General features: G+C 36.9%; 2 protein-coding genes across 2 annotated transcripts; both read left to right on the top strand.

The window, feature by feature from the left end:
• Positions 1-8,824: 8,824 nt before the first annotated feature.
• Positions 8,825-36,123, top strand: LOC140139016 (aqualysin-1-like). Its single transcript, XM_072160798.1, has 8 exons — positions 8,825-9,111; positions 15,530-15,670; positions 19,841-19,970; positions 20,922-21,043; positions 22,000-22,135; positions 24,267-24,451; positions 35,113-35,284; positions 35,978-36,123. Exons 1-8 carry the CDS (start codon positions 8,953-8,955, stop codon positions 36,121-36,123), a joined length of 1,191 nt encoding a protein of 396 aa, XP_072016899.1. The 5' UTR covers positions 8,825-8,952.
• A 2,791-nt stretch (positions 36,124-38,914) lies between these two features.
• Positions 38,915-53,021, top strand: LOC140139398 (CUB domain-containing protein 2-like). Its single transcript, XM_072161160.1, has 7 exons — positions 38,915-39,032; positions 39,447-39,563; positions 42,503-42,862; positions 44,847-45,188; positions 48,403-48,765; positions 50,534-50,667; positions 51,488-53,021. Exons 1-7 carry the CDS (start codon positions 38,921-38,923, stop codon positions 51,692-51,694), a joined length of 1,635 nt encoding a protein of 544 aa, XP_072017261.1. The 5' UTR covers positions 38,915-38,920; the 3' UTR covers positions 51,695-53,021.
• Positions 53,022-68,380: the final 15,359 nt, after the last annotated feature.

Below are 68,380 nucleotides of genomic sequence, written 5' to 3'. Positions count from 1 at the left end.
GCAAAATCGAAGGGGCGGCGGGAAGAAGAAGGGGCGGCTAAAAGAGGGGTGGCGGAAGAAGAAGGAGCGGCAAAAAGAATTAGTAAAGAAAAAAGGGCGGAAAAAAATCAAAATGTGTTGCTTTTGGGGCGGTAGCGCCTATAAATGCTTCTTCTTTTTTTTTTTTTTTTGCTCTTCACTTTTTCAAACGACCGTAAAAAAAATTGGGGTAACCTTTTCGGGCAGTTGAGGAAGGGGCGGCAAAATTAGCTTTTCTTCAGCCCACCGGGGAAGGGGCGGCCGCGGTACGCCACTGGTGGTATTTGCGTAGTACACTCGACACAAATATCTGTGCGTACCAAAGTTGTATCTCATGATCTAGAATTAGATATTACCTCAGGTTTTGAAAAATGTTTCTCATGCACATGAAACCCTCACTCCATACCATCAATGCCTTGATTTTCTATTATTTCCTTGCAGCTTATGGAATGTGATGCTAGGCTTGCTGATATCCCTGACAACGGAGCAGACAAGATGCACTTTATCCTGGATGCCGGTAAAGATGACAAGAAGATCTTGCATCGTGGAGATAAAATCGAGGTTGAATTTATTGCCAAGACCTTTAAACGAGCTCGTGATGTCAAATTTGAAGCCTTTTTCAAACCTGATCATTCTGATATTATGTAAATAGATCCAAATAGCAAATTCAGCGTATCGTTTCTATACTTTTCGATTATTCCATTTTTCACCGGAATTTAAGTTGCATGATCGCAGTTATGAAAGGTCTATAACCATTAGCAAAGATTTGCTGGAACTATTTCAATTAGAAATAGTTCTTTTCAGATCCAAAAACTGATACTCACTCATAAATATTTCAATTCCTATCAGGAATCTTAATCACTCTGGTGTTTCTAGATGTCAGTAGAAACAGCAACACTGTCTGATGACTTAGCCAAACTTCCAAGAGGAACTTACATTTTAACATTATTATATAGCTAGCATTGGGTGCAACTAATTATTTAAATTTCTTTACAGGTGTTTATTGATTCTAACCGGGGATTCAATCATCAGGGATCACACCACTAAAAATTAAGTTCCTATTCTTTTATGTGTTAAAAGGTACCTAAGAATTCGTTATTTTCACATGGTGAAAACGTCATCGTTCATTCAAAATACAATGTTTTAAAAAGTATATGATATATTCTCCACTAAAACCACCATTGTTTTGGTAGTCGAGTGGTGCATCGAGCATGACGTAAACTATACCAAACTCTACAGTACAGCGCCTATATGCAGTGACATCATTTGGTCACTTTTGTTCATTTGAACTGATGGCGCTATTTATCTTAAATCGTGTTTTAGGGCGAGAAACGTAAAGGCTACTCGCCCGTATGCGCTAATTGTTGCCCTACATTACTCACCATACTGCAGTTACTGTCCGTTTTCCTATACACAATACACAGTGCTCTCACCATTGAGGTGTGACCTTTACAAATAGTGTATGTTAGAAGTATAGACGATTGACTAGTTAACGTCCCTGTGTGAAAAGCTTATTTGATCTAACATGACCTAAAATTGCAGCTAGGTTAGATCTTCAGAAATATTCGCACTTTGGTAAAATGAGAGTGAGGGCAAGGCAAAGCTAGATAACTCCACGTGTTAATTGAATGGAGATTTGACCGAAATATTGGTAAACGGACCGCTCACTTCTGAAAGATGCCACAAAATAACGGTACAAGTTACATTTAAAGTATTCTCTGTCAATCATCATGATGAGTTTCTTATATAGTATGCCGAAATTGGGTACTGTAGGTGATTGACAAAGGGTCGCACTTTACTGATGAGTAAGTGACAGTGAACATAAAAATCAGCGTCCATAACCCAAGTTAGTAGCTAGTTAGTGGATGCCGTCGCGGGACTGATTATTGGTAATTAATAGATACGCACGATTTAGGGCAAGAAAAAAAACCGGGACACTTTTGGAGACATCAATATCATTATCATCATCATCATCATCATCATCATCATCATCATCATCATCATCATCATCATCATCACTTTCTAAATTTTTTCTAAACAACCATACTGCAGTTACTGTCCTAATATCAGCTCATTGCGATACCGCGCATATAAAACAGACACATGTGCACAACCAGAGAAGATCTGATTTAATCAGTTGAGCTGTTTTCAATGAGTGTTATCTTGGTTTAATAGCTTTTAATGGGGTTTAAGTCATGCAAAGGTCGTGGTGAATTCTACTGTAGACATGACTGCATCATGCATACTGTTTTAATAAGAATATTTTCTTAAAATGCATGTAACAATTATAATTATTGTTTGGAGCGTGATGAAATAAAACATCACGATTTTCATCACAAAACAAATATAATGCATAAGAAATCGTTTGTTTTAGAGCGTGATGAAATTTTCATCACAAAACAAAGTAATAGGCCTACAAAAGAAATAAATTTTTCGAGAGTGATTAAATAAAACATCACGATTTTCATCACGAAACAAAGTAATACATAAGACATCGTTTGTTTGATTGCAATCAACCGCGACAGTTCGTCTCACACACATAATGCACTGCGATCAAATAGGTTGATATTTGATTGAATGGACTGCACTGCGCCATGATTACGGTGAAGGACACCGGTTCAAATTCTTTGTTTGGAGCCAATCAATAATTTCACGCACAGCCTCTATGCAAATTAGATCGAAGTTGGTTGCCGTTAGTGATCAAATGCATGAGCTTATTTGCTTTACGGAATCGATTTACTGGATTAATTTCCTATTAACTAGGTTTAATGCAACAAAGGTCATGAAGGTCGAATCGGGTTTGCCGTGGACCATAAGTGCGTCCAGGGAACTTACCAATTTCGGGAATTGCCTGTCACGCATGATCGCACACTGTGACGTGAGCCACAATGCCCCGTCATACTTCCATGCCGCTTGCTGCTACGGCAACGTATTAACCAATGACAAGCTTCGATTGTGTCCATTTGTCTGCAATGCGCGTGCGTCACCCCGTTCAGCGACAAAGGTATGAAACAAGCATTGGTCGGACCTCATATCCAATATGATACCTCCGTGGCTGTGGCTATGTGCACCACCTGCTGTACAATACTCTCGTGAACAATACCTTTGTTTCCATACAATGAATACTTTATACGCTTCACTTCACTTCACCTTGGTTATGTTATGCTGTACATATTTCCAAACCGTTGTTTTTACGTTTAATCTTCTCGGATGCTTGTGCGTCAATTTCCTATCATTTCATTGCACTCAATTCAAAACCTTCTCAGAGCCACGCCAGGCCGAATAAGCAGAAGAAGTGGCTAGACCGTGAACAAAACTATACCAGGGATCGATATAATGGGATAGGCATCGTAGTATTACGTAACACACCAGAAGATGTAGTTTAACTCTAGACAATAGGCGCCATATTGCAGGAGGGTTAGAATTCATAGAGGAAACGTTAAAGGTTAGTAGATTAGGTCACCCAGGCACATCACTAATGTGTTTCACGAGTTGTAATACCGACAGGTAAAAACATTGATTTTGTAAAATTCTCCCGATTTTTTAAAATTACTAAATAAGGTTAGTACTTCAAACCATTCTTTGATGAATCTATGCAATATGACGGTAATTTTTTAAATATCTATGAATCAATCTTAAACATCTTCATGATACACCTGTCAATTATTTTTTTGCGCATGGTCAAAGCATGCTCTTACGCTATCCACAGACTATCCGGTGGAAACTTCAAAGCAACGATCATGCGTTAATATTTACAAAATGGCGAATGATGTAGTTTAAGTCGAACAATAGCGTGACGTAGTTTTTGGCGTTGTTCCTATATGCACTTTCACCCTCCTGACTATACATGGTCTCCGACTACGTCGAAATTTTCGCTTCCATGCCTGTTCCCCATTGCCCAAGTTAGCGTTACCCATCCGACACCACGTAGAGGTTTGGGCAAGGGGGCGACACCAAATTCACGGTTGTTCTATTATGAAACATTCAGCTGGTTTACTAGCTAGAAAGTGAGGCCAGTTATCGATCCGTTATAGCTCGTTATGAATAATTCATGTTCGACCCCTTGGATCATGTTAATTGAGTTTGGCAAATAACAATGTTGTTAGTTTTGCGAACTTTGCCTGTTCAATGAGAGTATAGCGCGCCCCCAATACATCTGGGAACAAACCAGGCGAAAACGATGCAGTTTAATGAAATGGCGGACGGGTATTCCCATCAGGCACCAGTGATATGTTTTTTCAAAGAAAGTCTACTAATTTGATATGAAATGACATTTTGCTATAGCAAAGTCAAAATAAGTCAAAAATGTATTTCTATTATTATTATTATTATTATTATTACAGGACATTTCTATAGCGCTCTACAGATAACACAGCGCTTTTGCTCCAACACAAAATACACAAGAAAAAACTAAATAAAAACAACAACAAGAAATTACTGATTTGGAAAAAGATACGTCTTCAGAAGACGTTTAAAAGCAGCCACAGATTCCGCTTCTCTGACATAAACAGGGAGCTTGTTCCAGTGCTGGGGCCCGAAAACGGTGAAACAGCAATCCCCGGCTCTTTTACTGGAGCGAACTGTATAGAGCCTTGTTTTGTCAGATGATGAGCGAAGCCTGCGACTGCTTCTAGATGAATCTGGATGATTATAAAACGTGACAAGATCTTGTAGATATGCCGGAGCAGTACCTGATATGCAGTTGTATATTATGCTCTCAAGTAAAATTAAATACCAATCTGCACTGAGCAGACAATGTTACTTGGCTCCCAGCATGAATTATTGATTTTATACGGAGGTAAAGAAATGCACAGTGTATGTGCATGATGTGTAAGCATACTCCAAATATTTACGGTAAATCTGAATAGTGGTCACATGTTGATATCATGTGTTCGGGAAATCACGTGGCAACATTTTAAGATTTCAGGCTTGTTTACTAGTTAATTGCCATTTGTACTCTTTATTATTTATCTTTGTTAATTAACATATATTTTAAATACTGATAAATCGTGGTTGGCTGCCCATGATATCTGTTAAATTCAATGTTTTATGAATATAATTCTACCACGCAGAGGGGGTCACGCAGCAGAATTTCACATCACCTGACTTAGCTTGATTTCGAAGCTCTGCTCTTCAAATTCATGTAACTTTCAAAGTTTATACATTTAATATATTTAATATGATACTAATTTTTTGTTATAACCAACTGGTACACGAAATATACTAGCTTATTACCTATACAGAAAGGTGATTATCAGTCTTCGCTCAGGCGGCGGATGACATGATCGAGCCGGCAACTCGTGAAACCGCCCGGCCGTATGGCATTTTCAATATACTCGGTTAGTTTTGTGGGGTTCATTATCGAACCCCAACGGTTTTAGCTTGTATTTATATTATTTATCAACATAGGCCTATTTGTTTGTGATATTTCAAGCTTTTAAAATTTCAAAATAATCCCATTCAATTACACGGTTGACGATGAAAATTTACTGAATTTAGGGACTGCACGTCATACACCACCTGCCTTCGCTCAGCAAATTGACATGCCCGGCATATGCAGCCATTCTCCGTCTGGATTACATGACTGTCGCCCTCAATACGTCTGGGCACAAATTTAAATAACAATACGCTATTTACATATCAATGCGGCCTCATGCTAATAAAAGCCGCCTAACACCATAGATGAACTCCTGGATGGGGCAGCTTTAAAAGCTGCCCCATCCAGGAGTTCATCTATGGTTTGGGTTGGGTTGCCCGCGGGCAATTACTAGTACTATGCCAGCTCTGCGGGCCTTGCCGGACCGAATTTTCCCGTGGAGGACAGAATTTTATTTATATGAGGATGACTCTGTTATGAGTGGCGTCGTGTTGCATACCCTCTATAGTTAGAATTTTATTGTTGTAATTTATTACCGTATTTGTATAATTGTAGTAGTTTCAAAAATAGTTTGGTGTATTATTTTGTATCCATGGGATAGATTCGAATTATTAGTTAGAGGTATTAAACGTAGTCACCAATTTGTCTATTATCTAATATCATTATACCAAAGAATGCTTAACAAGCATTGCATAAATAACCTCTCTCATAAATTGCAGCTTTCTCTGTTCCATTTTCTACAAAAAGTAACAATACCTATAGTATTATTATTATTTTTATATATCATCGTAATACTGTATTATGTAACTCTCTCACGAAATAAAAGAAAGTGTACATACCAGTACATTCACCAGTTGCTTTCTTTGTTTGTCATTGTGTTTCCAAATTCCCCATTTGCTTTGTATCCACGTTATAGTTCCAATAAATTGATTGTGATGAGATCAAGCAATTCAGTCTCACTATGCAGCACTTAATTTCTTACCTTTTACTTTTCAAGACTGTGTTTCATTTTGAAAATAATACCATCGGTGGCGGTACAATACCGCCCAACATAATTGCCACATTCCAAAAACCCGACATTGTTTTATTTTGGCCGGCAGACAAGCGAGTCATTCTATTTGAACTGTCGGTGCCATTCGAGCCGAACATTGGTAAAGCCAACTCTATCAAACATGATCGGTACGCTTCCCTTGTTTCCGACATTACCGACGCCGGGTATGATTGCTCGTTAATTGCCATCAAAGTCGGCTCTAGAGGCTTGATTGACACCGACAACAAAAGTAGGCTGACTCGTTTGTCAAAACAACTTAACACCCCAACAAAATTCAAGGTATTGAAAGACCAAATTACCAAATCTGTTCTCATGTCATCTTACTCAATCTTCAACTCAAGACATGAGCCAAAGTGGAATGTCCAAGAAGTCATATAACTTTTTTCTCACCGCCATGATGTATTTCCTCATTGTTTATGTGTATATTTGCTGTTTGTAATTGTGTTTACCCTTGCCTGAGATCGGTATGGATCTCAGTTGATCTTGGGGTTATATGTTCTTCTTCTTTTGTTAATAAAGATGATTAAATAAAAAATGTGTTTCATTTTGCACAAAACCTAATCCAATCAAACAATTATATGAATACAAAACCCACCCAAGTCCATACTGTGGTCATGTTGAGTTAAGCATGAGAAACTGTTGCTATAGACCACTTGACATCACTGTTTATCAACAAAGGCGAGGGACTCGTCTATCGATATGCTCGAATGAGCCGCTACACTGTTCAATGGCTTTCCTGTACTATATGAAATGTGGCGGGCGATTTAAAATGCACGTGCCCTTAGCAGACTACGATGCGTACGCACACTGCAGGGCAACGAACAATGGAAATTGCCATAATGCGCGCGCATACTGCCGGGCAATGACGTCACATGCCAAGTGGTCATAGGCCTGTCATATGTATGAAAAAACAACTCAAATTCATCCTCTGTGTCTATTGAGCATGTAAAAAATAGCATGTATGAAAGAACAACCCAAGTCCATGATTTGAGTCTTGTAACACATTGATTGAAATCCAGTATGTATAAAAGTCCGCTTGCAACACATTCATTGCTGGAGAGTGACTTTTGAAAAAAAAAATGGGTTTAATAAATAAAGGAAAGTGTATGGTTTATATTACATAACAGAATGTTTATCAACATTATACATACCTGTGCGCTTTATTTAGTATTATCTTACTAGTGGTAATCTAATTCCAACATTGCTTTCTTTGTATATGATTCAACAAACCACCCAAGTCCAGCATTTAAAATGAACCCCACGAAGTCCCTGAAATGCTAATCGTCATACTTAATACAGTTTAACCCACTCATTTGCACGTAAAACTTGCCATATTGACTAGGTAAATATAACTGAAGGAATTAAAATAATACACAGGTTTTTCTTTCAAAATCACTTCCCATGGACTTGGGTGGGTTGTGTATTCATGTATTCAATTACACTAGACAATGCAGTGAATAAAGGAAACATGCTGGATGTGAACTTATTAACAATAATCAATCAAGTTTTCAAAGTATATGGTTTGTAGAATGAGCTTTTGAAAACTCCAAAGTGTTATTTTTCAATATTGATTTAGATAATGAAAATCTTTTTTTTTTTTTTGTTTCGACCAACAATACCTTGTCTACCCTTAAATATTTTGATTAGTGTACAATGTTGGGCTACATACCTAATTTTAAAACACTTTTGAAATCAACATTGAACATATTGAGCTATTTTGTCATTTCTATTTTTGTTTAATCATCGATGTATACAGCTAGTCAACATGATAATCATTGACGTCACAGCGGACGGTACATTTAAATCAATGTAACCCAAGATTTGAAAGTTGCAGTAAAATTTATTGTATTCAGTATAATGGAAGGAATGATATCTGAGTGTTTACGTATTGTTGTAATTGCAACTTTCAAATCTGGACCTCATTACATTAAATTGACCAGTGTTATACTGTATTTGGGCTATCGTGTCAAATTAATGAGATGTCAAAATGCGCAGAAATAAATTCTGTTTCCAACGCATTTTACAGATTTGTAATACAATTGCCCGTTTATTAATAATAGTCATTATTTAAGAGGGTAGGGGTATTACTTTTTTGTGATGTTGATTACTATCCAGTGGATGTTTATACTGGTCGTTCACAATGTAAAAATGTCTTATACTTCAAAGACCGGACCTTGAAAAAGTTATTTGACAAATTATAGCCTATTGTTCAAAATTTAAATACCAAGATCCATGGGATATTCAGTTTCGCTTCATCGGCTTTGGATAATGGATGATATGATTAAGGTTATCTGTTTACTCTCAATCGGTTATGTTAAAGCAGAGAAGATGTAATAAATTACATCTTCTCTGGTTAAAGCTACTGAAATACGCAATCATTGAGCTGAGCAGTAGGCCTATTTTAGCACCCTATCATAGGGAACGTCATAAAAACGAACGACATTCCTGTTTGTTTAATTAAAGGAAAAATAGTCAACTACGAATGGTTTGCTAGACATACTGTTGGATGACAGAGATGCTGCGATTCAATCATGCAATACTGCAGCAGACATTGCTGTTGCTGCCAATAATCTTTGTCAGTTTTCATGTCGTCAGAACAGAAGCACCTCTCTATAAAGCAGTCAACGGACATAAAATACCAGGACAGTATATTGTAGTTCTAGAGGTAAGCAACAGAGCTAAAATACGTATTTGGCTTAGTATTGATGGCATTAATGTATAATTATGTCAAGGAACTAATTGGAAGGTGCCAAGAGATCACAGTTGAGGGCGCTTTTCTAAATGGCCGCCAAAATCCAATGAAATCATATGCATACGCTTAAAATAATCACTTATGAGGTATAAACTACCAGATTTTGAATTAGTATTGTTGCCAGTAAGTATAAATAAGTCACGGTATTATTAGGAAGGTACCAGAAGGTCTCGGCTGAGGACGCTTTTCAAAATGGCCGCCAAAAGTGTATGAAAAGCAGATGTATGCAGTTAAAATGGTCACTTATAATGTATAATTTACCAGATTTCGATGAGTATTGCTATTTGCTGGCAGTAAAGTATAAACAAGTCGAGGTATTAATAGAAAGGTACCAAGGCAGGAATAATAGACAAAGGGATAGGCATCATAGACTGCTGCCCTCTGTTGAAATATGTATCCTAGGTCTAGACAATAGGCGGATTAGCGGCCATTTTGTCTTCGACGTGATTTTATTCACGTGTCCTTATACTTTAGTACACACATATACAAGTTAACAGGTTTACAATATTAAAATTATATTTTGAATAAACAATATATTCTGTAGTAAATCGATCAAATGACGGTTATTGTTTAGGTATTTATATGCTTGTAAAAATTAAACTGTCTGACCAGCTAGTATTCTCCTCCGCCGTCAGTGTGATTCCAGACATTCCACGTACCGTGTTGCGAAGGTGGAGGAGACTAAAAGCTGTATTGACGAACACGCATGCGTTAAAAAATATGTAGTCTAAGTCGAACAATAGCGTGACGTAGTTTCCGGCATTGTTCCTATGCACTTTCACCCTCCTGACCAAGGTCACAGTTGAGGGCGCTTTCAAAATAGCCGCCAAAATCCAGGCCGCATAGGAAGCGCAACACGCTGACACAGGGATCGATATAATGGGATAGGCATCGTAGTATTACGTAACACACCGAAAGATGTAGTTTAACTCTAGACAATAGGCGCCATATTGCAGGAGGGTTAGAGTTCATAGAGGAAACGTTAAAGGTTAGTAGATTAGGTCACCAAGGCACATCACTAATGTGTTTCACGAGTTGTAATACCGACAGGTAAAAACATTGATTTGGTAAAATTCTCCCGATTTTTTAAAATTACTAAATAAGGTTAGTACTTCAAACCATTCTTTGATGAATCTATGCAATATGACGGTAATTTTGAAACATCTAAGAATCAATCTTAAACATCTTCATGATATTCATTTTTTGCGCATGGTCAAAGCATGCTCTTGCGCTATCCACAGACTATCCGGTGGAAACTTCAAAGCAACGATCATGCGTTAATATTTACAAAATGGCGAATGATGTAGTTTAAGTCGAACAATAGCGTGACCGGCGTGACGTAGTGTTTGGCATTGTTCCTATATGCACTTTCACCCTCCTGGCTGACAGCCCCATTCAAAATACACGGTTAGCAATTACAAATGGAAAATTAACATACTTGCAGTGTGGTACATTGTCGTACCCCAACGGTTTAAGAGTAAGATAATTTTGCTTTGATACAACATAACAAATTTAGAATTGTTTGTGAAGATTTCATGATTATGTGTTAATCCAATGGCGACCTCAAAATTGGCGATATCGCTTCCATCACCGCCTGCCAAAATCCTTTGAAATATGTTTTGGGGTCAGCTCACAACAAAATGTGGTTCAAGCATGGCAAATCATTTATACGCAAGTGCGCTAGAAAAGAATTGAATAGTGTATTTACTATCTCCACAGCGTATCAGGAACTAAACCTTTGTTATGCTAAATAGCCTTCCCAATTTAACTTGTTGAAGGTGACACCACAGAGAACCTATTCTTGAGAGGGCACTCTATTCACGTGGTTTCTTTTCCAACGTTAAAAGATAACGGATTTTGGTGGTTTGCAAGTGAAAAGTGTCCGCACTATCGATTGATTACGTAACTGTTATGAATAATTTATTAGGTTTTTCAATGCAATCGCCTCGACCCATTAGTACATATTATCTGTATTGTTAAAGTACTTGGAATAGCAATCCGGTGAGTTCAATGAACTACGCTATAATACTGATGGAGTTTTAATGGCGTTTAATGGCGTTTCTTCTCTCCATACACAGATGAACACATACAATAGATGAAGGTCAGCACGTATGACCTCCTGCGTGACATGTTATATGAAATGTACAAAAACCTGAATATCATAAAGATCAGTATTCGTTTGTGCATATGGACTGCACATATACGATGCTAAATATTACTCATTATATATTATGACAAATATTGGTATTATAACAATACGGTATATACATTGTATATAAAACGACTACACCACATTTCGCCATAATACATTCTAGAAACGCTTGCTGTTAGAATAAGAAAAATGTTAATGCTAATTTATTGCACATTCTAGGGAAGCGTGGTTACCTTTTTAAAATAACCGAGTGAGAGGGTTTTCAAGAAAATATTTTTCCTGTCAAAACTGAAGCATCTTCTGTATAAAAGAAAATATGAATATTAACTGCACATCATATATAACGATTCGTGATACCCAATTGTGGCACATTTGATGTCGTTTAAGAAGCAGAGAATTTTATTTCAATTTTATATACGCCAAAATATTTTTTTAATTGAGCAAAAATAAGGATAGAAAAACGTTGAAAATCCTATGTGAATATTACATTAGACCCGGCAAAAGATTACTGTTTCGTTTTTATGGTAATCTAATCTTTTATTTCCTGAAAAAACATTTGGGGTCTAAAATGGATTTTTTATGTAATTGATAAAAACGTCGAACGTGTATACAAGAAAATGGTATGTTTTCCTCTATAGTATTTTACTGACCATGGAAATGTACTGATACACAAGCACGTGTCAAAATCGATATAATGTATTGTCCATACAGACGCCCAGTTATCATGTTTATTATTGGATTTTTTTTGTATAAAACACGCAGTTAACAATAATTGAGCGCTAATAATACACATAAATGTTTTAGGCAAATAAAATTCCAAAATATGGTACGTTTTCTGCCTTTGCTTGTCACGTGGTAGGCCTATGTTGAAGTTGCGATTATATCTTCAAATAAGTTTCAAATGAATTCCAAGAAGACAAGTGGTCGAGTGGTCTAAGGCGCTGGGTTCATAGTGTATCCAAAGCAGTCCGCCGCCGTGAGTTCGAACCCCGCCTCCGCCAAACTTTAATGAAGTAAAATTAAAATTAAAATTTTACTATAAAAAAATTTCATATTGGGGAAATGTGACTGGCAGAATTTATGTATGGCGTGGAGTGGTGTGTAAAACGACTAATAGATCCTACTATCATGGCGTCAGATCAATGGTTCATCATATCCCGTATGTTTCTTAAAATTCATTCATATTTGAGACAACTTGCTGTGCCCATTATAGGTGCAGGTGGCTCCGTGTTTTTTTTAATTTTCATTTCTTTTTAATGAAAGAATTAAGGTTTTCCACGGCACGGGGCCACAAGGGTGATACTAATTTAATGCTATATTTATGAATTGAATACGTGTTCCCGATTGGCTCTATAGTGATTTCACAGAAAAGGTATTTCTAACTACAATGCAGCGTCGGACTCTAGCTGAGAGCGTAGCCTAAGTCATTATGGACTCCAAGAAAGGCTCTCCATACACAAATGAAAACACGCAAACCAGGTTAGTCTCCTCCATGGCCAGCTTGATTTCGATGGAGCGAAACCAAATTGGCTGCGGAGGAGACGGGTCATTTTGCCATGCAAATTATTCAGTGTCAGGGCTCTGGTGACACTCTCCAAACGAGAATTTTTAGCGCACTTATGTATATTAATTGTGTAATAGCTTGCACCAGTTACGTAATAACCCTAATTATTTCGGATTATTCCTTTCATTGGTAAAAATATCATTTGTTCTTGTGCAAAGATTGATGAATAAATGGGGCCAGAATAAGGGGAGACACATTCGTCCGAATTTGAGATTTCTTGATATTTACCAACACTAAGATGTATTTTTTTCACTTGAAACTGATAAAATACAACTTGCTAATATTAACTCATATTTTTGCTTGATTTATTTCACTCTTTTCAATTCTAAAAAGTCACATGGCTCAAAATAGCTTAGTAAATTGGCGTGAAATAATGAGTCAGAAATACGCGAGGGGGGCACTCAACTTTGGTATGTGCCTGTCAATTATAGGCCCCCTTTTTTAAAGTCGACTATACCCGATTACCCCCTTTTATAAAAGTCATACCCGATGACCCCCTTTTTTTTAGTTGCGGCTACCCCAATGACTAGAAAGCATGATCAAAATGCCACAAAATAATGCCGAAACTTTCAAATTCTCTTATTTCAACAAATTTGTTTTGGAAAGTTGGAAAATTTGAAACAAGAATAAAATAGAATTTTGCTCAATTCTTTCAAAGATTTTTTAACCAATGACCCCCTTTTTCAAAGTATTATACCCAATGACCCCCTTTTTATTTTTAGCTTAATAGCGTTACAAAATTGCTTTTTTCACATGTATTTTTTTCAATATTTCGAAGAAAAGTTAACTGAACTTTTGTTTACTGAACTTAAGGGATCTAAAATGTGCGTTTATTGCGTTTTGACAGTATTTTTTGTGGGACATGAGAGCACCGCAGACCTATCGAATTGCATTCTGAATACGAAGCATGTCTTTCTGATATCAAATAATTTTCAATTTTTGAAAATCACAATATAATACAAATTTTATGACAATTATAAAAATTTGATATTTTTCAAATTTTTGATATATAACAGTACTCGAAGTAAATTATATAAATCTAATGACATATTTTAAAGTGTATGTAGCAGGGAGGAAAAGCCGACGGTCAATTGAAAATTTTGACCTTTCATATTGAAGATATGGATTTTTTCCCCAAAAGACCTAATTTTTTTGGTGTTTTGGAAAAAACATCCATATCTTCAATACGAAAGGTCAAAATTTTCAATTGATCGTCGGCTTTTCATCCCACCTACATACACTTTAAGTTTAAATCATCAGATTTATAAAGTTTACTTCAAGTACTGTTCAATATCAAAATATCAATTTTTAATGATTTGCCATAAAATGTGTATTAAATTGCGAATTTCAAAAATCAAAATTATTTGATATCAGAAAGACATTCTTCGTATTCAGAATGCAACTCGATATGTCTGATGTGCTCTAATGTCCCACAATAAATACTGTCCAAACGTTCATACCCCAGCCCTTAAATGTTTGTGATTTTTCAAAACTCGAAATTCTTGACTCATATCCTTTTCAAAAATGTTTAGTTTTATATACTTTGGACATACAATACAGAACTAATGATGCACGAAAAGGTACATGTTCTCTCCCATTCCACTGGCCGTAAATGCATGTTTGAACCATATTTTGTATATTATGTCACTCATACATAAATTCTAGACAGTTCATCGGTTGATTACCATTTATCATTTTTACTATCACCCTCTCCGTGTGATAGTCTTTACCATCACAGTGCCTGCCGAAGTGCGCCTGCGCCAAGCCGTGCGCGTACTCTTAGACTCGCCGATTTAGTTATGGGGTGGATCCCAAAATGTGAAGTATATCACGGCAAAACATGTTGTTATGTTGATGAAAACAAAATGTATTTCCTACCTTAAATAGTATTTTAGTAATAGAATTTATGTATGAGTGATATAAAACAAATATTAACTGTCTTAAATTCGTGTAATGGTCGAAATATAATCACTCAGTGAAAGATGTACTGATTGTTCTTCGCCGTTCCGGCTCGTGTAATGGAACAATCCATCTTTCACCTCATGATTATATTTCGACCATCACACTCATAGACAGTTAATATTTGTATACTGTCTCCTCAAAATTACAAAAAAATGACAAAAAAACGCGTAGCACTAGCAGGCTGAAAAATAGCTTTGCAAGATAAAGGGTATGTAAAGGATAAAATGTGCATATGGGATGTGCAGAAATCACCTTGAATAGGAAATTAATATAATATTGTTATCATGGTATCGATAATGGCATTATTGGCATAAATACCCTGTGGCACTTCAAGAGTATGTGCGGCCGCAACTTTCAAAATGTGCGGCCGCAACTTTCAACATGGGAGAGATCAGGAGCAAAATTGTGTGAAAATAGGGTAAAATTGCTAAACATGTTCAATGTACACAATGGAAGTTGATATTTTTGAATGACGATTGGATCAAAGTTATGGTTTTGAGAGCGCTGCTCAACAAAATTTCGGAACAAAATTGGGCTTGTAATTTTTTTGTTATATATAGTATCAGGCTTGTGACACGCAGAACCGACTAGTGCCTCAAAATGTTAAGGTACACTCCATGTCATTTGCTGTCTTTGTATTCTCTTTCTCTCAGGATGATATGGACATGGACAATTACGCGGATGCTTTCGATGATATGATTCAATGGAATACACCTGAAGGAACGATGCAACGTGAATATCGGCACACCATTAAAGGATTTGCGTCTCGTTTATCCACGGATTCGGTTAAAAAGGTAAATATACTGCGCACAAAAACTAAATGAAAAATGTGTTGTCTTTGTAGGTCAACAAACCAAATTTCTACATAATAGTCATAACTTTATATCCTCTCATAGAACTGTATGTTCAATGGCCAAAATAACCAATGGGGTTTCTTTCACTTTACCTTGTTATGTCAGCTTAAAATGGACAGCAACACTCCCCGGCAGTTATTACTAATAATTATTATTTCAATATTTTGAATAAATAATAACAAACTTAAAATTTGACGGAAATCTTTAGGCTTTCAGATATTACTTTTATTGTATTAAAGTGTTTGAATACTTTTTGTGCGCAGTTGACCTATAGTTGATTTTTTTGTGTCAGTTCCTGCAGAACTGACACCTTTAGTACAGGTTTGACGATCACGTGACAATTCGAATCATCATATCGAAATATCACGTGCTTGTAAAAATATCAATATCGATATCGATACTATTCGTCAATTCAGCCCCAAATCAAATCGCCCACATGCCAATTCGAACCTTGTATATTGATGTACAAAAAAAGTTGGCCAAATTTAACTATTTCGTGATTTTCTCCATAACCGTTGTTTTTACACCAAATCTGTATATTTAGATGAATTGATGTATCGATATCGATACTATTCGTCAATTCAGCCCCAAATCAAATCTCCCACATGCCAATTCGAACCCTGTATATTGATGTACAAAAACAGTTGGCCAAATTTAACTATTTCGTGATTTTCTCCATAACCGTTGTTTTTACACCAAATCTGAGATGAATTGATGTCTTGCATTCGGTCACAAACCAATTCGTTGTACTTTGTGCAATAACCCTCTATCTTTTAAACCAAATATCCTAAAGAGTCGTGCGATATGTCGAACTTTTCCTCTGGTCATAAAGAACAAAACAAGTCAGCGTTCGCGTATCTGTACGTAGCCGCAGTTTGTGGCCCTCACAACACGGGTTTCCGGTCCTAGGAAATGGAACATTACTGATAGATATATAAAGATGGCAAAATCAGTAAACCAGTTTAAGTTACAAATAAAGAAAAGTCTAATAAAAAATTACATCTAATATTTAGGGATTATTTAATGACCTCACCCATCCCCCATCTCCACTCCAACTATCAATTTCTTGTGTGGACTGTGGAATGTCTATATGAAATGTTATAAATATTTATATTGGAGTCTTTCTTTGCATGTTCTTCTCCTCTTTCTTTTTTCTTTTATTTGTTAACTTTGTGTAATTGTATGTTGTAACTTAAGGCAGTGTAAGGGGTGCTCGCTTCAGGCCTTTGGGCCTTTTGAGCATCTCCTCATTCAAATGTTGTGTCTTTTATATTTTGTATGTTGATTTGAATGAAAATAAAATGATGATGTATGATGATGATGATGTACATCATTTCCTACAGAATCGTGCGATATGTCAAACTTTTCCCTTGGTCATAAGGAACAAAAAAAAAGTCAGTGGTCGCATATCTGTAGGATCATTGGTTAATAAGATATAGGCCTACTCACTTTTTTTTAATTTTTAACCAAATATCCTAGAGAGTCGTGCCATATGTCAATTTTTTCCTCTGGTCATAGGAACAGAAAAGTCAGTGGTCGCATATCTGTAGGATCATTGGTTAATGAGATATAGTCACCTTTTTAACCAAATATCCTCGAGTCGTGCCATATGTCGAATTTTTCCTCTGGTCAATAAGGGAAATAAAAGTCAGTGGTCGCATATCTGTAGGATCATCGGTTAATGAGATATAGTCACTTTTTTGTACGTTGTGCACTTAACCCTCTTTTTTTACTTCTGGATATCGTTTGGAGTCAAATGATTTTTCATTTTAAAGCTTATGATATATTTTCTAAACACGAAATAAAACAAAATTGACCGCGAGCCGACTTTACAGCTGTTTCGAGATGGACGGTCACATATATTCATTAACATATTAAATCGTTTATCCCTTTTGGTCAATATCGAATTGGTTTGTGGCTGACTTAGCTTGGGGCCAAATGCATGAATTGGCATATGGCCAAGTCAACTGTGGACGAATTGATTTGGCCGAATCGACCTGATACCAGGAAGTGCCGAAAAATTACGTACTTTTACAAGGCAAAAAGCAACTTTTCTAGGCATTGTTGACATGGTGCCTTCGCCCAAAAAGGTTTCCTACTATAAAGACCTAACTTTTGAGATGGTTTGTATGTTTGAAGGTGCAAAATTAACAATAAGCTTAAAATCATGGCCCGGTTTACCGCTGAGTTTTGCAAGTCATCATCAGATGACGTCAGAGGACAGCTTTCAAACATAAGTCTTGATAGTAATACGCTGTTTTACTTAGCCTATATCTGGTGGCAGCAGCATTTTTCTAATACACGGGCAGATGATGGTGGATGCGATATCGCTATTTTGACGTCGCCATTGGATTAACACATAATCATGAAATCTTCACAAACAATTCTAAATTTGTTATGTGGTGTCAAAGCAAAATTATCTTACTCTAAAACCGTTGGGGTTCTGCAAAGTACCCCACTGCAAGTATGTTAATTGTCCATTTATAATCGCTAACCGTGTATTGTGAATGGGGCTGTCAGCCCTGTATCTTCGCCAGCCTCGTACGTCCGTGTTGCGTGTCCTATGCCGCCTGTACACGGGGGGAACTGACGGTGTCCACATCTTTTTTTCTTTTTTTCTTTCTTTCTTTTTCAGTTTTTTGTATTTTATCAGTACTTGGAGCTGGTGGGGGAGAGAAAGCATTAAAATACATTCAGGAAAAAATACAACTCGGACCAAAGATGAAGGCTCCATTTCAAAATCAAAATTACAAAAAAACAAAAACAAAAACAAAACAAAAACACCAGACAATGAGCAGGTTCAAAGACCCACAGAAGGAAGATGACAAAACAGAGTCCTGACCCTATCCGAATCCTATTTTGACCTTTACACAAATAAACCACAGCCCCCTTCTTCATCACATGCACTATTTTTATAAAAACATCCAGCATGTTTTTGTATTGCGCTGGTATAGGAGTTGCAAGGGCCTGATACTTTGCTGATATCGAATGATGAAATTCGCCATCTTCCTCCTGTGAAAAAATTTGAAGAATAGAAGGCTGACGTTGCGCCAAAACACGCAGGCCTATGTAAGTGTATAATTAGGCCTATTTAATGATAAAATGAACTACCACTAAATGTTCTTGTCAGTGCTGCAGTGCAAAACTTCTCTTTAACATTACATTAAAATAATAGTTACATTGTAAATTGGAACTGACACCAATTTTTTTCAGGAATACTTGTTTTCATAGTGTATGGTCCACACCGACATCGCCTGGCTAATAATTACTTGGTACACCATGTACACAGATATACTAAAATCAATATCCGGGATCGATACACGTGAATGTGCTATGCACGATTTTGATATTCAGACGAAAATCTTTGGATACCGGAGAAGAAAATGATGAATATCTCCCGTAATTTTTTTATTCTAAAGAAGCCTTATTTCTTTCCTTGCACTTGAACATGTGTGTTGAACAGATATGATAGTCGTTAGCTTGCATCTTGAGAAAGAAGCTTGCGTCTTGAACTCAAAAACTGACAATAATTCTGATTTTATATGTGCCAAATTGTATAGCGCAGTGTATAGGCCAATCGTGGGTAGTCTAAAAGCATATGACCTATGGCGTACCATGCTCGACTGACCTCGCTGTGTGTGAATCACCGGGCTATTGTCAGTAGCCTTAGTCAGATGTCTTCGGTCCATTATGCTTCTCAAAACTAGTTAACAGGTCGGAACAAAATGGCCATGCGTGGCGGTGGATTCAACCTACCATGGCGATTTCTGCCATGAAGATATCGGGCGATGACACTCTATGGTCTGGTGGTGGTCTGTAATTTTCATTTCTAAATCAGTCAATAGAAGTGGACTTAACTGTGTTCGTAAAGATGTGATGTAAGTAAGGACTTGGAAGAGAAATCAGTGGGTGAAACTCAGAAATGGTTGAACCCAGGACCTCTATTAAATACCAACATTTACACATTATCATGCATAACTCGCAATGAACTGACATTTTGGGAATAAGTTTTTTTTTCACAGATATCTCATGAAACATGCCATAAAAAGATGATGCGGGGATCACGAAATACTCCTTTAACATATCATATCGTTCTTATAATTCTTACAGCTTCGTCAATCCAAAATGGTGAAGTATATTGAAGAGAATGCTATAGTGTCTGCTTCATCTGTTGCATCGTGGGGCCTTGATCGTGTGGACCAGAGAGATTTGCCTTTAGATAACACTACAACGTATTTAGGTATGGTATACCGTTAGATATCGTTTCGTATTAATTTTCATTATCATATGAAGAACTAAGCGCAAGAAGACCGTAAGTCCACTTGGCCCCTCAACATGTATACATTAATCTTTGGTTTTATGTTAATACATGTTCCAGGGTAAAAACATCATGAAAGGTTGTGAAAGATTTGTTTTGGCCCCTGAACATGTATAAAACACTACCAAACAATATGAAACTATACGCAACTTAAGTGTATACATGTTGAGGGGCCAGTGGACTTACGGTTTCTTGCGCTCAGGTCTTCATATTAACATGGCAATGCTATAATAGACCTAGCTACGTTCGTTGCATTGATGTTTACCGCTTACCGGGAAAAACTACGCACGAAACGGTGCTTGGCTTCAAGACACTCGTTAAGGGAACCACTTAAGTGAGCTGAAACAATTGGCAAATTGTATTCTGAGTTACAGTGTAAAATGTGCGTGAAGGTCGTATTCATTGGTACCTCAATTTGTTGCGACAAGTATCTCATTTACACCGTTAAACCAATCAATAATCCTACTGCTGAAGAGGATAATAAGCTTCTACTCATTTCTATAGAATCATTAAATAGCTCTAGTCTTTGTTTGCTTTGGCTAAATCCTGTTCAAGTGGTGGGCTACAAAGCATTGCATTTTGTCTAGATAACCAACCAGCGATTAACAATGAGAGTACTTTCCTTACCCTCTTTGACTTGAGGATGATTTAAAATGACCGCCAATTATGACAGTTTATTATTTATTACCACAATGTGGAAAAAGAGACACATGTAGAACCAAAAAAAGGTACCATTTTGTTGAAGGAGCAGAGTTTGAAGTCATATGATATATATATTTTCTAAACACGAAATAAAACAAAATTGACCGAGCCGACTTTACGGCTGATTCGTAGTGTACGATAATATTTATTTTGATTTGTCTTGTTTTAAAGGTGATGGTACTAACACTCATATATATGTGATCGACTCTGGCATACGCTACAGCCATGATGAGTTTATAGGTCGGACTGGTGTTGGTTTTAATGCAATTGACGACGGATATAACTATGATATGGTAAGTTTGATAATTTTAATATACATAGAAAAAATTTGCCGTCCAAGACGTACTGTAAGGTTAGTGTCAAAATGTTGGGTTATGAAAACTCCAAATTATGATTATCTACAAACCTGATGAATCTCTTCAAGTGTCTTACTCGATTTTGTAATAAGAATAAATATGAGTAATATCGCCTGCCAGGGAAGCATATCTGTCGACCTTAAGCATGTTAAGTTTACGTTTGTGGGACTTCCACAATGTTCGTTTCAAAAGGCACGGTAAGTTTTAACATAATAGAGATTGCGATTTCCAAACGTAGCATCGAACGTACGTGGAATCTTTTCAAAATCCCGTCAGAGGAGCGTGGTTTTGAATAGATTCCACGTACGTTCAATACGTACGTTTGGAAATCGCAATCTCTCTTTTTTCCCTTCAAAAACGTTAGAACAACATCACGTTTAAACGATGGGGATGACATTAGGAGGAATTGCCCCCCATGCTGTGGTTGCTCCTTACAAACAGAACTCCCCTAAATATCCGTAGTGCCCAAACTGTCAGCGGGTTCAAATCCCTTCACAAAATATACCTTTTCTCATGATCAATTTAACTGCCTGAACGAGTGATCAGAGATCCATCCAAAACGCTGAATAAACCTTCTAATACAGGTTTCACGATCACGTGACAAATCGAATCTGTGACGTCAATATTGATATCGATCAATTTAAGGCTGGTCTAGTTAAACTACATACCCATTGGCATTTTAGCTGTTCCATTTAATTTACATACTCCCTCTGAAATAATGGCCCCAAAATAGCTGTTCCATTTAATTTATACATACTCCCTCCGAAAAAAATTACACAGTGCATAGTTGCTCTGAAAACAAATTATGCTTGTTACAAGATTTTTTGTGAACGATCCGTTATGTGGCATGAATTTCTCAACATGAAATATTTGTTCTCTCATTCAATGAATAGGACTGTGGTGGACATGGCACCCATTGTGCGGGCATAGCGGCTGGTTCAACTTATGGTGTTGCTTCTAATGCAACTATGCACAGTGTCCGAGTACTGGATTGTTTGGGCTTTGGATCGACGCAAAGTTTTTTAGCAGGTTAGTGTATGAATGAGTCACAGGTCGATAGACCATTTTCCGAAAACTCAATAACTCAGTTAAAAACCATCATAACCCTTAGCCCAAACCTTATCTTAATCCTAACCTATAACCTGCGTAGGAAATAGGGGGGGGGGGTACTGAGTTTAACTTGACAAAGTAATTTCACCCATGCATTGTTTTGTGTTCTGAAACTATTCAAGTTTTCGATTATGAATGTTTTTTTTTTTAATTCTTCGTGGTTGGTATTTTGTCACTTCTTAGACTAAACTTGGACGCTTTATCGGAGAATGTACATTCAGAAAAATGTAATTTGAACGTGGAGAATGGATTGCGTAATCAATCTGTTGATTGTGATGTCCTTACGACTAACAGTTATAAATTGTCATTCCTTTAAGGTGAATGGCATAGCAGCAGCCATATTATTTTAGTTTCAACCATTCAACTAAAAATTGCAGCGTACTTCAAAACATAACATACTGCAGTTACTGTCCGTTTTCCTATACACAACACAGTGCTCTCACCACCCACCATTGACGCGCGACCTTTACAAATAGTGTATGAGAAGTATATTGCATTTGCCTAGTTAACATCACTGTGTGAAAAATGACCGGCCAATATTTAAACTATTCTCCAAACTTCTAGCAAATATATTTCTCTAACATGACCTAAAATTACAGCTAGGTTAGATGTTCAGAAATAGTCTCACTTTCGTAGAATATGAGTGAGGGCAAAGCATAGCTAGCTCATAGCTAGCCAAATCCCCGTGTTAATTGAATGGAGATTTGACCGAAAATATTGAGCTATATTTGTAACGGACCGCTCCGTTCTGAAGGATGCCACAAAAAAACGGTACAAGCTACATTTAAACTATTCTATGAAATTCTAGAAAATATAGTTTTGTAACATGTCCTAAATTTTTAGCTAATTTAGGTGTTTGGAAATAGTCGCACTTTTGTGTTTTAGGAAGGATATGTAAAGTCAACAATCATTATGTTGCTCATTTTCAAGAATGCTGGTTAACAAAAAGCAGGCCATGGTCTCATTTCGTGAACAAAGGTGAACAAAGGCTCACAAACCATTGTTTCCTTGCGTTTCCTTTATAATCAGTTACCCAACTGAAGTTGTATTATAGCACCTCATAGCGATACCGCACATATAAAACAGACACATGTGCACAACCAGAGATTTAATCAGTTGAGCTGTTTCAATGGGTGTTATCTTGGTTTAATAGCTTTTAATGGGGTTTAAGTCCTGCAAAGGTCGAGGTGAATTCTACTGTAGACATGACTGCATCATGAAAGACAGAAATGGCAAAAAGACAGAATAGTTTGTGGTGTAATGAATTCGCGAGTTGACAGGAAGTTATGACTTCATGTTTGATTTGTTGTTTAAGGGTATATGTTCTCATTGTTGATGGTTCTTTGAATTGCCATGAAACAACATGGTGGATGTAAGCGAAAATTATCTGGTCATGGGAAGTCAACTAAGTACAGATTTGTGTATTGTCATGGGCAGCGGATATGAGGACCAAATATGTCTAAGGTCATCCGGGGTCACAGGAGTATTGATTAAGCAGGCAAAACCTCCTATGTGACTTTGAGCTTCTTTGGCTCCTGAACATGTTTAAAGCAAAGCCTCCTGTTGCCAGTTTTCAGGGGCCAAAGACACATAGGAGGTTTTTCCTGCCCAATGACGATTAAAAACTTTTTATTTTTTATTTCTTTCACAATAAATTACTCTCGCAAAAAATAAAAATCATAACTGTTACTGTCAGAATGTCCATAATGATATAAATTTAGATGTGAAAGGTGAAAAAATGAGCACTGTTAAATATTCCTCATTAAACTCCCATTCCCCTCTGGCGAAAAAAGGACGCACTATTTGACCGGGGGAGCTGGAAGTTGAGGTAGGGGGGAGGGAGATTTTGGTATTCCACTAGGTATTGGCCAGCATTTTTTCCTTAATTTCCATGCATAATTTTATACACAGTTACGCGGGAAGAGGTTTTTTAGTGACGGTGGGAAAGTTGGGTTTTCTTACTCACGTAGCGGGGAATTTTTCCAACAAAACTCCTGTCATATTGAACGGCATCTAATGACAAAGCCATTATTTTTTATTTATTTATCAGGAATGGAGTGGGTTTTTGAGAATGCAACAAGACCTGCCGTTTGTTCAATGTCGCTTGGTGGACCAGTTTCACATGCCGAGAACGATGTTGTTCGAATGATGGTAGATACTGGGATTGTCGTTAGTGTAGCGGGAGGAAATGAAAATACATACGCATGTGATAGTTCCCCAGCAAGCGCACCCGAGGTGAGTAAAGTACACCCAAAATAGATTGTAATGTTTTTCTGCGCACATTACACTATTTTGCAAAAACCTTTTGCAGTGGCCGACCGATCGCGTACAAAATTGCTACGCAGATCGATGGGCGAATAAGTTGCTGATATGATGATGACGCAATTCATTGTTAGCCAATCGGAACCAGACTTCATGTTTACGCCATTAACTCCGCCAAATCGTGTGCAATATAGTTTAATAGTAAAAGGCTTCAATTTTGGGTAACCTTGTATAAAATTGACTGTAACATTGGATATAATTTTTTTATTTTTTTTAGAAATATTAACATGTTTAATCATGAGGTACGAATACTGACTATAAAAGATAAGCCTTTGAGGTCAAGTCACAGTTGCAATGATTAAATGTAAGTGATGTATCATGAGCCACGTGGTAGATCTTGGAGTTTTCACAGGGTAGCTTATAATCCGGGGAGGGGCGGGGGTACTCAGTACAAACGACCACACGGGAACGTGCCGCAAACATGGGTAGCATTTTCGGTCTTTATCTATATCAATGACCCCTTTTTCAAAACCAATTGTGGTATATGGATGGGTGAAAACACCATATACCTTTCGCAGTATGTTTCAACGGGACTCTGGGGTTCAAGGTCAAGAAATCGTAGAGTACTAACCAAAAACTATTATATCATGATTGCAGTGACTTTTCAAATGATCTATTTCATTCGGCTACGCCTCGTGAAATAGAAAAGTCAAAATTTGACCTCTTGATATAATTTGTACTATCACACTAGGCATGAAATACTTGTATACTATTGTCTGTTGCAGCTCCAATGACACCTCATTAATTCCCCTGGACATTTGGATATTATTGTAAACACTCAGAACGCTACTAAACATTCTTTATTGTTATGCTAAAAGTCGGTCGATACATGTTGCTACATTTTAAGCAAATGTTTAGTAAAACAACGAGGCGAACAGTGGCGTAGATTTCTTTTTGACATAGGGGATGGGGTTGGAAACAAATTCTTGAAGTATAGTGAAGCCAGCACCTTTTGGTCACGGAATAAGTTTATGGTCCAAATGCGCGTGATGCGTGAGACAAATTTTGGCATATTGAAGCTAAACTGGTGAAATAAGAGTCAAGTGGAATAAATTATTTTTACGATTCGTAAAATTTTACTCAATTGGTGGCTCTCTGTGAGAGATTTACTACATAGGCGTGAGCAAAAAACTACCTCGGCGTGAAACCGTGAGAAAATGACCGCAATGAGTGCGAGTTAACAGCTGTGGCAGGAACTTTCTCAAGTGTTTAAGAATGTTTATTATGGTGTTTCGTGGGCTACATGTGCCATAGTAGTCAGCAGAGTCCTATAAAGTGTGCAGAGGTTTGTGGGGTTTGGCCTGTGCGTAGCGCACTAGTATAAATCACTGTACCTTTTAAATGAACCATAATAATAATCTTACATAACGCATTACAAATAAATCTCAATGCGCTTTACAAAGCATACATAAAAGCATAAACACACGGCAACAATATTTAAATATACAGCATTAAGATACGAACTAACATAACATTTTAAAATTAATAAAGAAAATATGTTGATGTATATTGCACAGTTACGTCAGTGGCGAGCAAAGGAGGACAGTAGCATGTGAAATATACAACAATAAACATGCAAATCCAAAGCCAAAAGAACACAAGATGCATATTTCACACAAGGAGCAAAACAAAAAAGGCACACGCAGAAGCAGCAAAATTGGAAAAATGTGAAATAGGCACAAGTGCAAAAGGCAAGAAATTGGAAAACATACAATGCATATTGCACAGAAATGGAATGCTTTAAAGCACAAAAGAACAAAACAACAAACGTGGAATACGCATAGTAGGCTTTGACAGAGGAAATTCATAAATTTAACCTAAAAACAACAAAATCAACTGAATCATTAAAATTAATTACTTGCATGCAAAATTTACATAGTAAAAACTGGTTTTCATAGTGCTTTACAAAAACAAACATAAAAGCATAAACACATGACAGCAATATCTAATATACATAATTAAAATACAAACCAGCTTTATAAAAGTGGTTAGCAAAATAAGGACAGATTAACATGTGGAATATACAGCAATGAAAATACAAAAACAATTATTTAGGTCCATGCCGCACAGTGTGTCGCGTGTGATCTTTAATGGATCACAAAGTGAGCAAAAAAACATAGCGACACACCAATGCAGCACAGGATTGCACAAAATGAGTCTAAGCGGAAATTACACACTATTTTTTTCCTTTTGATTAAGGGCTGGGGTATGAACGTTTGGACAGTATTTATTGTGGGACATTAGAGCACATCAGACATATCGAATTGCATTCTGAATACGAAGAATGTCATTCTGATATCAAATAATTTTGATTTTTGAAATTCGCAATTTTATACACATTTTATGGCAAATCATTAAAAATTGATATTTGTGATATTTAACAGTACTTGAAGTAAACTTTATAAATCTGATGATTTATACTTAAAGTGTATGTAGGTGGAATGAAAAGCCGACGATCAATTGAAAATTTTGACCCTTCGTATGGAAGATATAGATTTTTTTCCCAAAACACCAAAAAAAATAGGTCTTTTTGGGAAAAATTCCATATCTTCAATATAAAAGGTCAAAATTTTCAATTGATCGTCGGCTTTTCCTCCCTGCTACATACACTTTAAGAATATGTCATTAGATTTATATAATTTACTTCGAGGACTGTTATATTTTTATAATTTGTCATAAAATTTGTATTATATTGGGATTTTCAAAAAATGAAAATAATTTGATATCAGAAAGACATGCTTCGTATTCAGAAATGCAATTCGATAGGTCTGAGGTGCTCTCATGTCCCACAAAAAATACTGTCGAAACGCAATAAACGCTCATTTTAGATCCCTTAATACAACAAAATGGCAAACAAAAATAATTGACAACATTAATACACGAAAAATACTGTTCATATACAAAGTCAATGATATTGTTGTGACAGTTTCAAATGACAGAAGATCAGATAACAACAATAATAATGAGAGCCCTGGACTGGGGGAGAGGTTCCAGAACTTCACCCTGCAGTGCAATATATTTCATGCAACAAAAATATGAGCAAATATTTTCACCGCGAAGATGGTATGGCAACCTGCGAAATAACAAACAAAACTAGTAGAGCGACCGGCACAGCGAATACGCGATGTAAGATGTATAACATGATGAAGGAGCTCAGAAACTAAGGGAGAGGTTCCGAACATCACCCTGCAGTCAAATATTTATAGCATCAAAACATAACACTCACACATTAAAATAATATACCGTAGAAACCCGTCTATAAGGAATAGAAGCGACTGTGATGATAGCATATTTCACGCTAGCGCCCTCCACAATATTATATCATTATGGAATTTGAGCAAATCATTTACCGACACAAGCAGGTATACAATGTATTATTTTATCTTTATTTCGCATCTCACGAGCATAGCTCACTTGGCAAGGCATAAGACTTTGGTTCTTTAGATCGGAAGATGGTGAGTTCGAGCCTCATCACGGTCACACAAACTTTTATAAACAAAATATTGTTCAAACTTTTCATTTATATTTTCTTGCATTTTCTAAAGACTCCTTTCGTGATCATTTTTTTTTCATATTTAGTTTAATTTATTCTATTGTTTTTCTTTTATTGTTTCTTTTCTTTGTCTTTTTTTTCTTGTTTAATTATATTTTTTCTTTATTTTTCTTTGATTCATATAATATTGGCAGGATAAGGAGAGGAGGGAACTAAAGACCCATTCAGTGATTTGCTCATCCGGACGATCGTAAAAATCATCATTCACCTTTGTCATTGTCATAGATGTGGTAACATAGCCTGCTAGTGGTTCAGCAGAAAACCGTGTGACACATAATATACATTTGGCTACATTTTATTATACGATAAATACGAATTTATTAAACATGGTAACAAATATTCTCTAGCAGATCGGTTATACGATGGAACTGGTAGGCATAGGCCTATTATAAATTCGGGATATTAAATATCTTCCTGACGAGACAGATCTGCGCATGTGGTCAAAGACGATTCCTTACTAGCCACAGACCGTCCGCTGGAATTAGTTGAATCGCTATGGCTGTTGGTCGGACCAGGTGGTGGATGACGTGCATTCCCTAAATTCAGTAAATTTTCATCGTCAACCGTGTAATTGAATGGGATTATTTTGAAATTTTAAAACGCTTGAAATATCACAAACAAATAGGCCTATGTTGATAAATAATATAAATACAAGCTAAAACCGTTGGGGTTCGATAATGAACCCCACAAAAGTAACCGAGTATATGGAAAATGCCATACGGCCGGGCGGTTTCACGAGTTGCCGGGTCGATCATGTCATCCGCCGCCTGGGTCGGACCTCTCATCTCTCCACATCAATTGTGACCTATCCCCAGGGATCGATATAATGGGATAGGCATCGTAGTATTACGTAACACACCGAAAGATGTAGTTTAACTCTAGACAATAGGCGCCATATTGCAGGAGGGTTAGAGTTCATAGAGGAAACGTTAAAGGTTAGTAGATTAGGTCACCCAGGCACATCACTAATGTGTTTCACGAGTTGTAATACCGACAGGTAAAACATTGATTTTGTAAAATTCTCCCGATTTTTTAAAATTACTAAATAAGGTTAGTACTTCAAACCATTCTTTGATGAATCTATGCAATATGACGGTAATTTGTGAAACATCTAAGAATCAATCTTAAACATCTTCATGATATTCATTTTTTTGCGCATTGTCAAAGCATGCTCTTGCGCTATCCACAGACTATCCGGTGGAAACTTCAAAGCAACGATCATGCGTTAATATTTACAAAATGGCGAATGATGTAGTTTAAGTCGAACAATAGCGTGACCGGCGTGACGTAGTTTTTGGCATTGTTCCTATATGCACTTTCACCCTCCTGCTATCCCCGACATTGCCCTTATGAACTCACATCCTCCTGTTTTATTCCAATTCAGTATCGAAGTTACGTAATGTTACTATGTCAACGGGATCACGCGCTTGAGTTATGAACCACGATCGAAACAATCACCACACAAAGTATATGGCACTTGAAGGCATATCAAAATAGCGTGATCCGGTAACCAAGAGAATTACGTAACCACTTCGATGCTGAATACGCTGGCGAAGTTACGTAATAATCGGATTAACTACCATAGCAATAGGTGAAAACAATTTTTGAATATACCGCGTTATACACTGATACGTTCAGGCGGTACCTCTTCATTGAACCATATCATGCTGCACCTGTAAGATCTTTGAAAAGACCAGTATTGTATTCAATCTATGATTGCAGACATACACAGTACAGGTGATGAGTGTAACCTGCTTGTAGCGCAGCGCGATATGTTCAAAATTGTTTTCACCTATTGCTATGGTAATTAATCCGATTAATTACGCAACTTCACCAGCGTATAATGGCCGAATAAATTCTGACCATCACTTGGCTTGTTGGATTCGTCTATACTACAATTCGCTGTCGAAGTGACGTAATAATCGCAATAACTACCATCAAGCAGATTGCACTAATCACCCGCGTATGTCACCAAACATAGATTGAATACCACTCTTTTCATAAATACTAATCTTACATGGCGAGTGATTAGCATTTCTTTGACAACTATGGTTTAATGCATAGGTGCCACGTGAACGATGAAGTGCAGGGCTATATATTCGAAATTGTATTCATCAATTGCTATGGTAGTTAATCCGATTAATTACGTCACATCGACAGCGAATAGCCTATAGTATGGGTTCAAGTGGAACAAAAAATAGTGTATGTCCATTGCTAGCTAGCCCTAGAACTCTGGCCATAGTATCCGTTTTTACTTCCACTAGGGCCAGAGGCACTTACATTGAAAAAATTGTTGGGAATGCTTGAACGATCCAGTACAAAAAATGAAATCATTTCAATGCTTGATCGAACCAATACAAATGTGTGTCAGGTCACTAATTAACATGATAAAACCCACTTGAGAATACACAATCGCCGGTCATTTCTAAAGATGCATTTATACTTTAATCGCTTTTGCAGAAACCTGAATCGCACGCATGATCAGTGTACTAAATCGCCGTCATATTTGCCTGCTGAGCATGCGCATGATTCGCTGTTTTTCAAAAGCGACACGTAGGCTACCTCTGTTTACGACAAGGATTCAGTCTGATGATCATGATGATGAGCAACCCATGGGTATAAACACAGCTTTACACAATGACTAATTTACATAGGCGACAAAAGACCGTGTTCATGTACCGTTACTCAGCCAAACATGGCAGAGTAGGTCCCGGATGACGGTACATGCAGGGGGATGACACTCACCTCATTTGCATGGCAAAATTACCCGTCTCCTCTGCAGCCAATTTGTTTTCGCTCCATCGAAATCAAGCTGGTCACGGAGGAGACTACCTTCCTTTGTGTTTGTTCATTTGTGTATGGAGAGCCTTTCTTGGAGTCCATGACTTAGGCTACTACGCTCTCAGCTAGAGTCCGACGCTGCATTGTACTAGAAATACCTTTTCTGTGAAATCGCTATAGAGCCAATCGGGAACACGTATTCAATTTATAAATATAGCATTAAATTAGTATCACATAGTGGCCTCCGTGCAGTGGAAAACCTTAATTCTTTCATCAAAAAGAAATGAAAATGACCAAAAAAACCGGATCCACCTGTACGCCTATAAAATGGGCACAGAAATTTGTCTCAAATATGAATGAATTTTAAGAAACATACGGGATATGATGAACCAATGACCTGACGCCATGATAGCAGGATCTATTAGTTGTTTTATATACAATGCATATACCGTGTTGTCATAATACCAATATTTGGCATAATATATAACGACTAATATTTAGTATTGTAAATATGCAGTTCATATGCACAAACGAACACTGATCTTTATGATATTCAGGTTGTTGTACATCTCATATAACATGTCATATAGGAGGTCATATGTGTTGACCTTCTCCTATTGTATTTGTTCATCTGTGTATGGAGAGGATTAGCGCCATTAAACGCCATTAAAACTCCATCAGTATTAGGGCGTAGTTCAGTGAACTCACCAGATTGCTATTCCAAGTACTTTGATAAATACAGATAATATGTATTGATGGGTCGAGGCGATTGCATTGAAAACCTAATACATTATTCATAACAGTTACGTAATCAATCGATAGTGCGGACACTTTTCATTTGCAAACCACCAAAATTCGTGATCTTTTAGCGTTGGAAAAGAAACCACGTGAATAGAGTGCCCTCTCAAGAATATCAACTCTCTGGTACATGTTCCTATCTCCTCAACGTTATACCTTTCCAACAAGGAAAGAGATACGAAAGGCGAACGTCTAAATTGCTAGCTATGGTAATTAATCATGTTAGTGTTTACATCACTACTTTGGTGAAGACAAGAGAAGTGTGCCTTCTCTACCAACGCCTGTGATATAACAGGTGCAAGCGAAACAAAATTGAATGACCAGAATAGTTTCCTTTGTCAGATGAATTGATTGAAGTTTTTGAAGACACTCTATTCTTGATGGGACAATAGATTCAAATATGGAATAATTATTATTCCTCATCTATTTTTTTTTATTGAAAAAACTGCAATTGTGGCAACAGAACAATATTTATTTTGATTTCATTTCAAGTAGAAACAAAATCGTGCTTAAGCCAAAAACGCACCCTACCTCAAGAATTGGGATGGCACAAAGGTGCAACATAGGTTTTTATTCAGCATTGAAGTGGTTACGTAATTCTCTTGGTTACCGGATCACGCTATTTTGATATGCCTTCAAGTGCCATATACTTTGTGTGGTGATTGTTTCGATCGTGGTTCATAACTCAAGCGCGTGATCCCGTTGACATAGTAACATTACGTAACTTCGATACTGAATTGCAAAGACGAGGACAGACAAGTAGTTACAACACATCTGTCTAACCGTGGGTTTCGCTATTATTTAGAATAAATGCTTTTACTAGTTTCTATAAAACCACAAAATTACTAAAAAAACTATAAAAAAACTAAAAAAAAAAAAACGCACCTAAAATTAAAAGTAGAAAGGTAGATTTGAAGAAAGATAAAAAGAACATGTCAAAAGTTAAAATTAAACGAGAATGAAAAAACGGAACCGGTGCCCGGACCGTGCTCTCTTCAGCATGTCTTCAGTTCCAAAGTCTGACGCTCTATCAATTGAGCTATACGATCCTGATATACGAAACAGTCGTTATTATGTCAATACAATTGATTGGTGTTACAACATACTTAGATGGAATGCATAGCCACCCAGTGCCAGTATATATTTGCTCAAACTCCAAATACAACAAGCAACCAATTTTATTGAGGGCGTTTCTTAGGTATATCCTTGTAGACGGGGTTTTACGGTATTGCACTGCAAAAATTTTGATCTCGATGAAACATGTATAAAAACAGCCAAGAAAAGACTGAGGGGAGAGGTTCCAGAACATCACCCTGCAGTCAAATTAATGAAATTACATAATATCACAAAACACACTATTAGATGATGAAACAATATACGAGCGTATTTCACAGCGAAAAATATAAATTGCAACAATGCAGCAATGTGACCGGCACAGCGATATCTTGAAGAAAATTACGACATCTTCATGGATAACAACAAAACACAATATTGCTCGAGAGCAGGACCGATGGAACAGGTTCCAGAAACTTCACCCTGCAGTCAAATAATTGAAATAGCATAATATCACAAAACACACTAATAGATGATGAAACAATATATTACACATCGAAGAATACAAAATGCAATCATGCAGAATGTGACCGGCACAGCAGTATCTTAAAGAAACACACATGAGCGATGATAATACAGGACTTAGGGAGAGGTTCCAGAACATCACCCTATATGCAATTTCACAGAATTGCAATAGCATAATAAAACATATTTCATAAATATAATGATGTAAGATGGCGTAGCAGATGAAAAACAGCACAATTCTAAACTGATTGATTGAAATGTTGGATGAAAAGATGCGTTTTCAGCTGCGATTTAAACATACTGGTAGAAGATGCTCGCCGAATGTGAATTGGAAGAGTATTCCACAAAGCAGCAGCTGTATAGGCAAGGGATCTTTTACCGTAGAATTTCGTAGCATAAGATGGTATACTCAAGCGAAACTCTGAGGACGATCTCAACGCTCTGGTTGGTACATACAGCTCATTGAGCTCAACAAGATCTGAAATATATTCAGGTGCCATACCATTCAGGGCTTTATATGCAAGAAGCAGGACCTTATAAATAGCTCTCTGTTTAATTGGCAACCAATGTAGCTGTTTTAGCGAAGGTGTAATATGATCACGTCGCGAAACACGAAGAACAAGACGATCTGCTGTGTTCTGTACCATCTGTACTTTGTGTATGTCACGATCTGGTAATTCAAACAAAAGGGAATTACAGGAATCTAGCCTTGATGTCACGAAGGCATGTACTAACTTAACGGTGGCATAGGTCTGTCAGGTAGCTGCGTATTTTGTCCGATCTTTCTTATACCGACTAAAGCTCCTTTGCACGCGTTATTTACATGATCACTCATACAAAGATTGGGATCCATGATAACGCTGAGATTTCTTGCGCTGGTCGACGGATGAATCGTAGCATCGCCGATCTTGATGGACGGCTTCCAAGGTGATTTGTTAAACTTGGAAGAACAATAAATGAGCTCCGTCTTGCTATCATTCAAGACAATCTTATTCAATCGGCACCACGCTCGAATATCAGCGATACAGGCCTCGATTGTCTTGATGGCTTGAACGCGATCTTTAGGCGGGAACGTTAGATATAACTGTGTATCATCAGCGTAGATTATAGTCTTGATGCCATGAGACTCGATGATATCCTGTAGTGGTGCACTGAAGATAGTGAAAGCCAGTGGGCCTGCTACAGATCCCTGTGGAACGCCGCATTCTAAGACAACAGACCATGAGAGTACGCCTTCCTTCGGAGGGGACTTTAGGCGAAAACGCCATATACCTTTCGCTGTCTATTTCAAAAATAGTAGGGTGTTAAATTAATGCATGTATGGACTGTCCCAATTTGTCAGTGTTGTAATCTAAGTACTGACATGATTTTCCACGGGATTTCCCTGTGGGGTTACCAGGATTTCCCCAGTGATGTTATCGTTCTGGAGGAAGTGATCTGAAATTCGTATGGACATTTTCTTTACTAGCCCAAAGGGAATATAAGCCATATTCTTTGAAAGATTTCTTGGGCTACAAAATTACCAAAACAAACAAACAATGGCATGTGTACGGACAAAATGTTCATAATACACTACCGTAAAACCTCGTCTACAAGCATATAGAGTGCTTGTGATGAAAGCTTAATTAATCCAGGCGCCATCCATCGACAAAATTATAAAATTATTGTGGAGTTTGAGCAAATAAATTACCGATACACGCATATACAAACAAGTACCATTGCCAGACCAATGTATTGTATTGGCATATTTACAGTTGTTTCGTGTTAATTAGCTTTCATCAAAATCACTCTATATGCTCGTATACGAGGTTTTACGGTATTAGAGAAGGTAAGACTAAAGTTGAATAATTTTTGTCATTTGAAGGCAATAACCGCTGGCTCCACTACTATTGACGATGAAAGGTCCGAGTTTTCCAATTACGGCCGCTGTTTGGATATTTTTGCACCTGGAAGTCATATACTCAGTGCAGAGCATACTGCTGACAACACAAGTGTGTCTTTTTCAGGAACGTCAATGGCATGCCCTCACGTATCAGGTAAACCAAACCTTTGTTCTTTTAAAAATAAAAAACGGAATTATTATAAAACAAGTTTGTGCTCAATAACTATTAGTAATTTTATTATGCATATTGTTTGTAGCACGCTCGTCAATTTCATCTTATGTTTTCCAAGTTGCATAATAAAGGGCCGGATTTACCTTGTTGGGGGCCCTAGGCAGGCCAAAATTGGGAGGCTCCCAAACTCATCATGAGGAAGGCATTTGCACTCAAATGGCCAAGTTTTGGTTTACGTTTACTGTAAGATCGACAGCGGCCGCGAAAGCATTAAAATTTAGACGAGCACATTTTGTTCTGAAGAAAAAAAAAATACAATTTCAGACTCTCTTAGCCCTAAATGAAGGTGAATTTTGCTCTATAAAGGGCCCGTGCGCGACATAGTGTTTTCGGACTAAAAAGGAAGATGCACAGGGCAGTATTGGGGGCCCCAAATTTTGTATACTGAAAATTACTAGGGTCACTTTGTTGTCTTATAAACAATAAATAGAAGAAAATAAACGAAAGAAGTCTATTTTTATTCAACCACCAGCTGTTGAATTGATATAATCATATCAGGGTTCAACGATTACACTAGTTTCCCCCTTTATCGGTAAAATTCCATTTAAAACTCCTATAAATTGAACTTTCCAAGATTAAAAAAACAAAAAAACCTTTTTATTGCTTTATTGTTAGGAGCCGCGGCAATACTTCTTGGACTTAATAATACGTTGACAGCTTATGACGTCAACGACATGCTTGTTAGAAGTGCTAGTGTTTACAAAGTTAAAGATGCTAAGCCGCTATCACCTAACCGTCTTCTTTACATAGGGGTAAGTTAAACTGTGCATATTAAGATATTACCCGGGGATAATACCTGATATTGGGTATTATAAACGTATAAAGTTATAAACAGTTGACATATGCCAAATTTGGGATATGCATTCGAAGCAGTAACCCAAGATTTGAAATTTGCAGCAAAATCCTATCACCTTGTATTCAGTATCTATGGAAAGAAATGTTGTCGACTCTCATTGGATTTAGAGGAGGATAAACATGTGATAACTAATGAATCTTAAGTTTAACGTTTTCATGGGACGAAGAAGTTCACAAGAATTGGAAGACTGGGTTACATCTCTTCGGAACACCACCAAATCAGGACATTTTTAACCTAGCTTTATCACTGAAAGGACAGCTTGTAATTGTAGGCCATTTAGGACTTTGCTGGTCAGAAAAAAATATTGCATCTTCATGTTTCAATTTGACATTACGTGAATAATAAGCACTGATGTAAATAATGAATATTGTTATTGATTATCGCATGTTTTGATCCTCTCCAAATGCATAAAACAAAAAGGCTAATCCATTGAAATCTGAACAGATTTCCTTCAGTGGATACTGAATTCAAGGCAATAGGAGTTTACTTTACTTTAAAATCTTGGGTTACGTTTATTCAAACATAAACCTTGAGATCCTTACAAGGAATGAGATGTCATAATGTGCGGAAATAAATTCTGCTTCGATCGCATATCCCAAATTTTATTTTTGTTATTTCTTAAAATTGTATTCTGAGTTACAGTGCTAATGCCAGTCAAACACCTTTTAAACCAATAATTAATCCTATTGTTGAAGAGGATAATAAGTTTCTATCTACGTCTTTAGAATTCTTAAATAGCTCTAGTCTTTGTTTGCTTTGGCTTAATCCTGTACAAGTGGTGGGTTACAAAGCATTGTATTTTGTCTAGGTATGTATTAACCAGCAATTACAAATACGAGGATATTCCTGGACCTCGTTGACATGGGGATGATTTGAAGTGACCACCAATTATGATCGTATGATATGTATTACTAGCAATGTGGAAAAGAGACATATTAGGCAAAAAAAATCATTGTACAGGACTGTTAGGGTTCAGAACCAGAAATGACTCACTTTTCGGCCATTTTGAGATTTCGTACCAAAATAGTCACCATATAATTTTAACCCAATCAAACTTCATATTGCAAATTTAGCCACATCTCAATATAGCCAATTGCAGTAAGCTAGAAAACTCTTAACTCCGAGTTGAAGCTTTCTAGCCCGAACTCAATTTGGGCAAACACTGATAAGTCTTCTGGCCTGCACAATTACACAGTTCAACCTTCATGCCACTTGAGGTTATCAATTATGTTGACACTTTAGAGTACGTTTTAAAGTTTAGTTTAATACAGAACTATAATAGGTAATTAAATGGTCATTCACCATTGACAACATTGAAAGTTAGAAGCCGTAACTCAAAGATTACAGATTTCAGTTAGCAAAAAGACGTAAATCATCTTGCTCAGTACTTAAAGGAGTTTTAAAGAATATCTTAAATTATACTATCATAGACATTTGTTATAACTAGCGGGATACCCGCGCTTCGCGCGGGTCCCCGCTAGATGAGTAAATGGGAGCGTTCACTATAACAGGAAGAATTACTGAACAGGGAGAATCATCGAAAAGATACATTTGGATTTTCCGTTTCCATGTTATTTATTTATTTAAACCCGTTCCCATTTTTTTTCTAAATCTGTTATTTGTTACATTTCCCTTTTAGCTTCACTTTTTATTTGCTGCTTGTGATTTCCGGTTTCCATGTTTTTTTTTTAATTCTGTTATCATTATTATAGTTTCATTTTTTTCTTACATTTCCTGATTAGTTTCTTTCCTTCTTTGTTTCGTTCCCGTTTCATTTAGTTAATTTAACCCGCTGGCCTAATTACTTGTACCTCTTTTGTCATTTTAATTTCATTTTTCTTTATAGTAGGTCTACTGCTTCATTTTGTTTATACAACAAACATATTTTTCCCGTATACGTCCTCTCATAGCGTGTATGCGGACGTGTTCATCTTTATCATAATCCCGTGACCCGTCCATGTACCTTTTTGTCCTTTAATTTTTATTTATTTTTCCTTCTTTCTGTATTATCATGTCCACTGGTCTCTGGCTCGCAAGTCGCGTGGCTCTGCGCCGTTTACGCGCGCATTGGCGTAGTGCGCATTACGCTTGCGCGCTGACGCGCTGCCTGCCAGCTGCAGTGACGCGCAGGCTGGCAACTGATTTTCATAACAAAAACCCCGTTTTTATCCATATTTTCACTGTTTTTGCAGCCAATTCTTGACCGATTTCAACCAAATAAAGTCCAGGCAATTTCCCGTATATTCCTCGATCTCCCGTATGAATTTGGCGACATTTGGATCGAAACTGACGGAGCCTTTTACATAAACCACATAGATACATACACACATACAACATTCCCCTATTTATAGTAAGATGAATAAGATACAATTTTCAGTTAATGGTCCATATTTGAGTGAAACCAGACACTAGGTTTAGTTCGCAAATATATTAAAACTTGTTTTTCTCTAAATGGCATTTCTTGAGTTTCGGCTCTCTAGTTCTCAACCCTCGATCTCGATATGTAGCACCGAAAAAAATACCATTTTGCTTAAGGAGCAAAGTGATATAGTTTCTAAACACGAAATAAAACAAAATCGTATTGTGGTGGACGGTCACAAATCTACTTTGTTCTACCAACACGTAGGACACGTATGAGTATACACAGTCACAGTGACAATACTAATAATTAACTAACAATCTATATTTCAGTGGATACATGTATGACTAGATGTAATTCCTCTATGGATGTTAGTCGAGCTTGCCAGTGCGATGCTGAATGTTCTGATCGTGACGATTGCTGTGAAGATTACCCAAACCTCTGCTGGAATAACGGTATGATTTGTATCGTAGTATTTATTGTAGGACAGCATGCCCTATATAATGGTTCGACTATAAACTTTGATGCATGATGACTCGGGTTCCATTCAGGGCGGTGTTAACCCTGACTGGGTTCCAATCCATCCCGATACTCTTCGGATAGTCACAATCTAAGTAAACAGATGAAGTGAATAGGCAATTTCTATTCGGGTTGAATTTTCCCAGAGGGTGCATGACATTTAACTGTGTTCATTCCGTTAAATAGTCATACTCCTCCGGTCGAAGATATTTCTTAATTCTTCCACAGGGGTACTGTTGAGATTAAATGGAATAGCCCAATATATAGGCCTAGCTGTTAACGTTTGAGACATTTAATTTATACATGTACTTGAATAATTGTTTTTACTTTCTTTTGATTCACGTTTACAGAACCAACATGCGTAGACCGATGTGGTGATTATAACAACGAGTCATATCCTTGCCAATGCGACGAAGACTGCTGGTCACGAATGGATTGCTGCCATGACTACGTTACGCTATGTCGACGTATGTTTAAGTCTATTTCTAAATTTTCATTTTCCACCCTGATGTGGCAGTGACGTCACGGTTGTTTTATGCATATAGAATTGGCTTCATTATTAACTAAATGCAAACTATAGATGGCGTTATTTATCCTAATCATATTTCTTTATTTGCAAGGGTCGGTGATTAATACTGCCATCAAAACAGCTGGAATAGGTGAAACAAGAAACAAGGAAATTTTATAAACATATTTCATCAAACAATAAAAGGAATTATCTGTATTAAAAGCTTGAAAGAGTCATTTCCAGTAACTAAATAGCGCCACCAAGTTTGTCATTAATAGATACATTTTATATCCGAAAAGCTATAAAATGCCATAAAAGTGAATAAATTTGTAAAAGAGTGGAAATCAAAGTTGAAAATGACTAAAAAGCATCTGAATACATTCGCCTAAAATGTGGTTGTACATGATGTTTTGTTTGAAAAACTAATAAAATTATCTCATCAAACAACCGCGACGTCAAAACGTTGAGGCAGCTGTTTCGCGCGCGCATGTATGCGTCGTCTTTAAGCGAGTGCGTGTCTTTAAGCGCGTGCGATTGAGGGTAGAAAATGCTTTAATATGCTTTTACAACCAAGAAGTTTAACCTGTGAATATCTGTATGTACAGGATGTTTCAAACAAAGTATATGCCTACAGTTTGAAAAATGCCATTAAACCAAGAAGTAGGACGTATTTGGTCAAAATGCTACAGTTGACAGGACCAGAGCTGAATGTATTCGTCAAGGAGGCAATCAGGTAGAGGGCAAAGTAGAACAGTAAACTCACTTCAGAAGAACCAAGAACATACCAAACAGCCCTTTTCAGGCTACCTTTACCCCCCCCCCCAAAAGGAAAATGACATGTTGTAAATAAAAAGAAAGCAAGAAACAACAAAGTAAGAAAGTAAAAAACATAATAAAACGAAAAGGCATAAATAAGTAAGAAAAAATAAGTTTATTTGCAAGTATAGTGTAAGAGAAGTCCCATCCCACATCCATTTTGCCTACCAATTAATGCCACTTAACACAATCCATAGCCCATAGGCCAACCTGTAAAGCCATTCTCTAAATAAAGTTCGTTATTTTATGAAGTTATTATTGAAGAATGCTTGATATTCGATTCATGCATGGTTCGTGTACTCCTTTTCAATCTCCTCCGTGGAGGAGTGGAAAAACGAGTACATTTCTTTAAAAGAGCATATCTTCAAAAGTTGTGAGCTGATTGAAATATTTCTTTCGGTTTATTAAAGCTAATGATTTAAGGTATCCTTACATACCAACAAACATTAGAATTAGGAGAAAAAGGAGGGTTCTGTTTTTATTGAGACACCCTGTGTAACTGTAAAATCAATGGCATGTGACCATTAACATTAATAAGGACTGAATGGAACATGAAAATCATATGCTTTTATGCTTTCTTCTTTTGCGCGCGAAATTTTGACCAATGTTTACATTTTGTAGTAATTTTAGCTTCAAAATGAAAACAATTGTGCACATTTTTTGCTCATAAATTTATTTTACGGTCAATAAAACCCAATGCTTAGCCTTTCCACACATAATGACCCCCAATTTTTCTAGCTGTCACAGAATGACCGCCTTTTTTCAACAAATATCGTCACCAATAGACCCCTAGTGTCGTGGCACAATCCTGACAAGCACTTGGTGCTTCAAAGCAATCACACGATTATCAAACAGTTCTACAAGGCGATCGGTCAATTAATGTTATTTGACTTGGCGCAACTGCATTTTTACACGGCTCACAAAATTAGCCACTGAGTTATTAATGGTCACACGCCAGTGATTTTACAGTTGTGGGAGGACAAGATGTTGATTCAGCTATCAACTATTATTTTGACCAAATACATCATACTTTTTAATCTAGTAGCATTTTTCAAACTGTATAATCTATTTTTCGATATACTGTATACTTCTTGCCAAGAAGTATTTTTAAATACTTTAAATTCTTCAATTTAAGAATCAAGGATCCGTTTTCGTCACTTTTAATTATAAACTTTGATGAACTAAGTGGATATATTTAAATATGAGGTCAAATGTTAATCAAGGGTCAAAACTCAAATTATTGCTTCGCTTTGGTAAAAAAAAAGCTATACCATATTCCACAGGTCATATGGCTACAAAAAATATATAGTTTGAACTACCTACGATCAATCAGCAGAGGGTAGCAAGAACCTCGAGGGCCCGTGGACAAGGAGTAGTGTTCGACCCTTTTAACATCTCCTTTATCAGCCCTTTCCCTAACCTACTTCATTTTCGCTTTTGCTCGGGGCCCTGAAATTCGGGGCCCCTGGACTTCGTCCACCCTGTTCACCCGCTTGATACGCCCTGCCAATCAGTCTGATAGTTATTGGCGAAAAAGTCACAGGCTAAATTTTGGGTTTAACATGGGTCAATCACAAAAATCTTATCCGATTTCGATATAAATGGTTTCAAATTGGTTTTTTTTGTTATACATCTTATAATAGTTAACAAAAATTTAAGTTTTCACTATGTACGGCATTTTGTTACATTTTTAGACCATTTTCATCAACATTGGATAACTTTTCTGTGTATGGAGCCCAAATTCCAGCCTATATATTTCAAACTATATATTTTCTGAAATATGTGACCTGATCAATATTTATAGGTTTAAACCAAATTATTGGAATCAATTTGAGCTTAGGCCCCTGTGTAAACTTTGACCCTGGATATCTCGGAATGCCCTACATAAAAGCAAAACATGTTAGTTATACCTAATCTTACAATCACAATCAAGTTTTACCTGATTATTATTATTATTATTATTATTATTATTATTATTATTATTATTATTATTATTATTATTATTATTATTATTATTATCGTTATTATTATTATTAGAATTATTAGTATTACTATTATTGTTGTTGTTATTACTTTTTACAGCAACCAATTTACCTTGCAACAGAACTCATACTTACCTCAGTGGATCTCTTTACTCTTTATATTACCCCGACAACTATTTGAACGATCAAACATGTCACACACTTCTCGTAAATAATGACCCGATGGAAGAACTGTATCTTACAATCAGAGATTTTAATTTAGAAGATTCTACAAACTGCAGCCACGACAGTCTCACCATATTCGACGGCGATGACGATAATAGTCCACTTATTGGAAAATTTTGCGGAACACGTTATCCTTTATTTATAAGGGCAAACGGACCAAATATGACGCTGATTTTTGACACTGATTCCACCGTTACTAGCTCAGGATTTAGAATTGACATGGAAGTACAGCAAGGTAAATGACAACTACAAGTAAATTACCTAAGAACTTCTTAGCAAGGTCATAAAATAAATGATTTGTCTCAAAATGTATTAAATTTTTGGCCCACCTTTTTGTTATGTTTTGTTTATGTTTTGCTTGTTTTTTGTTGTTTTATTTGCTATGCGCCAAGTCCATTTCCACTTATTTATAATGCGCGCGGTTCTCTGAGACAAACGTTTGGTTTTATGGCCAAAAGTGATGTTGCAGTGCGCAAACCATAACGAACAATAAAACATAAATTTTTAATACATGTACTGGTTATAAATGAGGTTTAATCCAGCGAGATTATATCCCATTGGTTAAATCGGAAATATATTGTGCAAGGCATTATTAGATGTGCTTAAATATTAAATCCTGCAAACATTTTTTATCATTAGCATAGTGGATCTATTGTTCTAAACATGCTCACTTTGGAGCCCGCTTTGGAGGTTTCAGAAACAGAAAGCCTTAACTCACAATGTACTGTTCTCACAAAATGAGCATAAAGTTAACAAAATAACTTTCTGAGATATTTTAGATTTGCAATCCTTATTCCATGGCTCAGAGTTGGGACTTGCACACATGCATAGTACACAAAAGTTAATCACCGATTTGGGATCAAATGTCATTTAGGGGTCACTTCTAGTCTTTTACGAAATACCTTCAAAATGCTACTTCTCACACAAATTAGGTTGTACAGAGTTGAAACTTACACACATGCATTGACCTTAACGGGTGCGCAAATACTAATCTTCGATTTGGGGCCAAAGGTCATTAAGGGGTCATTTCATGTTCAAATCTAAAAATCTTCAAAAATGCATATCTGCTACATGTAAGATAGTTGATGCCACTTGCACAGAAAGGATCTTTATGACATCCTGAACATAGTAAAAATATTTCTGACCCCAAAGTTAAAGGGTCAAAGGTCAAATTTTAAAACTGGTGCAATCGAGCTTAAATTCAACAGGAACGATCCTTACGACATTCTAAACATGTTAAAATATTTATGACCCAGTTGTCATCTATTTTGGGGTCAAGGGTCATTAAAGGATTACTTCCGGTCATTCACAAAATTCCTTGACATGCTATTTCTCGCACAAATTATATAGTACTTGCATATATACATTGACCTTACTCATCATTCCAGAAAAATACAGAACTAATTTTTTTGGGATTAAAAAATATTATCCTGTATTGCCAAATGAAACATAGCTAAATCCTAATCATTTAGTTAGTCCTAACTGGAGATAAAAGAAAAAGCTCACTATTTTTCTAATTTCTTGAAAAAAGAGCCAACAATGCATAATTTTTGGCATGTTTTCTGACAATCGAGTCACACAAATCACAGACTTGGAACAAGACTAAGCATTCAACACTTGAGTATATGCCGAAATTTTGCTCTAATTTTCACTTTTTTGTGTTGCTTTAATAAATGGTTGGTTTTAAGAATGAAACATGTCTTTTCCATATAAAATGAAATTAATCTCAGTACAAGTCTTTGGGCTTGATTGTCACAGTTATTATTCCATCATCGTTATTCAAGCAATTCAAACGCCCGGTTCAAACGTACAATTTAAAACACCCTAAAACGCATGTTTTTGGCCCTCATTTTCAAAAATTGGCTAAATATTAAAATTTGACTTGATTTAGCTATGTTTCATGTGGCAAAACAGGATAATATTTTTTTTAAAAAAAAAAATGTGTTCTGTATTTTTCTGGAATAGGGAGTAGCTGATGCACAAAAGGTAAATACCTAATGAGGTCATAGGTCATTTATGAGTCATTTCTACTTAACGCCACAGCTAGGTTCAGATCTATAGATGGATCTAGTTTCTTTTGTTTTTTTGTCATGAATTGAATTTTGTCATGTTTGAATGTTTAATCTTCTATAGTGCTCCATTATGCTAATTTTGTTGGATAATGTCGTTACGAGCTTTCTACTCTCAACCCTCAATATGATTGATGATTTTGTTTTCAGAATGGAACTGCTCATTTTCGCTCACCGCTCCCGGAAATATATCCTCAAGTAACTTTCCTTCGAACTATAACAACTCTCAAATATGTTTTACGACGTTGACGGCATCACCAGGTGAACACGTAGCTATTGAGTTCTCGGATTTCCAAGTTGAATGGGATTATGACTTTCTTTATTTTTTCGACGGCAATGTTGCAGCCAATACTGCCCTCATTGGCATAACCACGGGTAACCAGTCATATTTTTCACCGCTAAAATCTAGTGGTGAGCAACTGCTACTCGTGTTTCAATCCGATACTAGTTTCACGGAACAAGGGTACCAAGCAGAATTTATCTCTGTAAAATGTGAGTAGACAATTAAGTTATATGCTGAACGGATTTGATCTGATCAGTGGCGTAACCAGGCAAGAGCCTCGGGGCCAATGGACCCAGGGGCAGTGTTGGGCCCTTTTAACATCTCCCGATTAGCCTTATCCCTAAACCCAATTCATTTTCACTTTTGCTCGGGCTTGGGCTACTGAGCCATCGGGACCCATCGCTACAAAATGTGGCTATAAAGTACAAGGCTTAGAATCGTACATTACAAGGCAGCTAGCCCAAAACATGGCCCTACTTGTAAATTCCTTCCTCACATAGGCCATGAAGGCCATACTGGGCACCCGATGTAGCCCACGTCCCGCGGTCACCTCTCGCAACTAATTAAATATGGCGGATTATCATGGCCGTGCAAGAGTATCGAGGACTGGAGGATTTAATACATTTACTCGATTACGAAGGGGAATAGCTCGGGCGACGATCGATTTGGACACAAATCTGGTCATTTTACACACACAACAAACGTTTTCTTTTAAGCCATATTGTAACATTTGATGACGTGGACGCTCTCAATATTTTTCAACATTCTGCTTTTTAAACGATTGTAATGTTAAACTAACATACGGTTGGTGCTGTAGTTTTAAAATCCGAGATTTTGAATAAAGCTTTAATAAAGTTTAATTATTATGATGGAAATATTGCGATGTTCATAACACAGTACATACATGGTGTGCGGGACGGTCATACACACATCGTAGTATGACCGACGGAGTGACATTTATTTATTTATTTATTAAAACCATATTTATACAAGGTTACCCTTCAGATAAATCTGCTATTACAGGGGCCCTGTTTCATGTCATAAAATATAAAGTACATAGTAATTGGTAGAATTATACATATTATTAATAACTTAAAACATCCAAACATACATCAACTTATACATAAAATAATATCTAAAGTCATTAAAATCATAAAGACCTTGGCTAGTTATTTACATATTCACTGGGTCATAAAACACATATTATGTAAAATAATTAATAACACAAACATTCAAATATAGAAGCATACATCAAAATACATCAATCTTTAAAAGTCATAAAGTAAAACTTTGGCGCATTATTTACATTTTTCATATATACATTTTACAAAATATTAAAAGTTCAGAAATTATTGTGAAGTGCCCGTTTGAACAAGATTGAGTTGTAATTGATTAACCTTAAATGTTGTGGCATCTCATTCCACGCTGTAACACCTCGAAAATGAAAAGTTCTTTTTCCTGCTTCTGACGAGACCTTGTTATATAAAGACATAGACCTGAGCTTGACTTTCTTACGTAGGCGTGGTGGGTGTTAACATAGGAAAATTTAGTTCGTAGGTAATCTGGGGCATTCTCTGTCAAGCATTTATGAACAAGATTAATACGATTGATATGAGAACGGTTTTTCAAAGTTTTCCATTTCAGAACATCATACCTATCCAAAACACGTGCCCTTGGGCCTTCGTTAAGTACTAACCTCGCAAGTCTATTTTGGAGAACTTGTAATTTGTTACTAAGATCCTTAGAGCAATTGTTCCATACAAGATTGCAATAATCAAAGAACGGCATTACGAGTGTATTGGCAAGTAATTTGGTAACTTTAGGTGGAACAGACTTTCTTAATCTACTCACTAGACCAATACGCTGAGAGATCTTTTTACAGGTATTGTGAACATGATCATCCCACTTTAGCAACGGATCAATCCATGTCCCAAGATACTTAAAATTGTCAACACGTTCAATGTCCTTACCACTTATAGATAAATTTATATTTTCACATTTTTCTATGCCCTTTTGTGTACCACATATCATGTATTTAGTTTTTGAAACGTTCAGAGAAAGTTTATTTCTTTCTAACCATTTTTCAACATTATTTAAATTGTCATTTAGTTTAGTGCACATATCATCGGCACATTTACTTGAATACATAAGTGCTGTATCATCAGCATAGAGTACAGTCTTACATGTGAGATTACTTGACAAATCGTTGACAAAAATAGAAAATAACAATGGTCCCAAGATTGTCCCTTGAGGGACACCAATAGTAATACATTTTTGATCGGACATGTATTGGTGACACCGGCGCTGGTAAAAAATTCCAGTTTTCTTTGCTTTACCTCAAATTGTTTGGCTTCAATTATTAAAAGGGGACATATCTCAATAAAAGCTAGCATTCATTGGAAAGAAATACTGATCCATTTTGTATGCAAATGTATCAAGTAGGAACGATAGGAAGTGGTATTTTGTTAATGATTTTGGCTTCTGTGTGCATAGGTAGTAGGGGCGTATGATGTAAGCTCGTAGAGCGTGTTCGGTAATGTTATAATAGTGCGTATTGGTCGTAGAACGTCCTCGGTAATGTCATCATCAATAGCATAATGTGGTAGTGCGTACGAGCTGCGACCGCATACTGAGAACGAGCGTGCGTAAGACCTCATCAGTGAACATGCGGGTATATTGGGTGGTTCTTTGGGCACGAGCCACTAGGGTAAAAATAAGGGCACCAGAAGGGAAAGGAAGGGCGGCAGAGTAAGAAGGGATGGAAAAAAGGATTTATTTAATGAAAAGAGGGCATACGAATTGTCTGTCTTTAGGTTGCTAGCATCTGTTATCCTTTTTTGCGTCATCGAAATTTAATTAGGCCAAGTTGTCAGGCTGTTGAAGGGGGCAGCAAAATTATTCACCTTTTCTCCAGCCCAACCCCCCCCCTCCAACGGAGGGGAGCGAGATGGGAACGCCAGTGAATGATTCGACGAATGATTGTTTAGCGCGGTTCAATGTATAGTTTGAACAAGTTGTGGACAGACAAAATGACAAAATTAGGGTCATTAATATTTAAATTTTCTATTCCATAATTGAGTGTCTACGATATTGCTATTAGCACGTTATTGAGTATTTTGTAGATGTAGATGTAGATGTAGATCTCCCAGTATAAGAACGGCCCATGGCACATTTCCGATTTTGGAAAAAAAAGTAACTTTTGCAATCTTGAATTCATATGGAAATATATGAATATGTGTTTTCTTTTGCTTCTAGCAATAACTTTGGATTGTTTACAACAACTTAGTAACTTCAGTGGCAGGTAAATAGAGGGCAGTATGGCACTCTCACCTGAAAATCTAAATTTTTACAAAAATGTGCCATGGGCCGTTCTTATACTGAGACACTCAATTATTATTGTCAATGTTTTGCTCTAATACGCAGCTTGTGACGTTACTCTCACGTCTCCTGGAATGGTATCTTCCACCAACTATCCTGAACATTATTACAATAATGATGTCTGCACCACAAGAATAACGGCTGATCCTGGCAAACAGATACGGATAATCTTCAGTGATTTTCAATTCGAAGGGAAGGTTAAAGTCAATGACACACGCCAATGTGTTAACGATTTTCTACAAATATATGATGCCAGCTACACAAAGTCTGACCAGTTGATTGGGACATTTTGTGGTGACGTTGTTCCTAAACCTATTCGATCATCTGGGAGGGAGCTATTTCTTTTCTTTTCATCGAATTTTGGGATATCTGGAATGGGATATAAAGCAGAAGTATTATTTGAAGACGGTAAGTTAGTTTACTATTTTAGATAATGTAACTAACCGTCATCAAAGATATTGTACATCTATATGCATATAGGAACACTGTAAGTATGACAGTGGTTGAAATTTAAACACCCCCTATGAAAGACATGACCCTAATCGTGCACACAAGGAGTGTGAATTTCAAATGGGGTTACCTGAATGGATGACTCCATTTGAAATCTTCACTCCCCGTGTGTGAGATTATGTCTTTCATAAGGGGTGTGTGAGTTTCAACTGGAATAGCCCAGTTTTAAATGGCTCCTTAGCGCAGTATTATTAGAACTACTAAATTACATGTTCATATTGCTATTAAAAATGTATGTCCCAAAAATTACTGCTGCTTACAGGTAAAGAAAGTTTATTCCCCAAAGAGCTGTTCAGTCCAACCAGGGACAATTTCGTACTACTTCACAAATAGCACATAATGAAAATCGTATTTTAGCTTACTCATTGGAATAATTCATGCATTTGTGGCAAACAGGTTAAATCGGGTTATATTAAGGTCAATTAAACGTTTTTAAAACCTTTGATATGAAAAACACTACTAGAGCACGTTTTAAAAATGTTGTCAAAATGGGTTTATTTTTCAAAATATTATTCTGTGTACTCTTTCAGTAACATTTTAAAATGCTATGCATCAAGTTATTAAAAGTTTTGTTTGGAATGTTATTAGAACGTTTTATGCAAAAGGTAAAGGTAAAGGATTCGAATTTGTATTTTACAGGACGGAGTGCCCATCTCTCTAACGATTAGGCCAGACTCCAACCGTGAAATGGTGCTGTGAGGGGATCACACATCTCCACAGCAAGTCTGTTACCTTCCAGCATTTAAGAATACCGGCACCCATTTTATACACCTGGGTGGAGAAGAGTAATCGAGATAATGTGCCTTATACTCTCGGGCACTATACGATGGCGTCGCCAGGCTCAAACCCCAACCTCTCGATTATCAGTCGGATCCCGCTCCGCTTGGCCACCGTTTTATACCTTTTATATAACCCGACATTTAAACGTTTTCTGTAAAACGTTTGTGTTTGTTGGGAGTTATAGCCGAATACGCACTACTTTGATATGTGGAAAGTAATATCTTACTGATCGAAAACCACGCTGGCCGGAATTTATCAAGCCTTTGCCATTCTAAATATGTTACTTGTATATTTTTTAGACCAACAATTTAGCAGTTATGAAACCCAAATGTTTTTATAATTCCAGGGTTAAGACCACCCTTAAACGTTCATGTCAATGTTATTGCTGAAGTGAATTGTACTCCAAGTAGTGATTATAGAAATGCAAGTTCTTAGCACGTTTTGCCCTATCAGCCCCGACAAACATTTTCCTCATTAAAGGCCCTTTCAGTGATCCCAGCGAAAGTGCAAAAAATAAAATTAAAATTAAAATTGTTTACGAATTGCTTAAAAGTGAATAATAAGTCATTAAAATTGTATTTTGGAATGAAAAAATAAATTGGCAAAAACGAGGAAAACAGCAGTATTATCAAAGTTGGGGCCCCATTCAAATACATGTAGCTAATTTATAGACTGTCACTATATAAATTACAGATTTCATGTGAAATGCCTTATTTTGTCTCAAATACATGGTTTTCGGCTGAACCACTGGCCATCCTATCAGGCTATGTTAGCCCATCTATGACAATGACAAAGGTACCAAAAACTGAATTATGATAATTTTTACGATTGTCCGGCTGAGCTAATCACTGAATAGGGCTTTAATTGGTCATGCTTATTATTCTAGGATATTCTGTCAAGGGATACTCCAGCAGGGCATTCCGCGGAGGATTCATAGGCAAGATACGTGTGCCAGTCTATGGTGTTGCCAACAACTGGCGTATTGAGGTGACTTTTAGAAGACGGATCTACGGTCTGGAGGTAAGGAGCCCATCAAGGTCATTGCAAGGGGGGGGAGGTAAGAACTCTTGCCCCTCCCATGCCCCCGGGGGGGGGGCACGTCATCAATTTTTAGGTGGGTATGCTCCCGGAATTTTGAGGTAGGGGTCTATGGGAGCTGCTACTGGTAGCTGGTCTTTTGGAGCCGCGAACAGTCACAATCATGCGTCTTTCTTGGCTTTCTGGTTGAAAATAGCCTAAAAAGTGTGAGGAATGAGCAAATAAGGGACTGAAATGATCAAAATCAAAAGGTCTTTTCAGTGTTTTGTTTTGGTCAAAAACATGGGTCTTTTGGAGGGAACATGCCTGCATAGTCATTTGTGTTGAGTGCTTCCCTAGTAAAAACCCAAAATTACGAAACAATTTTGCACGCATTTGTATATTTTTGTAAAATACCCCATACCTCTCCCAACACACCCCCACCCCACACGCGCGCGATAACTAAAAACGTTTCGGGTACCGCCACTGGGTACATTGGAAAATGGCAGGGGGAGAATTTGTATAGAATACTCGAACAGGTATCATACTCTATAGGCATAACATCTAAGTCTCGGTCATGAAAGAATGTACCTTTTGCGTCAGCGTACTTTTCGTGCAATAACACGATTCTTAAAAGCCGTGTTTGTGCGTGATGTTGGCGTGGTATACTCGACACAAATATCCGTAGGTACCAAAGTTGGCTCTCATGATCGACAATATTATTATAGATATTACCTCAGTTATTGAAAACTGTTTCTGATGCACATGAAACCCTCATTCCACACCATCAATATTTTGACTTGTTTTTTTTATTTCCTTGCAGCTTATGGAATGTGATGGTAAGCTTGCTGATATCCCTGATAACGGAGCTGACAAGATGCACTTTATCCTGGATGCGGGTAAAGATGACAAGAAGATCTTGCATCGTGGCGATAAAATCGAGGTTGAATTCATTGCCAAGACCTTCAAACGAGCTCGAGATGTCAAATTTAAAGCCTTTTTTAAACCTAATCATTTTGATATTATGTAAATAGATCCAAATAGCAAATTCAACGTGATTTTAAACTCTTCACAAAAAGTAACGCAGTCGTTATAAATACACACAATAAAGCTTTAGAACTATTTATCGTATTCACAATATTTTAACATAGAAAGAAGGGTGGTATATTTGCTGCATTTTGATGCCCCGTTCGTCCACTGTTGTTCAATATCAACAACACGTTGGTGTTTTTAAAGAAAAATTTAAAAGTTGCAGTTATCAATGGTACACAAGCATTGTGGCATGTAAAACCCGCGCTGAATTCAAATCAATATAAATAACTGCAACTTTTTAAATTCGGATTTTTTTGCTTTAAAAATAGAGCTCAGTATTGTTGTTAATATTCAGCGACATTGAAGGAAAGGGTATCATAATTCGTCTTTATTTCTATGTTAAAATATTGTTATATACGATGAGCTCTGGAGCTATAGGCGTATTTACTTTGAACCCCTCCGTTACCTTTAGTGAAGTCTTTAGATCGTTTGTCTCTACTGCTCTCCGATCATTACATTTTTGCCTCCGTACTGATAATGCTGCATAATGGCAGTCTTTAACCATTAGCAAAAAATTGCAGGAACTATTTCATTTCACTTTCTTTTTTTACAGTTTGAATAATAATATAAAACTTCTATCTGATATTTTAACATTAGTTATAGCATTTATTAAACGGGTTTAAAAAACAGTCAAAACTTCTTTACAAGTGTTTGATTCCAATCATTGTATTCAGTAATAATTCAACAGTATTCAACAACAAATAAAATTCGGAGCAGGTTGAATTTTTTACCCCTGTACAACCAAATGTTCAATTTTTACCCAAAAATGAAATTAACTTTAGGTCGTAGGTCGATAGGTCATAGATAACACAAACTATACATTTTTGAAATCCTTGTGATCAAACGAATAATTTGCAATGTGTGGACATTATGTTTTTATCACACAGTGCACAATGATTCAGATAAGGAGCTGTACTAATAACGAGCCTTAATTGATATCCAACATAGCATACTTTATCGATATAATAGTGAACCTTATTTTGGTAAATCCTCTGATATAGGAAAATACCAGTTGGTTATAGCAAACCTTTGACATAGCAGGCGTGTATCTCATTGGCAGCTTATAAGGAGACTAATATTATGTTATGAATAAACGTTTTATATCCACAATTCCAATGTTAAAAGTTACCATTTGTCATGTTTGTTCAAACCTGTTAATTCATGTCTACGCCATACATCAAAGAGATGTTACTAATATTAATTATTATGGTATAATGATGGTCAAGAATAACAAAATTAAAATTTGACCGAAATTATACATTATGGCTTTATGGCATGTTTGTTAGTGTCAAGATTTTAATGTTACACTGGTTCATAGGTCTATATCACACATTGGACTGGGACTAAGACTTCGGATTAAGAAGTAATGATTGATGTAACGATTTAATCCATTTTGCTGATTTTTGCAATTTGATTGATAAGGTCGTATGCATAATCTTGTTCTTCTCCAATTTGATACCAATTTTTTACCAAACACTCAAAATTGACAAAGATTAATACCAGTTTATTAAAGTTGCAAATCAAAACAATACAGGCGGGCGAAATTGCTAAGCGTGGCACAGTGTCGACACCCTATATTATAAATATAAACTTAATACTCCGTTGGTGAGCGACGGGCGAGTGGTATTTCACCGAACGCAAGAAAAGGAGTTCTATCTGATTGGCTGCCAATCGATCGCTTGATCGCTCAGTGGTGAACTACAAACTCAAAATTGAGCAATGTATTCAATTCGATTGAAATCGATATTCTATTATTGACGAAGATAAAGAAAGTCGATAATGTACATTGTATTATAGATACAGCACCTGGATCTTACACGGGTTCCTTTATATAATTCATTTCTCAAACAATTGAATATATCACAATTTTAACTTTTGATTTCAAAATCTTTACTTATAAAATGCAGTAAAATATATCCACAGCAAAATACCGGTCCCCGCTAATTAGTGTATTTAATTTCCAGTTAGTGTATTAAAAATAAAACCTGGGATTTTCCTGACAACAAACCAAATTTTCTTGTAATAGAAATATCATGGGATACTGATCATGCGCAAATCGAAAAACATAGAATATAAACTATGTGGCAGGCTCTGTGGAATCTCATATCGTGTGAAAATGGTATGCTTAGCCTGAGTCGCTCGGCCTATCTCGAACAAAATCGCCATGCGTATGTGTTGAAAAACGAGAGGATTCATCGTACTATCACGGCAATTTTTGACACGAAGATATAGGGATGATGACGCTGTGCGTGGTCAAACTTGATGGGCCGGCTGTCGATTATCCCAAGTGCCGGTGCAATGAATTAAATGTGTACCTATTAAGCACGCGTTTTTTTATTCAGCTTTCAACTTGAAATGTTCTTGAGTATTTTCTAGTATATCATTGGTACCAATCAGTGTACCAATTAATACCGATATTCCCCACCCGGTTAGATGTGAAACGCAAAAAAATTACTTAGCATTCCAAGTGAAACATGATCTTCATTCACGGCGTTGTAAAGACAGTTCTTGTTGCTAATAAGTTCTATCCTAATACTTACAAAACAAATCGAACAATATTACGGGGGGAACTTTCAAGTTGAAAAACTAGTATCGTGATTATATTTTCTGAATCCTGATGACCTGGTGAATAACTAGGTACAGCTGTTTGACTCCTATGTAACCTTTGACCTCATTATTTCTTTTATTTGACAAAAATGCCCGCTGGGCACCTATGACCTCTCAACATGTCAGGCATCAAATTTAAACTCGAAAATTTTAAAGTAAAGTGTGCTGAGGCTTGTGAATCAACGCCAGGTGTTGTGCCTGTACGTAGCGTAGGGGCCTACTCACTGCGCTTTTTTTAGTCATACGCAACTTCTCACAGGCTTGTCAGTTTCTGCTCCTTTAAATAGTTTGATTAGTGTATAATGTTGGGCTACATCCCGGGCTACATCGTGTCCTGCTATTGAAATCAACTTTGAACATTTTAGTTGGGCAGAGGTGGGCCTCGAACACACGCCACAACTAGCCGCTATCGTGGCTACATACTAGCGTGCTAAACAGTTCGGCCGCATGACTTCTCGGTAGCCGGTTTGAATTTTAAACATATATAGCCAACTCCAATATATCGGGTATAGAATTAACCTTGTAGTATCGGGATCCCAGGACATGGCTACGGGTACGGGTCCCTAGCCATGAGTACGGGTATGGGTACGGAAATTGGGACTCAAATACTTCTATGGGTATAAACAAAGAATTGTTGTTGGTGTAAAAATTATTTAATGGCAACTATACTTTGCTGTAAATACACTCTTTGATGTCACTTGTACCCGCCCGCAACAAATACATAAAACTACATTCCGCACCAATTTATCATGTCATAATCAAATACAACATACATTTTATGTGTGCCATGAGCTGCTGGGACATTTTTATTTGCTAAGAAGTATTCTCATTTGCAGAAAATTGTAGAACTGTTTTTTGGAATTTGGGCGCGCTTTCAAGCTTGCTTCTCGCATTGAACAGGTAAAGTTCGCAAAATTAACGGCGCATCATGCAGTTATTGTTGCCTACATGTATGCACACAACACAGGGGTACTCATAATAGCCATGGTAGCGCTGTGTTGTAGATATAGGAGATGAACTACTTAGCGTCATATATCAAAAAGTGTAAAAGCTATGATTTTAATACTTGCTCTATGTTTCAAATACTTATTCTTTTCAAAATATCTGAATTTTCAACCCAGTACAAGCTTTAATAACGGGGGACCATACATTTGTATGAGAAAGAAATCCTACCATCTATATCCAAACTCCGTGTTATTCCAATGCACATTTTGCTTCACCGGGCTGCATGCCCTGGCTTGGTCGCATTTGGAAGAGGGGTGTCACGAAACCGTAATAGGTACAAAAATAGTACTTTCTGTCAATCAAGTATGGTTTATTCTCTCCATGTCAATCTTTAAATCATTAGCATAGTCCTTATAATAACGGAGGACCACCTTGATGAGTAAATGACAGCAAACCATTGAAAAATACCCAAAAACTCGGTCAGTGGAGTTCCGCCCGTACATGTCAATAGCGTCATTATCGATTGGATTAGTCGACCGTAACGGACAATTCGATCGCTCATTGGATTAATATTATCACGTGGTAATAAATTTGCATTGGACAATCGATTTCTATAATGGTGAAGTACTGCATATCTCGGTTTAATCTTCACTATTAAAGCGGGTTTATGGCTGGAAAGGTCACGGTGAATTTGCCGTGGACATAACTGCACTATGGTCGTTATTTGCCAACCTTAATTAACATAATCAAGGGATCGAATATGAATTATGCATAACTTAACCGATCGATAGTTGGCCTCATTTTTTAGGTAGGAAACCAGCGGGATTTGTCACTCGGTTTGCGTGCTTCATAGAACAACCGTGAATTTAGTGTCACTCCCTTGACAGATGTTACTTAGCTCCCAGCATTAATTATTGATTTTATAAGGAGGTAAAGAAATGCACAGTTAACTACGACTGTGTGCAAGCCATGCACCAATACTGAAATATTTACGGTAAATCTGACTAATGGTCACATGTTGACATCTCATGTGTTCGGGAAATCACGTAGCAACATTTTAAGATTTCAGGCTTGTTTACTAGTTAAATTGTCATTTGTATTCTTGATTATTTATCTTTGTTAATTAATATGTCTTTTAAATGCTGATAAATCGTGGTTGGCTGCCCATATATCTGTTAAATTCAACGCTTTATGAATATAATTCTACTACGCAGAGGGGGTCACACAGGAGAATTTCACACCACCCGACTTAGCTAGATTTCGGAGCTCTGCACTTCAAATTCACGTACATTTGAAAGTTTTTACACTTAAGGGCTGGGGTAGCGACGTTGACACAGTTATCGTGGGATCCGAGAGCACATCAGACACATCAAATTGCATTCATAATATGACGAATGTCCTTCTGATATCAAATAATTTTGATTTTTTTGAAATTGGCGATATAATACAAATTTTATGGCAAATTGTTAAAAATTGATATTTTTATCATGTAACAGTCCTCGAAGTCCGAAAATAAAAAGCTTACAAATAAAAGCTTACAATTTTTATGTCTTTTGGGAAACTTTATTTATATCTTCAATACGGAAGGTCAAAATTTTAATATAATCGTCGCATATTCATCAATGCTAAATACACTTTAAGTACATAGCATTAGATTTATGAAGACTTACCTAGTATTGGTGAAAATATGCATTCTTGACATGACACACAGGGCCAAATACAGCCGGAACACGATTTGTAAATATAACAGCTGAATGCTGAGACGTTTGCTCCCCGTCACTTTCACACCCAACCATTTACACATCCTGTCACACCCATGTCACACCCGGCCTGCCGCTGAGCGGCGTGGCGCACGCGCATTGCAGACAAATGGACACAATAAAGGCTTGTCATTGGTTGAAACGCCCTGCTGCTTGCCGCAGCGGCAAGCGGCAGGAAAGTCTGACGGGCGCTTTAGTCCTAACTCATTACGACAGCAAACACCGCTGGGGTGGAATGCACAGCACGGGGCCCAACATATCTCATAGCTGCTGCTCGCGTTTGTTTTGCTGTGCACATTTGTCTTTAAGAAATTGGCTAATTTTTGTTTTTGTTTTCTGTATGCCTACAAAAATATTGGTAAAAGATGATGTTAAAAGAATTTTGTTGGACCAACTATAATAATAGAATAATAAAAATTTAAATTAATGACAATATTTCATTATGTAACAGAGTATCTTCTCTGATATAATAATTATGTTTATAGGACTATCAATAACATTGTAAATAAGAAATCAGATTCAGAACTCATATCGACCCAGGCGCCACAGCAGAAAGGACCAAGCTGTGCAAAAAAGAAACAACTATTAATTATTATAGTTGGCTCAGTGCATGATGGTCTCCCGTAGAACACCCATAGGCCCCAGACTAAAATTGTGTTGAAACTAATGTAGGCATATTTTGTATTTTCACTCTACATAGGTAGTCACCTTGGTCTGGGGCGGACATTTTAAAAATGAATTTAGAAGAGCAGCAACGACATCACTTGCATTACATTCCAGATGTTAAATCTACATCATATGCAAAATTTGAGGAAATTCACTTTTGAGTCCGTTTTATTTTAGGGCCATTTGTCTATAACTGGTCTTTACATGTAGCCCTATGGGAAGAGTGCCCGTTGAGGGCGCTATAACCCCCATTTTAGGAACAAAATGTGATTTTAAAAAAAACGGACTCGTGCGAATCTTCTAAAATTTTCAGAGTATGTAGTATGAACATGTAGAAATATAATCAAGTAGTTGCCCTATCTGCTCTTCTCCGAAAAAATAAAAAGTCCTATACCTCAATGATAATGAAACCTAGGTGGTATAGTGAACACTCTTTCATGTGTACATTTCGCTATATTGGATATTAGGCTATGGGGCTGTAGACTTAGTAGGGGCCTATATTGAACTAATTAAAAATATCCGGTGTAGATTAGTCATCATGGTCATCCAGTAAATAACATATAAGGTATAAATTTAAATCGAATTATGGAAATAAAATTTACAACTTACATGCGACAGTTGCGTCCGATAACTCCGAACTTCATCAACAGGCATCTCATTGGTCACGTGACAAACGACGGGAAGCTTTTGCAAAGGGGACTCCGCTTTCAAAGCAGCCGCACGCCTGGGACCAAGCTTTGCAAAATCTTCCCGTCGTTTGTCACGTGACCAATCAGATGCCTGATGAAGTTCGGAGTTACCGGACGCAACTGTCGCCTGTAAGTTGCAAATTTTATTTCCAGAATTCGATTTAACTTTACCTTATAATTTAAAATATGAACCCGGGGAAAGGGTCCTAATTTATAATTTAAAATCTTTATTCATATCATGAAAACATATTTACAATTTGAAATTAAATGCAGAAAGATTTTAACATAAATAAATACCTAATGTTATGGAACTGAAACAGATTTAATTTCCACATTATTATTTAGAAATGATATCACTAACGCTTTAATTTCAGACATATTAATTACATTACTCGTTGACTGCCGATAAAACGCCCAATAAAGACTTAGTCACCGGACCGCGCCGGCCAGTTAAAGTACATGCCCTATCACACCACTCCACACCATACATAAATTCTCCCAGTCACATTTCCCAAATATGAAATTAAAAAAAGTCAAATTTTAATTTACTTCTTTTAAAGTTTGGCAGAGGCGGGGTTCGAACTCACGGCGCAACGCTTAGTACTCTATGAGCCTAGCGCCTTAGACCACTAGGCCACTTGTCTTCTTGTTATTCAGCTGAAACTTATTTAAAAATATAATCGCAACTTCAACATAGGCCTACCACGTGACAAGCAAAGGCAGAAAACGTATTATATTTTGGAATTTTATCTGCTTAAAACATTAATGTGTATTATAATAGAGCTACCATTATTTATATTGTTGAATTCTCAAGCGCATAGAGACAATTAATACGAGCGTCCTATGATACATACACAATACATAAAATCGATTTTGATCTTCGGCCAATAACGCCGGTCAGTTAAAAAAATGCTTAAGTACATGCCCTATTGAGATAAGCAATCCTTTTGTGATATGTCCATTCATCCATATAATAATAGCAATCAGATTTTTGGATGGATGTTTTACACAGTGATTGGAGAAGAAGCTATGTAAATAATCAAAAGTACATGTCTACAAATTGACAAGGACAACTCCTTTTGTCAAAATTGTTTTCACCTATTTCTCAGTATGTTAATTAATCCGATTAATTACGTAATTTCGCCAGCGTATGATATATCAGTACTAATATAACCAAGGAGGTTAGATATAGAAAGAAGAGGAAATAGATTACGTATCGCATAGGGGAGGAAGAAAAAAAGGAAGGAGGGGGGGGGAAGGAGGGAGAGGGAGACCGATGGAGTCACAGGGCTCTAAATTACATAGGCGTAGATCGGGGGGGATAAATGCCACAATATTTTGCCAGGGGATGGTCAATATAATCACCCCCAATATTGACGCCTGTGTATTGGTTTGTGTCGAAATTAACCTCATATTTGGCCATTTTATAGCCACAGAATGCCATTTTTAGCGCTTTGCGCGAATTTATTCCACTTTTGTCCCATATTTCACCAGTTTAGTTTCAATAGGCCTATGCTAAAATTTTCGCGCGCATTTGTATCATAAGGTTCACTGTCACTAGGGGGCGTATGGAGAAAACACGGTTTCCGAATTTGTGTTGATATAGTTTCGAGAAAACCTGCTAAATTTAAGTATTTAGAGCATATTCTACATCTTCATCGTCGTTACTCCTTTTGTTATCATCCAAGGACAATACCAAGCTGAAATGGGAGTCTCTATACAGGTATGGAGGGCTAGAATTGGAACTTTTATTATGCCACCGAGCGGGAAATTTAACCGTGGCCATGTTGGCATTGTGATATCTAGTCAACGTATATCACTTGCAGTACGGCTGTGTATGGTTGCCCTACTTGTGGTGTGCGGCTCGGTAGAAAGCAACCCAGGCCCAGGGCCGTCTGAGAATACACGACAAAAGACAACAACAGCATCAAAAACTTTATTAGATCATTTTGATAGCATGAGACCAACAGATACAGAGGGAAATATCCAGAGCACCATATTGAAAGAACTAAGAGATTTTAAGGCAAGCTACGACAAATCTAACAACGAACTGAAACAAACGGTAAATAAATTGGCAGCGGACATGAGTAACTTGAAAAGTCAGGTAGACGATGCTAAAACTGTAGCCGATCATGCGTGCGATGTAAATAAACAGCTTCAGGCCGATTTGGAACAGGCAAACGCTAGGATTGAACAACTTGAATCGCAATCTAGAAGGGACAATCTAATTTTTCATGGCATCGAAGGAGATGACAAGGAAACCTGGGATGAAAGCGAAGACAAGGTGAGAAGTTTTCTGAGTGATAAACTTGATATAGATGGTGATGAAGTTGAATTTGAACGAGTACATAGACTGAAATCGCGCGGTGGAAATACAGCTCCAATCATTGCCAAGTTCACGAAATATAAACAAAGAAGTGCAGTTCTCGATGCAGCACAAACGAAGTTGAAGAAAAAGGACAAATATGGGGTCTCACAAGATTTCACAAAGAAGGTTCGCGATACAAGAAAAACCCTGATCCCATTTATGACAGAAGCAAGGAACCAAAACAAACGTGCATATCTCTCCTATGACAAGCTAGTTATCGACAAAGTTAAATACGTGTTCGATGAAGGAACTGAGGACATTGTGCCAGCATAGGGATGTGGTCACGGCCATAATAACTCTAATAAAAAAGTGCAAAAACATCCTCGGACAAACACTGAAATTTCAGAAATAAATCATAGTGAAGTCATAAAGGCTGATAAAATGAGTTATTATAATGTTGTCATTGATACATATAATGAATATGCAAACATGTTAAAGGCTAAAGATGCTGGTGGTGGTGGTAATGTTGTTAAAAATGATGACGTTGAATGCTTAAATGTAAAAAAAGACACTCTTGAACTTGAAAGTTTTAACGATATGATGAGTGAAATTCATATGTCTATGAACCATGATGAAAATGTTAGATCTGTCAAAAATGCAAATACCAAGTATAATAATGATGCAGTGATAAATGGGTGCATTATAGAAAATACCGTTGACAATGGAAGTATGGACATGATTAATGAGCTGGAAATACAAAATATTTCAATAAATAGTCATGGTGATAGTGATAACAATATTTGTGACAAACATGATGAATATCCAAATAAAACTCCTGATAGAAATGATGTTGTGCAAAATACTCTGGTAAACATGTCAAATTGTTTGAAAAGTGATAAATATATGTCCACAAAACATTGTGAAAATTATTGTAATGTCATCAAAGATAAAAATGTTGCTATTGTCAAAAATGGTTGTGTTAGTACAAATAGGCCAACTCCTGGTAATGGAAGTATGAATAATTTGGCAAGGGATCATTTTAAGTTGACAACATATGGTGATAATGATGATGAAGCATCGAAGATGAGTAAACATGATAACACTGGTGCATTTGATACTGATTCAGGTAATAATGGTAACAATCATGATAATGGAAATGTAGAAAATGATCAGATTGATGATGGTGAAAATGGAACTGAAAGTAATAATGACAATGTAAATAATGATAACCGTGGTGGTAATCAAACTGAGTATGATATGAAAAAATTTCTCTACTGGAATGTAAATGGTTTATTAACAAAGCTTTGTGATACACAATTTATTGCTTTCATAACAAAATTTGATTTTATGTGTTTTGTGGAAACTTGGGCAAATTCAGACAACGAACCAAATTTGGATGGTTATAATCATGTTGGTTCTTACAGAAAACGACGTTTTGATATTGGACGTCCGTCTGGAGGCATTTCCTTCTTTTATAAGAATTCCCTAAATGTTTTAGCTACAAAACTAAAAAAGTATTTCCGAAAATATTCTCTGGACGAAAATTGATTTCATTTCAAAATGCATTATTGTGGCAACTGTGTATAGATCACCGGAAGACTCCCCCTATTCTATAAATGAAGATGTACTTGACATTCTAGAGACTGAATATGCTCAATATTTATCAGATTACCCAAATGCCATTTTTATTATTGTTGGTGATTTTAATGGAAGAACAGGTATTCTCAATGATTTCATTGACTCGGATGAATGCCCCGAGGGTTGGGACAATGATGTGTATGATGAAGATGTCCCCCTCCCAAAAAGATCAAACCAGGACAATTTTGTAAATAGATATGGTCGTGAATTGTTGAATTTTTGCTGTAACACGGGTATAAAAATTGTAAATGGTAGAATTAATGCTATTCGATCAAGCTTCTATACATTCATAAGCCATCAAGGGAAAAGTGTTGTAGACTATGTGTTATGTAATGTTTCCCCCTTTCAAAAGATCTGCAATGTTGATATCCACTCAAGAATTGAATCGGATCACCTTCCAATTACCTTTTCATTCATAGTGGGTAATTCTTCTGTACCGTCTGATATGCCGGACCCATGGCAACAGACAGCATGTAGCTCGTTACATAGATATGTGTGGAAACCAAATCTACTCAACTCTTTTGTTAACAGGTGGAAGCATACAAAGGTGAATGAAATGAAACATGCTTTTCAAAGAGCGCTAGACTTGGTACAAATTGACAAAGCATTGTCTGCTTTGACAGATATCTTTGCTTATGTAGGGAAAGCTATGCAACGCCCTTTTATGAACAACAAAAGTAAGGCACATTGTAAGTCTACGTGGTTTGACGATGAGTGTATCAGGTTTAAAAATAGAGTTCAATACAAACTCAGATTATTCAGATTAAGTCGCTCTGAAGAAGCTTTAACTGATTACAAAAATACGAAGCATGAATATAAAAACTTCATTGAGGAAAAGAAAAGAAAATTCAAAAACCAGCAACAAAAAGAAATTTTGGACTGTTTGAAAAATCGCGACAGTAAAGGTTTCTGGTCAAGATTGAAGGGAAGTCAAACATCAATTTCTAGTGAGATTTCATCAGACAATTGGTTTCAATACTTTGAAAATCTATTTCGAGTTGATATACCAGGTGGGGAGCCCACGTTGCAAAACCAAGTTGAGGGTGAACTAAATCACCATCCAGATTGGACTGCATTTTTTGATGCCGAGATAACACCCGAGGAAATTAAATCGAGTATTGATGCTCTTAAAATGCCAAGGCTCCCGGTATTGATGGTTTTCCACCCGAATTTTTCAAAAACAGTCCAATTAATGAGTTGAGTGATATTTTGGTGAAGTTTTGCAACCTGATCTTGACCACTGGATCATTTCCACTCCAATGGGCATCCAGTCTTATTATTCCTATTTTTAAAAGGGAATAAAACTGATCCAGCAAATTACCGTGGTATTTCTTTACTTCCTATAATGAGTAAAGTTTTCTAAAGTTTTGCTCGAAAGGTTAAACTTTTGGGCTGAGGCTGAAAATGTTTTCCATCAAGAACAGGCCGGCTTCCGTAAAGGTTTCAGAACCACAGATAATGTTTTTATATTGGATACAGTTATCAATAAATATCTTTCATGGAAGCGTGGAAGGGTCTATATAGGCTTTGTAGATTTTCGTAAAGCTTTTGATTTAATAAATCATGATGCTCTATTATTTAAGCTGAAACGATATGGTATTACTGGTAATGTCCTTAATGTTTTGAGTTCAATGTATATGCAATTAAATGCTTGTGTCAGAACATCTACAAGTATAACAAATGTTTTTTCTTGTAAGGCTGGAGTTCAGCAAGGTTCTTTGCTGTCACCATTTTTATTCAAACTTTTTATAAACGATTTGAGTACACGACTGAACTCTGACGACACTGAAAAAGTGCAGATAAACCAATGTTTTATCAGTCATCTACTATTTGCTGATGACTTAGCTCTTATAAGTGGCACTATCTTTGGTCTACAAAAACAACTTGATGTTCTAGCAGAATATTGTCATGAATGGGGCCTTTCAGTAAATATAGATAAAACTAAAATCATGGTATTTAAACGAGGTGGTGTTCTTAAACGTGCTGAGAAATGGTTTTATAAGGAACAAGAATAGAAGTGGTCAATACCTTCAAGTACCTAGGTAATGTGTTTTCAAGTAATGGGAACTGGCTTAATGCACAGAAATCCACTGCATCGCAGGCTAACAAAGCTTTCTTTGGTCTCATAAAGATTTTGAAAAGCTATAGTCCTCTCCCTGTGGATGTTCTATTCAAGATTTTTGACACAAAAATAGGACCTATACTCCTTTTCGGTAGTGAACTTTGGGGAACATCTGAGTCCCAGATAATTGAAAGAGTACATATTAAGTTTTGTCGTTATGTTCTTGGTGTATCTAAATCATGTAAATCTATCCCACACTGTGCCATTCGTGGTGAACTTGGTAGAAATGCACTGTTGGTAAATTCACTTATTAACTGTATTAAGTATTGGTTTTACATTTTATCACTGGATAATAACAGGTTTTTAAGACAAAGCTATGAGTTTCAATACAAAAAGGCAGAGAATGGTAAAGAATGCTGGGCTATGAAGATCAAAAATATTCTGTACTCTTACGGTTTTGGTGAAATATGGATTGCTCAAGGTGTTGACAATGTAAATTATTTTATTGATGTTTTCAAACAGAGATGTAAAGATATTGATATACAAAATTGGCGAAATGCATTAAGTACATATTCATCACTTACTTTTTATACTCAAATCAAAGAAAATCTAGTGGTGGAAGACTATTTATTGTGGCTGGAGAAACCATTTCATAAAATACTTCTGACCAAAGCCAGATTGGGTGTTCTTGAGTTAGAATATGTTCGTGGAATATGGTTTAAGGTTCCTCGAAATTTACGTATTTGTAAAATCTGCCACACTGGTGAAATTGAAGATTTGTATCATTTTGTATTAAAATGTCCTGCTTATGCTAATGAAAGAAATCGCTTATTGCCAGAGTGTATTCCAAATTTCAATTATTTTATTACTCTATTTCAGTCTAGAAATCAACAAACTATAATTTCATTATCAAAATTTATTTTTAATGCTCATAAAATCAGGCAAACTCTTTTGCCCCTGGTGATGGGTAAATATATTGTACTGTACTTTATTGTATTGTAAGGCCGAAGGCCTATATATACTGAGAAATAAAATCTCTCCATATGGAGAGAACTGAACTGAACTGTACTGGGTACTTTTAAAAAATCCTAACCTAACCTAAAACATAACTTTAACCCTTAGATTGGAGCTCTACTAGAAGTAAAAATATAGATAGTGAACGAATTTAGTATTTCTATATCTATGTGAGAATGATACAATAGAGGCCCTGCATGAAATTATTGATTGGCTCCAAACAAAGGTTTTCAACCGGTGTCCTTCACTGTAGTTATGGCGGAGTGCAGTCCATTCAATCAAATGTTGTCATCAACCTATTTGATCGTAGTGCAGGATTATGTGTGTGAGACGAACTGTCACGGTAGATTGCAATCATGCTTTTGTTGAATGCATTTGAGTAGTCCGCCATATTTACGGGATGATACGTCGCATGCAAGGCCTCTATATGACATGATGAACATAGTCATTGATGCATCAGTTTTAAAATAGACTAGGCGGTTACCCATATTTGGCGGTTCTCGGCTGGGCGCGATTACCAGGCTGATGGTGACATGCCCATATGACAATTTTTACTAATTTGACCTCAGATGACCCCAGGGTGACATTGGATGACCCCAAAATGACCTAAACTTATAACTCTAAATGTTGACTGTACCTACCAAGTTTCATGCCCATATATGAGCTTTTACTAATTTGACCTCAGATGACCCGTGGTGACCTTGGATGACCCCAAAATGACCTTCAAAAAATGCTGCTTTAAATGTTGACTGTACCTACCAAGTTTCATGCCTATACGACACTTTTTAGTAATTTGACCTTAGATGACCCCTGGGAGGGGACCCCGTGGTCGGATGACTTAACGAACATAGACATCTTCTTGCCAGGACAGAACTACACCCACCCACCGAGTTTGAGCCCCGTAGGACCTAGTTTCATGCCCCTATGACAGTTTTTAGTCATTTGACCTCAAATGACCCCTGGGAGGGAGCCCCGGGGTCGGACGACTTAACGAACATAAACAACTTCTTGCCAGGACAGAACTACACCCACCCACCGAGTTTGAGTCCCGTACGACCTAGTTTCATGCCCATATGACAGTTTGTAGTCATTTGACCTCAAATGACCCCTGGGAGGGGGCCCCGGGGTCGGATGACTTAACGAACATAAGCATCTTCTTGCCAGGACAGATCGTCACCCACCCACCGAGTTTGAGTCCCGTACGACCTAGTTTCATGCCCATATGACAGTTTTTAGTCATTTGACCTCAAATGACCCCTTGGAGGGGGCCCCGGGGTCGGATGACTTAACGAACATAAACTTCTTCTTGCCAGGACAGAGCTACACCCACCCACCGAGTTTGAGCCCCGTACGACCTACGACGGCCTCACATTAGCAGTCACAGACAAAACCTAAATCTACAGAATATATCCATTACTCGTCGATACTCGAAAGAGCTCAAAATAAATAACTTAGAAAATTTTCTTGATGTCCTTTAACATGTTTTCATAGTTAACCATCGTTAGCCATGGATATCTATCATGAGAACTGACCGGTGACTAAGTCCGATTTATTGGGACGTTTATCGGCAGTCAACGAGTAATGATTTTTCATGAAAATGCAATGTGACATCAATGGTCTATGCAACGCATGATTGTGTATTAAATTAACTGAAGTTATGTGAATCGTATCATTATATCCACAGACCGCAGTTAGTCCGTGCCGCACATCGTGCATTAGGCCTTTGGTTTATGAATTATCAATTTTCTTCAGTCGAAGCCCATTCCCGGAGCACATTATAGGCCTAGCGGACATTATAATCAAACCGGAGAGCACCATCAGCATAATAGGCCTGCCACTTGTTTATTAGTACACACCTGGGACGGGCTTCAAGCAATCGATCATACCGCTACCCGCGGTATAAAAATGGGTGAAAAGTGCACAGGGGTGTGTAATTGAATGGGAGTGAAATTGCGATGGTGCGAAATGTCCGCACAGACTGCACGGTGTTACCTTGATTTATTTATGTATTTTATATTTTGAAACACTATATGCACTTTATTGATAGTTAATATATTATTTACTGATATAATATGGTACTTCTATTTGATTTGGCATCGTAAATTGCTGGATTTTCGATCCAATAGTATTGATCACTTTTGCTAAGATTATTGTATAATTCAATCACTCTTGTATCAGCATGTCGGTGTATACCGTCGTTTTATCTTTTCAGTTTCTGTTTCCGTATCCGTAATAGTTTTTGTAAGTCATTGTTATTCTGAAGTGGTAGTCTCCCAGGTATGACCAATCTTTTATTCTAGCCTTTTGTTAGTTACTGAAAATTTGAAGCTCGTGAATTTCAGTTTTCGTTTTGGTAAGTTATATTGATTTTTTACATAAAACCTCGAGATGTGCGGTTGGGTGCTAATCTAGACAAAAGAAGAGTCTAAATTTTACGGTCCTAAATTCGCGGGAAATTGTACGGCTTCAATTGACTTGTGTTTAGTGTATATGCACTTACGCCTAGACGTAAGTGCCTCGTAAAATTGTCTTGCATTGAAATATATACTAACCATATTGCCAAGTTATAAGCAAAAGTTTTTCATATTGGCGATGAAACGAGCGTCTAAAATAGTCAAATATCTCCCAATGAGGCGCGTACAATTAAGTGGTGAGTTGGTAATCATGTTTTATATTGAAATGCAATACAAAGGAATTGCATTGGAGCAAAGATAATGTATTCTATTCATTCGTACCAATGGTAAGCTAATCTGATAATTGGTTGGGTCTATATGCAAGGCTCGGGTTTATTTTAAATGTTTATATTTTTGCAGAGCTTATTTTCAGTCATGCTGATAAATTTCGCAAGGGATGGAGAGGGAGAGAGGGAGGGAGGGAGGGAAATACTTGAGACTGAACAAGTGAGAGTGGGAGGGGTGGGGAAGAAAGAGAGGAG

Source organism: Amphiura filiformis, chromosome 18, assembly GCF_039555335.1.
Source record: "Amphiura filiformis chromosome 18, Afil_fr2py, whole genome shotgun sequence".
Lineage (NCBI taxonomy): Eukaryota > Metazoa > Echinodermata > Ophiuroidea > Amphilepidida > Amphiuridae > Amphiura > Amphiura filiformis.
Note: the sequence above shows the minus strand (reverse complement) of the source record. Positions and strands in the feature narration are given on the sequence as shown.

Excerpts from the sequence above, each read along its gene's own strand:
- LOC140139016 (XM_072160798.1), top strand. The coding sequence starts at position 8,953 with ATGACAGAGATGCTGCGATTCAATCATGCAATACTGCAGCAGACATTG. Across the intron at positions 15,671-19,840 it reads CCACGGATTCGGTTAAAAAG|CTTCGTCAATCCAAAATGGT; the intron begins GTAAATATACTG and ends TAATTCTTACAG. Across the intron at positions 19,971-20,921 it reads TAACACTACAACGTATTTAG|GTGATGGTACTAACACTCAT; the intron begins GTATGGTATACC and ends CTTGTTTTAAAG.
- LOC140139398 (XM_072161160.1), top strand. The coding sequence starts at position 38,921 with ATGACTAGATGTAATTCCTCTATGGATGTTAGTCGAGCTTGCCAGTGC. Across the intron at positions 39,564-42,502 it reads CTACGTTACGCTATGTCGAC|CAACCAATTTACCTTGCAAC; the intron begins GTATGTTTAAGT and ends TACTTTTTACAG. Across the intron at positions 48,766-50,533 it reads AGAAGTATTATTTGAAGACG|GATATTCTGTCAAGGGATAC; the intron begins GTAAGTTAGTTT and ends TTATTATTCTAG.